The sequence below is a fragment of the Azolla caroliniana genome, unplaced genomic scaffold (genome assembly GCF_043228905.1).
Source record: "Azolla caroliniana isolate FFs.n. ecotype wild unplaced genomic scaffold, voAzoCaro1.0.p SCAF_3, whole genome shotgun sequence".
Classification (NCBI taxonomy): Eukaryota; Viridiplantae; Streptophyta; class Polypodiopsida; order Salviniales; family Salviniaceae; genus Azolla; species Azolla caroliniana.
In genome coordinates, this window is record NW_028230438.1 from 17,079,984 (window position 1) to 17,152,072 (window position 72,089).

General features: G+C 40.9%; 4 protein-coding genes across 5 annotated transcripts; all 4 read right to left on the reverse strand.

Moving 5' to 3' along the window:
* Nucleotides 1-1,145: 1,145 nt before the first annotated feature.
* LOC147866350 (protein EXORDIUM-like 2) lies at nucleotides 1,146-2,654 on the reverse strand. Its single transcript, XM_087316792.1, has one exon. The coding sequence runs from the start codon at nucleotides 2,593-2,595 to the stop codon at nucleotides 1,498-1,500; it is 1,098 nt and encodes a 365-aa protein (XP_087172918.1). The 5' UTR covers nucleotides 2,596-2,654; the 3' UTR covers nucleotides 1,146-1,497.
* A 5,912-nt stretch (nucleotides 2,655-8,566) lies between these two features.
* LOC147866351 (cyclin-like protein) lies at nucleotides 8,567-16,473 on the reverse strand. Its single transcript, XM_087316793.1, has 12 exons — nucleotides 15,457-16,473; nucleotides 14,631-14,688; nucleotides 14,181-14,456; nucleotides 12,816-13,180; nucleotides 12,471-12,647; nucleotides 12,112-12,333; nucleotides 11,326-11,400; nucleotides 11,180-11,249; nucleotides 9,897-11,097; nucleotides 9,715-9,789; nucleotides 9,320-9,397; nucleotides 8,567-9,147 (listed from the first exon to the last, which is right to left on the reverse strand). The coding sequence occupies exons 1-12, from the start codon at nucleotides 15,853-15,855 to the stop codon at nucleotides 9,102-9,104; spliced, it is 3,042 nt and encodes a 1,013-aa protein (XP_087172919.1). The 5' UTR covers nucleotides 15,856-16,473; the 3' UTR covers nucleotides 8,567-9,101.
* A 4,253-nt stretch (nucleotides 16,474-20,726) lies between these two features.
* LOC147866352 (uncharacterized) lies at nucleotides 20,727-27,359 on the reverse strand. Its single transcript, XM_087316795.1, has 7 exons — nucleotides 27,285-27,359; nucleotides 23,568-24,167; nucleotides 23,364-23,461; nucleotides 23,114-23,138; nucleotides 22,379-22,499; nucleotides 22,156-22,290; nucleotides 20,727-21,322 (listed from the first exon to the last, which is right to left on the reverse strand). The coding sequence occupies exons 2-7, from the start codon at nucleotides 24,028-24,030 to the stop codon at nucleotides 21,112-21,114; spliced, it is 1,053 nt and encodes a 350-aa protein (XP_087172921.1). The 5' UTR covers nucleotides 24,031-24,167; nucleotides 27,285-27,359; the 3' UTR covers nucleotides 20,727-21,111.
* Nucleotides 27,360-56,233: 28,874 nt separating this feature from the next.
* Nucleotides 56,234-68,272, reverse strand: LOC147866353 (uncharacterized). 2 transcript variants are annotated; one of them, XR_015529482.1, is made up of 4 exons: nucleotides 66,049-68,272; nucleotides 61,244-61,324; nucleotides 60,648-60,738; nucleotides 56,561-56,577 (listed from the first exon to the last, which is right to left on the reverse strand). XR_015529482.1 is itself a non-coding variant. In XM_087316796.1 (3 exons), exons 1-3 carry the CDS (start codon nucleotides 68,134-68,136, stop codon nucleotides 56,351-56,353), a joined length of 2,406 nt encoding a protein of 801 aa, XP_087172922.1. In that variant the 5' UTR covers nucleotides 68,137-68,264; the 3' UTR covers nucleotides 56,234-56,350. The 2 variants fall into 2 exon arrangements, 1 of the variants encoding a protein (XP_087172922.1); XM_087316796.1 differs by lacking the exon at nucleotides 61,244-61,324 and having other exon boundaries at nucleotides 56,234-56,577; nucleotides 66,049-68,264.
* Nucleotides 68,273-72,089: the final 3,817 nt, after the last annotated feature.

Here is a 72,089-nt window from a genome sequence, read left to right on the forward strand (position 1 = left end):
GTGTTCACACACTACACTAGTTTGAGCTTGATTCTCAACATGATCGATATCCATAGTTTCTTATTATCTCTCATTATTGTTATGGTCAAAGAAGGCCATTCTAATGCACTCATTGTTATGGAAGATGAAAGGGAAATTTAGTGTTTCTTGGTTGGCAAATAATATTATGTGTACTCCTAAATGACTTGGTGGGCAATAATATTAGGTGTTTCGAGATGAGTTAAAAGGGTTTCTCAATATTACAAGGTCCAATCCCAAATCTGGATGAAGGATCAACATAGCTTGATTGGACATTGGTTAGTAATAGGAGTCATTTGAATTGGTCTATAGGTTAGGAGAAAGGTGCTTTCTTAGTATTTGGATCGTAAACAAATCCGAAATTTGTTGTAAGTGCCACGCGAGTCATGGCGATGTTTTTTCTTCCATAATGAAAGCTATTATTTACGAAAAGAAATGCATTTTTACCATTGTTCTCTAAGGTCAAATATGACCTAAGGGACCAAAGGAGATCATTTTTACACAGTATATGTCAAATCATCATTTTTACGTGATATGTGTGGAATTGAGTAGTGCCTCTCAATGTTGAAGAATTTCACCGATAAAGCGTTGTGATTGAGAGTGCACATTGTGATTGCAAGGACATAAAAAACTAGAAAGAGTTTGCCAGAGTAAAAATATGCCTTGGAAAGTCCTAATGAAAATGGGGAGGAAGTGTAGGAACTCCGTCTCTCGATAGGGAGATAATGAGGACGGCAATAATCCCATTACCATAGAGAAAATCCACAAGTAGGTTTGAGGAGATTTTTACAAGAGATGTTTGTTGATAAGGAGAAAGCAACATTGCCTACCTCAATACATCATTAATTGCTAGCATCTTGATATCATATTAACTTATGCATAACATTGAAAGGAATTCAATCATATCATTCGCGCTCAATTGATCCGAATCATATTGCTCGTGGCCATTCGATCTGAATCATATCATTTGCAGCCGGCATATCAATTGAAGGGAAGAAGTTATGTATGTATGGGATTGAGATGTATAAAAATAAAATTTAGAAATGATGAAGAAGATCTCATCACATTGATACATTTTTTGACTGAAAGTCATGAGCCCCCCCCCCCCCCCCCCCGAAAAACACTTAAAAGCAAAAAGACAAACACAAGCCCTAGCCCTAGAAGTAGATATGTACAGAAATCATGTAACGTTTTTTTGTTTTGTTTTGTTTTTGTTTTCTTTCCATTGGTTTGGAGTATCAGTACAAGTAGTGGCAGTAGGTAGTAGTAAAGAGGTGAGGGGAGACGATAATTGGCGGTGGATAAGGACCAGATCGTGGATAATTAAAGATCAAATGGGGGAATGAATGGGAATGGTCATGAATGGTAATGGTAATGGATGAATGGGAATGGTAATGAATGGTAATGGTGATGATGAATGGGAATGGTAATGGTAATGGTAATGGTAATGGTGATGATGAATTGTAATGGTAATGGTTGTCAGAGGGGGACACAATTGAGGGAGGAGGGGTTCCACATGGCGGGGATGAGGAATCGGCGGCCCCGGATGCCATGGGCATTGAAGCTAGAATCGGAAGGGGCATGCTTGAGGAGGTCACCAGGGTAGCCAGGGTAAGCCCCCCTACCGAAGATACCGGTGCACGCGGACACCGCCTCCAAAGGCGCCGAGGCATCGCCTTGGTAATAGCCGGTGCCGAAGGGATTGGTGGCGGCCCCGGCCAGGAGGGTGGCCAAATTGATGACCATGCCGTCCAACCCGACGTCCCCGTTGGGCGGGCGGAGGGGCGGGGTCTGGGGCCCGTAGTGGGCGGCCGCGAAGGGCCACGCGCATTGGCCCGGGCATTGGGCCGCCGAGTTCCCCACCCACAAGTAGGGCACCATCTTGTCGTGGCTGACCTCCGACGGGAACGTGTACGCGTGGTACCCGCACGAGTTGAGGCAGAAGCCGTCCACATACACGTCTTGCCCAGTGAAGAGGATGTGGATGGATTTGGACGACAATTCCCGCGATCCCGATCCCGATCCCGACCGCGAATTGGAGAAGAGGAGCTTCTCGACACCCGCGAGGGTTAGCGTCTTCCCGGCCGACTCCCCCGCGTCCCGCGCTTGGCTCGCGACCCGCAATGCCGGCATCACCGACCCGCCCCACGCATCCTTGTACCCCGCGGTCGTGCTCCACCACGCGCTCACCGTGTTAGCCGCCGCCGAAGAAGAATCGGAATTGCTATTACTATTGTTGCTACCACCATGAGCACCACTCCCACTCAAATTGGGCGGGATCGGGGCGAAGGATTCGAGGAAGTCTAGGAGGATCGACTCCTGGGCCGGCTCGAAGTGGCCGTACCACAGGATGTGGACGTCGAGCCGGCCGGCCCCCGATAGCACGGGCCCGTTGTGGTAAGGCAGGAGTAATGGTGGGGGTTTCACCAGTGCCAAGCTCTGAGAGTAGAGGTTCCAGGAGTATGGCTTAGAGCTCAGGGCTGCTGCTGGTGTCCATTGGACACACACTACTACTACTACTATTATTACTATTAGGAAGCCAAACACAGCATTATCAGTTAGACTACTACTACCCATGCTCTTTTGTTTTAAAACTTTTACTCAATTTGCTTTGTCTTCTTTGTTGTATATAACTATATAGACTGACTGACTGACTGACTGATTGTGTATGTATGTAGTTCTTCATTCATTTGGTTAGTTTATATATACATATGTATGTCTGTATGTGTGTACACATTGCTAGACCTTTATCTGGGCTTTTGCCCCTATCTCTCTATCTATCTATCTATCTATCTATCTATCTATACACATGACCCTTTGATAGCCCTTGTCCACACTCACTCATCGCACAGTCCCCCATCTCGTGCCCCACTCTAGATTAGGCCAATGCCCCGCGGGGGCCCATTCTACTTGTGCGCTCTCCTCCTTAATACACTTTTGCTTAACCATCGAGCCGCTTCCGTTGTGCGCATCTCATGCACTGTCGTTCATTTGTTTTGGGTCGCTGTATCTCTACACTTGTGAGGGTCCCAACATGGACCTTGATAGATAAGTCTAGACTTGTTTACTCGCGTTTTGGGTTTATGACAAGATGCCCGTGTGTGGACCCTCCTTTGTAGATCCTTTGGGATTGGCTTGTCTCTACACATGAGTGGGGGGGAGTATGTTCTAGAGATGGACTATTGTCCACGTCGGGAATACCTACCCATGATTTGAACATGGCCATTCTTGCATTTCGGTTTTACAAGCTCAGTGTGTAACTTTGTGTAAACTCTTGACATCACAACCATTTCTAAATAACTCCTTATCAATGTGAGTGTACTCGAATGCGGGGGTCCCTCCTCTACGAGAGTCGAGATGTTCACTTCTTTGCATCTAACTAGCTACATTTTCTATTATGGTAAAGCTTGGACAAAGAGATGATATAGAGAAACTATTCAATGGTTTGCTTCTTTTTTGGTTTCAAAAGTCTATAAAAAATATGGGTTTACACTTCCCAATGGGCATGTGGTCACATATTTCGAAATATCAAATCGTACAACATGTCCAAAATTTACGTTTGTCTATGTTTAGATTGTAATGAATACAGAAGAATAAAGGCCGATTGCCGTTTTATATCACAATATCACCCAATTCCACCTCCGTCCTTCGAGCAAATAAATGCCTTTAACGTACAAGAAAAAACAAAGCTTAAAAAGAGCCTTATATATATATATATATATATTCTTCGAACTTCCTCATTTTTACATCGAGACGTAGAGAAGCAAATGATTCTACTAGCAGAACGTGTGTCAATGCTCACGACAAATCCCAACATGGCATTTTCTTGTTTGTACCTCATAAAACTCTAAACCCAAAATATCACTACTTATAAAAATGGAGGTAAATTTTGGGATGCATTTATATAGCCGACACTCTCTTCTTTTTCACAAACATAAATGTAAAAGTAAGCACGGCATGCTTTCGAAACATTGGACCATAAGTCAAGCATTTAGAAGTCTTGGAAAAAGGCAATGCTACATGTTGAAACCATGTGATCACCCAAATTGATGACCATCATCATGCTAGTCATTTTTGGCCATCCACGGAACATGTATCACCGAAATACGGTACAAATATGACACCTTTAACCCTATGTTTTGTGTGACCTTACCAATAGGGGCATGTCATTCGAACCCCAAAGATATATCAGATGAGATCGTTTCGATTCGGAGCGCGACACTTTCACAAGTGGGGTGCAATCCCCCCCCCCCCCTCCCTTGATTGTGTTTAATATACCTAGAACAAAGCACATGGGAATAAATAGCCTTTTGCCACGTGGACTCATTGGCGCCAAAATCACATTGAAAAGAAGAAGAAGAAACAAAGGAACTTTAACCCAAAAACATAAAAAAGACTTTCCCACCAAAAAAGAAACAAAATACAAAAGGGTATATATGTGTATATATATTTTAAAAAAAGGTTGTAATTAGTATATATTTTGTTTTTATGTGAATTTGCAGTCGAAACAAAATCGGTGCGTTGTGTGATAATTTTTTATTGTTCCATAATCTATTTATTGTTGCCATCTTTATTTAAAAACAAAGAAGGTCTCCATTGTTTTTTGAGCCCCATGATTTTGCTTTTTCAATGCATAAAAGAAGCATAAAACAAGACAAAACATGAAGCCCCACCCAACCCACCATGAATCATCATCATCATCATCCACACTATCATATCAGTTCAGTTCATTTCACATAATAGTAGTAGCACTCGTCGTAGTATGTAGTAGCAAAAGCGGCCTCTCCACATTTGTTTTTTCTTTTCGTCTACGTTTTACTCCTAAACGTTTCGGACACGAACAATCGCTTATCCCACTCCTCATATTCCATGCTAATATGTTTCCTGTCGGTCCCACACTGCTCTTGGTAGTATGTGTGTTATTTTACTTCATTATTTGGGCATATGCCTTGTTTATAAATGCACACATGCAATGGCTTTGATTGATTTTAGCTTCTTTGTTTAATGTTGCAATGTGCATGTGAAATTATGTGATTTGTTTCTAACAGTATGTATACTGCATGTGTTTGTATTTTTTTTTCATAATAATTTGGGCGTGTGCCCTCTGGTGAATGTGCACATGCAGTGTCTTACTGTTTGTTTACTGTTTGCAAAGTGTATGTAAGAGTTCATAAAGTATGTATTTTCCTATGTGTGTGCGTGTGTGTATAGATGAGAAGGGACTTTAGGAAATAAGTGGGTTTAAGATCAAAGAGGGGGAAGAGTCGATAGGAATTAAAATAAAGTAGAAGTTGGGCAGAGCTGTCTGAGGACATATTAATATTTCTTTTTAAGGGTGCAAATTTGTCTTAGTGCCAACGATGAAGAATAATGTGAACCTAGGGTTAGCGTTGATCCTAGAAATAAAATCGGGTTGGAGGTTCGGTGAAGTAGGTCAAGTGATGAGGAAACCTGTGTCCAACATCACTTTCTTCTTTAGCAATGGGCAACACTGCTTGTAACAATCGGCAACGGTTCGGTTCGATGGGTTCCAAACCGAACCGTTAAATTTTTTTAAAACCTGAACCGATGAAACCGTTAAACCAAACCATTAAAAAATATTCAAACCGTTAAGCCATTAAACCGGTAAAACCGTGGTTGCATGGTTTGGTTTCGGTTTTAAGCTTAGGTCAAAAATTTTAAAGATTTTCCTAAAATGTGAGAATAAGGCATGAAAATGATAAGATTGTTTAAAAACGATTTTTAAAAATTTGTTTAAATTGTTTTTTAAAACTTTAAAAAAACTAAAAATTCGTTAAACCATTAAAACCACGGTTTGGTTCGGTTCAGACCGAACCGTTGCCGATTGTTAACTACTTGTATCAAATGCTCAATCATGAGCATTGTTCGCCATGCTCCCATTCCTTTTAGTTGTTGTGTAGACACATTCAGAACCAACTAGCCATAATGGGAGTTATCATGGTATGTGTTCGCAACACAATAGGCTCACTCACACCATCGTATCGAGCTTCACACTAGGGTATAACTTAAGGTTTCAACACGTGAGCATTTCCCAATGGAAAGGCATCGGATATGTCGATTCGGATATGCAAGTTTGAATCTCATTGCTCTCAAAAAGTTTAATGAAGAATTTTACTTTTCACCAAATTCCTTTCTTTTTGTCTTGATTGGAAGTTGAAGACACATTTGCCGAATTTTAGTGTAAAAAAATTGTGTGGTGGCTAGTAGAGAAATGAACAAATTGCATAGTGGCGACTACTATCACTACGAGTAAAATCAAGATGTGAGTAACGGGGAAATAGTCAATGTCGTTCAGACAAAAGATCAAGTACTAGTAGATCGATGGTCCTCTTGGAGTCACATAAAAGAATGTCTCGCAAGTTCCATGAGAACACAAATGTGTTCTCATGTGGTGGCCTTTCAAAGCACACCTTACGTGTTTAGTTGTTCCAGATGATGAGAAATCCGTTAGACCTATAGGAAAGAATGTCTCCACAAGTTCCATGGTAAACAAAAGTTTTCATTCATGGATAGCCTTGCCAATAACTTCTTTTGCGTCGAGCCTATAGGATCAAGCCACTAAAGGTTTCACAAGGGAATTTGTTGCCTCCCTTTCGTCGCTTCTTTCTTCAAGCTTTGTTCACCCCAAAACTTAAAGTTATAGAGATATATATACAAATAAGTTTGGGTATAACTTATAAGTTGATATCAAACCAATTTTAATCGAATGAGGGGAGGTTAGCAGTTGCAAAAACCCGCAATTTACATTTAGTTTTTAGCAATTCAAATAAAAGCTACACCATATTACATAGTATATAACCCTTTTGCACAAGCATAAAGAAATTAGGACAAGAAAGAGTTGAGGGAATAGCTTTGATTTGGCATAGTGTCTACAATGAACAACAATGCCTTGCTTTTCGTAGACCTCCCACATGCCCTTATGATTTGGTTATTTGCTATATTCAGTCTTTTGTTGTAACTTGGGTGTTCAAATCCCTAAATGAGTGAACTTGACAACTCTTGGTAATCCAATGCTTTTTCTTTAGAGCATAAACTTTGTTTGTCATTATCCTTGCATGGATGCTTGGCTTCAACAAAGTGTGTGCCAACTTATTCTTATTTGGGCCACACTTCTAACCACTCATGCATTGATGCTCCGTTTCCCCCTTCCAATCATTGTTACTAGGTTTCAAACCTTATTGTGTGTGTTCACAATGAGTAATCCTTTCCATTGGAGCTATGGTTTGTTGTTTTCTTAATCATCTTTTTTACTTTCTCATCCAATGCTCATTTTGTCCATAATGTTGACCTCATGTAAAACTTGATTGTTCAGGCATTTTTCCATGCGCACATGCCACATCAAGGCATCATCGATGTTTATTGGTCACAATAAGTCTCTTCTACACTCCCAAATCTAATGTTGCATTACTAACCTTTTTAAGCATTAACAGACACTTAAGCATTGTACACCATAGTATGTGAAAACTTTTCATTTTAATCCCACATAAAATGCTTGATGTTTGACTAGTATGCACATGATCACAATCGATGCCTTGAGATGTACAACTATCCTTCATATACAAATAATTATGTGCTTAGAAAGAAAGTATTTTATTTCAAGAATCATGAAGCCATTCACATACTTCCCTAACATTTGATATCTCTACCATGATATGGTAATGTGTAGTAAGTGGATGATCAGAATCGTGCCATATCCAACATTACATCCTAAAGCACAATGTGAAAACACTGCAATGTAGGTGTAGGAAACCTCTCCATCAACGCACAAGCCTATTGTCCACAAGATTCACATCTGACGCATCAACATTTACATTCAAATTTGGCAATGCTATCTTTTACACGCATTATATTGTGCAGAATGAGTGAACCTTGAATGTTGTGAAAGCATTTCTCAAGACCGTAGTGTACACCATATCATCAAGAAATTTGGCAGCATATTGTTAATCACAAGATTTTGCCAGCACAAATCCATGTTTATATAATTCAACTTCTAGAATTTCAATATGATCATCACCTTCAGTTAGCAGTAAACATTTGAGGTAACCACTATCCATGAGATAATTGAGAATCTAGCATATTCACCATCGAGAACTATGAAGAGATCACAATATGTATCTAAGAGCTCCTACAATTACGATGATTTAAATCAGCAAGAAGAGCTTCATAACTGTGCGGCAAGAATATATTGCCCATTCCAAGCAATTGATAGTGCTAGAATACACAGCACAAAGAGTCATTTGCCAACTCCATCCTTGACAATACCCTGGTAATAAGGGAAATGGAGAGTATGCGACCTTGTGAGGCACACCATCAAGGACTATAAACCACAATCAAGTTATGTAACTGTTTTATGTCCAGAAGTGGTTAGCTATAGTCATGCCTGATGCTATTAGTCACACTTCAGTGAATAGTATCTGCGACAAAAAACAGTATCATTTAAACATTACCCACAACATCTACTCCAAGTCCAATATTAGGGCTTGAATAATATTCACCTTCTTTAAACTATCTTGAATGTCGCAGCAAGTGAAGTTTAATTGATGAAATACATGCTCAATTGATGAAAAAGTTACATTTACATCAAAGAGGAGATCATTTGATATTCAAGTAGTATCACAATCTCCTCACCGTTGAGGTTCTTTATCACTCACAAAACTAATCCTAAACTTAAGTTCTAAAACCATGTCATAGCTTGAAATAGCTTGTGTATAATTTACTCTTTCAATTCCTTTTTCAAGCTAGACATATACATATTAATCATTAAAATCCTTCACACCAGGTAAGGGGAAAAATTACCAAAAGATGATATCATGTGAGGCCATAACATTTGCCTATATATATATGGCACAACATGCGTTTGTTTTTTGCCCCTTGTGTGCCGGATTTGAGCTCTCAATACAATGCCGAGTAAATCTTTCGAGCACAAAAAATCAGGTGAGCCAGAATTAATTAACAGACACCCCCCCCCCCCCCTCTCTCTCTTTAAAGTCGAAACTAGTCCTCTCTTTTTTAAGTATTGCTCAACTCTGATTTTGGCATTATGCAAGCACAAAAGTGATTTATTAACCACGTCGCCTCCGGTGCACAGGAGATCTCGAGGCATCCCTCCTAACCAAAAATAAAAATAAAAAGAGAAAACAAGAAAATAGCATTGGTATCATAAAAAGCTGAAAACTGAATATATATAAATCACAATTATGATGACTGCTACACTACATAGCAGCAATTCTCCCTTTTTAGATGTCAAAGTTGAGTATAAAAACCTATAAAGCACTCTTACCTGGACTTTTCATGAGGGGCATTCCTGCGATGGATATGCTTGGCATGTGGAGAACGACTACGAGAACGCGAAACTCGTCTAACGATGCACATCATGATATACTGAATAAGTCAAACCAAAAACCAAAAACAAAGAAAAGAGAAAAGATGCTTGCCCCATGCTAAATCCTTTTATGACTGCCCTTTGTGTTGTGCATGAAAAAGACAGATGTCCAAAAATCTTTCATATCCATACATATATACAGACATTATATATTAAGTATTTCAATGCAAGATAAAATCTCAATGGAAGGAGTTTCAGCAACCTAGCTTCGTGTATATATTAATAAAGAAAACTGAATACCTTCAAAGTTAGAACACACACAAATGGTTAATTGAAACATCATGTATACATACTTGATTCTGGATCTTCCAAGAGGTGAAGGCAAGTTACTATGGTGTTCTCTTCTCGAGCTTGAAGTACGCATCCTCCTGTTGAAAATCAATTCCATCCCAATTTAAGGTCACATTCATAAAACCTCTCAGTTATTAAAAAATAATAATTCAGTCAAACAATTCATACATAATGAATTAATTACCCTCTGCTCTTATCACTACTTGATGAAGAGCTTGCACTACCAGAGGATGATGACCTATGGTGCACTTTCTTGTCGATGCTTTCTACATTCCTTGGCCGCCCATTCCTTTCCTTCTTCGCATCCCGTTCCTTCTTCTCTTCCTGTTCCTTCTTCTCATACTTCCTCTTATCTCTATCATAGTCTTTATCCCGAGACTTTGTTTTCTCTTTTCCCCTTTCCTTTCTTTTATCTCTACTGGGATCTCTAAGCCTCTCCTCAATTCTTTCAGCTTTTGGTTCTCTACAATCTTCTCGCTTTTTTTCTTTCACTGACAAATCCTTTTCCTTGACCAACAAATCCTTTTTCTTAACAGATGAAGAATCCTTTTCCTTCTTTCCCTCATTTCTCTTTTCGTCCTTTTTCTTATCCTTAACAGACAAATCATCACTTGCATTCTCCAGCTTTCTTAGAGAACCAGGTGTCTTACTAATACCAGAAGAGCCCAGATCCTGACCCAAAGCTAACCTCATATTTGACTTTGTCTCATTTCTATCTTGTTCTTGTTCTATAGTTGAAGCAATCTTGGTAGCGCGTTCAGATGATCTATTTTTAGAACTAAAACTAGCTTCTTGGGTGTTAGTCTCGTTATGTGCATTTTGATCTTCAGACAAAAGGATTCTTCTGCCATTCTGATCATCTCCTCCACTGCTTTGTTCCAAGAATGCAGCATCTTCCTGATCCCGTGCACGTTTCTTCTTGCTAATGCCAACTTCGTTCTCTGTTCTCTTTTCCACTTCATTTTTCTTAGAATCCGATTCCATTTCCTGCTTCACATCAGGTATCTGAATACTATGTTGAAATATTGGATCTGCTATTCCAGATTGAGCATCTCCCTTCAATATACCCTGATTTGAATCACCATCTAGATTTCCATGTTCCTGTTTCTTCTCTGTTTCAGTTTCTCTAGAACTATCTAGATATTTATCACTCTTAGTGTCCTCAGAATTCTGTATCTCCTCATCATCTGAAGCATAATTTCCAAGACCGAGAACATCACCTCCCGGTGCACCAGATTCTGAACTTTCCCTGTTTTCATCGCTATCATTTGCCACATGGCCCTTTACGGAAGGTACTAAAACCCTACCAGACAACGAAGAGACACCACTATCTAGAGCAGCTGATATATGACCTGTTCTTCTACCTTGATCAACAGAATCTCTATCTGCAATAATATAAAGGATTATTGGAACCACATTAAACTATAGATATTTGCACCGAAACAGATAAGAGAAGTGCAGTTTTGCCTTGAATAATATCATTATCATCCTCATCCAATATTTCTTGTGCTATCTCATCGAAAAGATCTCCAGTGACCTATGTAACATCCCATCTATTTTCAGAAAACCAAACATTTTGCCTGCAGGAATCACTCGTAATCAACACGTAATACCTTCAGGAGCACTTCAGTCAACAATCTCTTTATCTCCTGATTAATTGCAGCTGTTCTTGCAGCTTCAATTTCTTCCTGGCACAACCATCAACGGACCAGTTCCAACATTAGAGACAGAAGTATGTATTATGGTGTTTGAATATTAAAGGTCCAATATAAGCGCCAAATGGACACCATCCATTCTGCTGCTGCAAAAATGCTATTCCACAAGAAAACATCACCACACAAAGTTTACATTTCACGCTGGTTTACTGGAGAGTGGTACAACGCAGCATACTGATACTGAAGTAGGTGATACATGCACCCAAATGTGTCACCCAAGGGTTGAATGATAAGACTGATATAGGCTTACTCACAACCCAAGATCTGAATTATTTCGTAATTGCTCTCTTTTGCTTATACAGACACATAATTGTTATTGGCTTGTCTTCTATAAATGTAACAAGCTGTCCTTTCATTTAGTTTAATTACACAGGCACAGACAAATAAACTTAGATGATGCAACGATATCCTGCTATCCTAAGACCAGGTAAGTATAACACATCTCCCACATGGTGAGGTGGGCATATGGTTAAATGTAATGTATTAAATTATGAACCCTACAGCGGCAATGACAATATCAACTGCTGCACATCAAATGCTTTATGAATATACGTCCACTTTCAATGCACTGATAAGAGTATTCATTATTGGGATCACAGCATAAAGCTTAAACTATAACCCTGCAACACAGCTTCCAAAATCTTCCACCAATAAAGTGATGTAGCGATGAGTTTATTAGCATACCTCTTGATCTTCCTCTTCATCATCACTCAAACCAGGTGATCTGCCTCTTATTTTATCAGAGATACCAAGCCTTTGATTTGAAGGAATGATGGATTCTCCATCATTTCCCTGACTGTGTTCATCTGACAATAGCATACCTGTACCTGTGCCAGGGACATTCCCCGTGAGTCCAGCTGCTTTCTTCTTCATTATTTCCTCTCTTAGCCATGATGGCACAGCTGCCTGTCAAAAAATACAACAACCCGGAAGAGAGAATGTTCAAATGTCAATGTCTCTAAAAGACTATAATTGACTACGTTTACTAGTCGATCAGAGCAACAAAAGGGGGAAAAAACCAACTCAAGAGATTCTCTATTTACCTTTTTAGGACGTTCTGGATAGGCAGTATCTGGCAAGAAAACCGGTCGTAAAGGTGCACCTGGACCTGGCCCAAGTGATGGGCCAACTCCACCTACAAAAGGTGGAAAACCTAACCCTTGTGCATCAGGTCGTCCATACAAGGGCATACCCATCTGAGGTGGATGAAGAGGATCAAACTGCAGAATACGCCATAAAATATGAAAACCAGATAGGGATGATCCCATTTGTCAAGTCACTTACAAACTTTGTGCCACATTCGTCGTGTCAACTTAATCATGTCTCATGAGGTAGATATTGAAAATTGAATAATTACCCGCAACTTTTAGAAAATTCATGGTGTATACCTGAGCAGTAACAGGACCCATAGCAGGGGGGAAGGGCATACCAGGACCTCCAACCGGAGCCCAATTCTGCAGAGAGGCTGGAGACAGACCAAACTCTCCTTCGTGAGCTTCGACTACCACTGGCAGTTGATACTGTGGGAGAGGTGGTTGCGGCGGTTGTTGATGGTAATTCGAAGGTGGTTGCTGTGGATGTTCATAAACATGGGGCATTGGCTTGTCAGTATAGCTAAATCGCGGTTGAGATGACAAAGGTGATGCCTGACTTTGATGCAATAAATGACTTGCCGATTGAATATGCATTTGAGCTGAGCCTTGTTGTGAAGGTAGTTGATGTACTGAATCAAGGCTGTCAGTACCCGGTGGACCTGTTGTAAAATGAGGTATTCAATTTTGCATTATTGCAAGCATTATTCATAATGTGGGTTCCTATTTGCAACAAGAAAATCTACCTATACATGCGTGGAAATCCATATCATCGGATTTTTTTATCTTAATTTAGTAATATCAATAATACCTTGTTATTCATAATCATCAGTACTTCATTGGAACAGTATAGAATATTAACCTATCATGCTCTAGACTCATCATCAGAAGGCCATGGTCTTATGTCACTAGATTCTCAATTTACACAAAAATAAACTATCTAATAGATTTGGCATGGCAATAAACTAGACTCAGTATGATAACGGGCATGAATTGCAATGGAAAATAGTTATTAATTGGTGATGTTGCTTAAAACCATCTACAAGTACTCAATACCATTAAGGTTGATGCCAAAATATTAAGCCCATTTAAAGTTCAAATTTGGGGGTGATAATTTAAAATGGCAAGGGATATTTTGATAAACTTAGAAGCATCAAATTAAATCTGTAAAAACGTTAGGGTTGTAATGGTGTCCTCCTTGTAAAAATATCATCCAGAAAGGTACCATTTAGAGGAGACAATTCAGTTAAAATGTACACAGATTCTAATTCCAGAACACAGTAGTTAAAACTATAAAATAACAGATGTTCTAACAATTGCAATAATCTAAATTATAGAAAGGTAAACTGAAACATTATCCCAGTATAGGAAGTATACAAGAGTTTTAAAATATTTCCAACAATAACCTATAGAACAAGACAACTTAAAATTAACTAGACAAAAAAACAGAATAATGAAAAGACAAAGTGAGAAAGACAAAACTTCTTTTGTCTACTAGTCTAAATAGGACAAGGCATGTAGCTCCAATAATGATTCCCTACCATTTTCTGGCTAACCTAAACAGAACATTCAAGTGATAAGAATATTTCCACCTGCCGTCCAGAAGAGATCTGCTGTCATAATTAACCTGAATTTCATTTATTAGATGTGGTGACTGTCTACCTGACACAGATTTTCGGTCAGATCCATCGATGCTTGGTTCCAACATAATCAATGGCTTCTCAAACCCCTGTCTTGGAGGAGGATTATGTTCACCAGATTCCTGATGTTTTTTTTCTTCCATGTGGTGTTCATCTTGTTGCTTATGCTGGCCATAGTCTGGATATGGTTGAATGGCAGCTGGGGCTGGACTAGGTTCATCCTGGACAACTTTCGAAGCAGCCCAAGCACGAGCTTTTGCTGCCCAAACTTCCTCCTGGCTTAAGTCAATATTTGGGGCTGAAAAAAGTTGGTACAGAATTAAGATAAAAGGATTTCACCAGACAACAATTATGTGCATAAAGGGTAGTTCAACATACACTTTATAAAAATATATCTGTGTACATGTATATGTAATATTTACAAATATACACATATCATGTAACATACATGCTTGCATGAAGGTATTCTGACCTGGGTAAGACCACTGTTGCTGGTTCCAGACACTGTTATTATTGCCAGCCTGCCAAGCCTGAAATATGGAGATGACTGACTAAAATATTGATCGAAATCTTGAACTTGCTAGTGGGAAAATATTTATTAAGGCACCCAAAATGGGCATAATATATACAATTTCAACTAAATTCCTATAAACTCTGTGATATTTTCTCGTAATTTCCTTCATTAAATAAAACTCAACTTAAAAAATATTTCTGATATTGAAGTTTGGCACTTTAATGTGAATCCAGATGTAAGGTTTCAACCAAAAACTTTGAATTGACAGATGAATTTCAATATAGTTTCTTATCATTACATAATTATTAGCTTATATATACTTTTTGCAACTTTGGGTATTCCATCGAACTTCAATTTGCAATCATACTCCTATGCTCTTACTTTTCTTGAAACAAAGCAAAACTGAAGTCAATATGAAGGACATTCCTGATCTTTTGACCAAAAACCCAGAATTGGTTTTGAATGGGCAATTAAATGCCCCAAATGAGTTTCAAACATAAGCATGGACTTTCTTAAAAACATGCATGAATAACACAAATATTAAGACATAGCTAATCTTGGTGACCGCAAACTTAAGTTGAGTTTCAAACACCATTTTTTAAACCCGTTTCAAAGTTGAAATAGGTTTCAAATTTAGGCAGTACATCTACATCTTTATCTTTCTTTAAATGACACATTTTCCAGGTATAAGGCATACCTGATCTTGTTCAACAAAACTTGTCAAGGGTTCAAGGACATGTTTGGAAAACATTTGAAAACTAAAGCTAAAGATATGGAGACATACCTGATCTTGTTGGCCATAAGTGTAAGTAAATTGCGGTGGAACAGATGGGTATTGATGATGAACTTGCTGTTGTTGGGGATGAGGATAGTAACCTGCTTGATGCTGTTGATATGGAGGAGCTTGAGAATAGCTGAAAGATTGATCTCCTGGAGGAGCCAGAGGTGCAGGGGACCATGCCATAGCATGATGTTGTTGATGTTGATATTGCTGATGCTGTTGATGTTGATGCTGATGTTGATATTGATGCTCATTTTGTTGTGGTGGATATTGATGTTGATAATGGTGGTCATGCTGTTCATGCTGTTGCTGTTGATGCGGTTGAGGAATTGATGGAGCTTGATATTGATGAGGATACCATGACCCCATGTTCTGTTGTGGCCGGAAAGGAGATTGTTCCATTACTCTTTTTGTTCCACAACACTCGTGAAACCATAAAGCTTCTTCTTAACCCTTTCTTTGTTTCTTGCACAAAACCCTAACTTTTTCCCTTTTTGATATCTTTAATCCTTGGAGACGACCTGAGAACTCTCAAAAGCGTTTAAATATTGTTTTAATCCTGAGAACTCCTAAATTATTTTGGTTTATGTCGCAAAACCCTACAGTAACTTTAGGCCTTGTGTTTCTTTGCCACACCTGTCAAGCACTGAACTAAAGTTTTAAGATTTGCTCGAGACCTGCGGAACCCAAACGTTTTAAACCGTAGGTTCTGTTTCCTGCGAAACACTAATGTTAGGTTAAGGTGTTCTTTAGTTCCTCGAGAGAGAGAGAAAACCTAACGATTATTGAGGGCTGTCTTCTCTGAGAACTGTGTAAAGGAACCAAGATGATGACGCCACGGCCTGGTGTTTTGTTTCCTGCGTAGCCTTCACTGCCTAAGGAATGAATGAATGCCATACACAGTCCTTCCTGATGGTGATGGTGATGGTGATGGAGCTTTCTGTCACATCACAGTCTTTCTTAGTTAGGGTTTGCTCTTCTTTCTTTCTCTGTTTTTGTCTGGTTTCTTTCTTTCTTTCTTTCTTTCTTTCTTTCTTTCTTTTTCACCTTGAGCCTGGAATCATCCATCTTCCAATCAAAGCATGCCAGGCCAAGCCAAGCCAAGCCAGGGACACTCTCGGTTGATCGATCGATCGGCCGATCATTCGCCACGTTATCCTCCGATATATATGTGTATAGAACACTTATCCACGTGTATAGAATACTATGGTAAATTCTCACCACGGGATATTAAATGGTCATGCCCGTAACAATATATGTATATATGAGAGAGTTTGTACCCGTATAAGTAACCCTCGTGTTCCTGGCATTAGTTTTCTCTATTTTCGATATAGTTTAAAGATGTAACAGACCAGCTTGCCGACAGTTCCCCACTCCCTTCCAAAATAAATCGTCGATCGCCCTTACCTCCTCTTTCTCGTCGAATCATTTGAAGGTCATCACAACCTCCATCCCTGTAGTATCCTCTCTCCATGACTTTGATATCGATGGAATCCATCTACATGTTTACCTCGATATCTACCTTTGTTCAAATGGTGTATTTGTAGGTCTCTATTCTATTGATGTTCATCCTACCAATCAAACACCATCAGTTTATGAGTGTGCAATCAGCTAATGAGAAGTGTTTGAAATTCATGCATTTTGATGCAGCCACTGCACATGTTTGAATCTAATGTACGACTCAACTACATTAGGATTTGCATTTGGTACACTTGATTGTGCCACTCGAATATCCAATATATAAATATTCGAATAAGTAGTTATGTAGCTTTGTCATTATATGATGATAGTTAGGAATTAGGAAGCTAGTAAATGTCATTCATTGGGTATCTCTCTTGAAGGATATAGAAGCAAAAACAAAGTAGCAACTTGAATTCTGTTTGTAATTGAAGGATTCATACCAAGGATATCATTGTGTTTGAATATAATGTTGTCTTTAAGTGTTTTGTTAGGATATTGGCAACAACATCAATATCATGATCATCTATTATTACACTTCAAAATATTGAACATTCATAGGCGAGGCTCACGAAGAAAAGGACAAAGAAGAGAAATGAAAGCTAACATGCGCTTCTAGGCCTTTCAGTTGAGACATGGGGATGTTGTGGTCATACAATGGAGAGGGGTTGAAATAATGAGGGAAAAGATATCATAAAAGACAAGCTTCACTTTGCATAACACAAATCTTCTGTTAACATTGGATCACAAATTTTAGGATGGTAACTTTATTGATATTCTACATGTATAACACAAAGATTGGGCTCATCCACAGAGTGCCCACAAAGAAACTCATGTTTTAATATGAAACTTTATATTGTGGTGTGCATGTGTTCGTTCCTTTGTGCCACCATTTTAGCACACCCTTTTTAGCTAAGCCAACCCAAACGGGTACCTTTGTATCAATTATAAATTGAGTAAGAAGTAAGAAGCTAACTAGGTTGGTGTTGATCTCTTATGTGCATTTCACATATTGGTGGAGATGCGGGGTACCAGTTCCCCACGTCCAAGCATCCACCTCTTCCTCCTCACCTTAGGTTGCCCACTAACTTCTTATCCCACGAGTTTCTCCGATCCCCCTCCTACACGATAGCCTTCTTGTCCCCCACCTCAGCCAAGTCCAGGTGGCCCTCAGTCCACAAGAACGATTGATCTCTATCCGCCTATAGCCCTCCTGTCCCCCACCTCAGCCAAGTCTAGGTGGTCCTCAGTCCACAAGAAGGATTGATCCAATTGATCTTTCCCCGATCCCCTTTCGACACGATAGCCCTCTTGTCCCCCACCTCAACCAAGTCCAGGTGGCCCTTAGTCCACATGGGTGATTGATCTCTATCCACCTATAGCCCTCTTGTCCCCCACCTCAATCAAGCCCATGTGACCCTCAGTCCACAGGAGGGGTTGATCTCTATCTGTCAATTGTTAGCTCGTTTTCTGTCACTAGCCTCGTCCAACTATTATCTAATCAAGGCCGCCAATTCCACGAGGATGTCCTCAACGTCATTGCAGCTCAACTAGGTGTCCACTAGGTGTCCAACATGTGCTTAAGTCCCCATACCATCCTCAGACAAATGGCCTCACCAGACGCCTCAACAAGACCCACAAGAAGGAGATTGCCGCTTACATCGATCCATGCAACAAAACCTGGGATCAAATCTTGCCTTTTGTCACCCACTCCTACAATACATTTGTACATGCGTTGACATGGATCGACCTTTTTCGAGCACTCTATGGGCGTAAACCTCACCTCCCACCAGAATTGTCCATTGATGTCCATTCAAAACCTGCCAACATGGATAGTGCCACTTGGGGGACTCTATCTCCAACAAATGCTCCCCTCCTTCGACAAGCCACTACTCCTATCCCTGTTCCTATTCCTGCTCCTACTCCTCAATCTCTTGTTTCTCTCAAGGGGGAAATGTAGTGTGCATGTGTTCCTTTGTGCCACACTTTTAGCACACCCTTTTTAGCTATAAGCCAACCCAAACGGGTACCTTTGTATCAACTATAAATTGAGTAAGAAGTAAGAAGCTAACTAGGCTGGTTTTGATCTCTTATGTGCATTTCACAATATTACCCCTTCAATAACAATTTTTTGACAAGCATAGATTGAAAAAGAATATGTGCCACTGTTTCTCTCTTGGAGGAGACACTAACTATATATATACAAAATCTATGTCCTACCCTCTCTTAAGGTAGTACTTGATGAGGCTTTTGATAAAATAGAATGAGAGTTCGCCTCACAGAGCCTTAAAGGCATTATATATATGATAAAACTTTGCATGGTAGTAAATACCCAAGTTTTTAGAAATTCTACAACCCGTTTTAAATTGATAAATGACTTCCTAAAAATGGACATAACTAACATATTAGTATGCCACCCAAAGACATCATACATTACACTCTTGCTTCCATTAAGATCTTTTGGATGCATGGACAATTATTGTATGGTCTTGAAATATACAACAACTACATGAAACTTGCTAGCAAGACTTTAATAAATGAATTTTGAACAACTTGAAGTACTAAGCATTCTTTCCAATTTTGGAATCCCTACAAGCTTTGATGAAAAAGACAAGAGAGTGGGAAATAACTTAATTCCTTGCATTTCTACCAATGCATTATACAATATACTTTAGTCATTTATTTCCTCACATGTTCTAGTGGCCAATTAAGTGACATACCTATGATCTCACCACATTGGATAGAAACTTCCTCTTGTTAGGGAGCAAGACCTAGTGCAAAAACTTGAAGGTTTCCTGAAAGAAATGGCTCCAATAGTGGGACTAAAGTGCACGATTAGACCTAGCTAGTTGACATAGCATTAACTACATGGATCCTTCTTCACTTTGAAGAGTATTGTGCTTTCTTCATCCTAGATACTATGAAGAACATTAAACTATAAAAGAATACCCCAAATAGAGGTTTCAAACTTGCATAATTATTCCCAAACCATGAAGATCCACAAATTGGATACTACTGTAACTGAATAGTCCCTTCAATGAACTTATGTGGCATCCTTTGATGGAACTCTTGATTATTGGCGGTAATATTGTAATTCATCTATCAAGGGTCACTTGAAATTCTTCACCTTCATGTGAACTCCTAAATCTAGTAGAATCTTTTTAAGTTGTACAAAAAAGGCCACCTTCTATTCAGCATCAACAATGTGTTGTTATTTAATGATAGACACGTCAAAATATCAAGCACCCAAACCAACAACACTTAAGATATCATGTGTATTGTTTAAAGATTCTCAACAAAGTGTTGATTGGCACTTTTTCTCACCTAAACTAACTTTAGAATCAAAGTTTATCAAACACTTCGTTTTAAGGTTCTTATGCACTCCTCTTGTGGTTGTGCTTTCCCTCTTGGTTAGGTTGATTATCATATTTACTTAGGGAAGATGTCTTCATGTTGCCAAACGTGCTTGTAACTACACCCTCTTAGCTCAATGACCATAGTAAACATCAGATATGCCAAATACAGCTTCACAAATAGTAATGGAAAACAGAACACAATTAAGACAAATGTAAAGAAGATAAAAAAACTAGTCCTTAAAACTTTCCCATGAATCTTGGTAACCTCAAACATATCAGATTTCCAAGAGAATTTACAAATGAGTTCCTCTATTGACAATACTATTGACACTTTTTACTTAATATATGTATTCAAATTATACATGTGCTATTTCAAATATGAATTATAACCAACATGTTGATATGCATTACTCCCCAGCCATTACAATTACAATACATAAGAAAACATCCACAAACCCGTCAAAAGAACTTTCTATGTCCAAAATAAAGATCAATTTGAGTGAGATATACACGAGCCTGAAAGGGTCGCAACTTTCCAACATTTTGAATGAGATGTAATCTTTTTAACATTTCACAAATTTTAGTTGAAGTTCTTGATGGAAGGTTTAATCTTTTCCAATTATATGAAAAGAAATGATAGGCATGGACATTAATTTTGTCCTACAGACTAAAACTTCTATTCATAGTTTTCAAATGGTGATGTTAGAATTTTCTCGTTAACCAAGCTTCCTGCTTGCAACATAAAAGAACATATTTAGCACCCATCTAGAAAAATAGCACTCCAAACTGCACGGCATCTTTCTTTTAACGGATGAGTTTTGGACTATTTTTACGCTCAATTTTATCATCTCTTATCATATGCTCGGGCCAAAAGATTGACTTGAACTTCTTCCCAATCTTGCACTCTTGTGATGAGAGGATGCACTGGTCCATCTGAGGTTTTACTCCATGGATAGCTATTATTATGATCAAAGAGTAATACATCAATACCATGTTGTGCACATTCCACTGCATATTTTGGATTGTCATCAATAAGTATATCAGCACCAATAGACCTACATTCATATTTCCACGCATTAATCTTACAAGAAGAACATTGGCCTCCAGCACCTCTAACTAGAGAGCAGAGAAACATACATCGATCATTCTTATTACAACAGATTATGTTAGATAAGAATTTTAACAACAGTGTCAACCTTCAAAAGTGAGCTTTGGTTCCCCACTATTTAGATGTAATGGCTTTTTGAAGTTCATATAAAAAGTTTTTGGTATATAACATAGTTCACAAGAAGGCTGGAGACTTGGAAATGAGACCTACATGATTTAAAATCTTAATAGAGCTTCAGTCATTAGACATTGATGGTCCAAAAGGAAGATCACAGTCATAACGCATGCAGCCCTACGTTAAAAGCCAGATAGATACAGGCAGATGATATGGAGTACATTTTACATTTGAGTATGATCAATAATCTCAACTTGAAACAATGTAAAAAAAATCACAAAACATTAACTTTAGTTCATCATAATAAATATTCCAGCTCTAGATAGATTTCTGTCAACTATCACCTGGAAAGGTGGCTAGGTTCATCTTTGAACAAATATTCAAATGTGAGACAATCTTTTAGGTGCAGCAACAAGTATCATGATATATTTTCAGTAGACTAGGTCATTGTGTTATGTTTTCATTACATTGACCATGCTGACATCTAACTTAACTTAAATGGAAGAAATGACAACTTACACAAACATGTGAATATCAACAAAGCTCTACAAATTTCAATCACAACACTAAATTTCCAAAGGTTTTAATTACATATCTCATTTTTAACTGAAATTTTGGTGACTGAGAAATGAATTCTCCCGTAAAATGCCAAGTTAGGTTGGTTACCTGCAGATCTCTGATTTTGGGCGAGCTTCACCCTCCAAAGCAAAGTGGTTCCCAAAATAAATATCGTGAAATACACCAGGGTAATGTCTCTCAATCCAGTCAAGTGTCTGGTTTCTTATCACATGTTGTCTTGACCTGTACATAAAATCAAGTTGAGAATGATTTGTTTACAGAATCTTACAGTGTGATAACACAAGTCTTTTGGGGAAGATCAGCTATTTACGTGACAATGACAAGGTGACAGAATTCAGCTAACTGAAGAAGTGATTCATACGCCCCAGGAATTGGGAGTATCCCATCCTTAAAATGGTCCGATTCAAAAAATGCATGAACCCGATCATTTGCTGCAAGGAACAAATAAGCCAAACCTTAATGTGGTTAAACTTTTAAAAGTCAGCAGAAAATCATAAAATATTTGCCACCAGAACCTATGTTTTATGCCATGAAAGACGACGGCAAAATCAAACATGCATGCCCACAAAGATTCTTATGAAAATGTGAAGAATCAATAGTCTAATATGGAAGTTCAAGATGAAAACGCAAAACTAATCAGAAATGTGAGAAGAATTTATGGTGTTCAAAAAGAAATATTTTGAGGCAGTTGTAATTTCTGCTCTCAGTTTGGTACGTGTGTAGGTTTAGCGAAGAATGAGCAAGGTGACCACGCTGACGTCATCTGCATACTCTTTATTTGGATAAATACACTACAGTGCAACCTCATGAGTTACATCCAACCAGTGCAAATTTTGACAGGCAAATGCTATATGCAAAATTTAAATCCTGAATCCTAATCTGCAACATGAGAAATGTTTTGTGGTCATGTTTGCACTTATAAATGGTCCTGTTTATACACATCTCCATGATCTCACTCAAAACAAGCCCACATTCCAGTACTCTCCATATATCACAAAACATTGTTGCATTCAAAAGATATTTCACCAAACTAGAAGGGGCTTACCTTCAGCTTGTGAGCAACGCCAAATCTGCCAAACAAAGTCGATGAAATTATCATTAGAACTATGACATGTTATCAACAATTCTCTCAAGGTGTACTAGAATTCTTCAGAACTCAAAATGCTTTTATGCAGCATATGTATGGAATTATCACTACAACCAAGCTACTTATGAGTTTGTCCACGTGATTAAATAGGCTTGTGTATCCACACAGACTCATGGCATACTATGGAAGTAGGGGGTAAAATGTACACCTTCATGAAATCATAGACATGATATTGTGATGTGGTGTACTCCAGTGCATGCTCCTCTTCTATAAATGTATTGAGACTTGAAAGAAAACTCCCAAGAACTATATACACAAACAATAGGAAAAAAGGGAGATAAAGTGTTCATATAGCATGTTATCCATGTTAAAACAAACATAAAAATATATGACAAGGAGATATAGGACATACCTTCGTCGACGTCGACGGCTACTTGTAGCCGCTTTCTAGGTGGAGCTTGGACCTTTGTACGATCACAAGATGGAGTATCTCCAGGTGTAAGCCTAAGTGTTGTGATATCATCTATGGGTGTGTTTATAGCTACCATAGAGTTTGTCACATTGCATTTATCATAAGATGATAGAGTTGATAGATCAGAAGCTGTTGAAGAGATTATTCTCACGCATTCATCCTCCTTCCATCTAGATCTTTTTGAGTTTCGGAAGTGGTTTGTTGCATCATTTCTGCTATCTCTACACACAACTTTCCGTGACACGATTGCAACAAAGATTCTGGATTTTTTCCTTGACATAGTGGATATATGGACGGCTTTAGGGATATGAAAGTTTCTTGTTTTAGATGTACCCTGAACTGTAAGGCTTCTCAGTGTCTCTAGCATGTGTGTGAAGGTACCTGGTGTTGTTGACAATGTCATTGCAGAATGAAACTTTGGGCGAACTTCCGTTTGATGAGAGGGTTTTAGCAAGAGTTCAACTTCTGATGAGAAAACACAACAGCATGCGAGAGAAGTATTTCCCAGACCAATTAAACCATCAATTCCCGCAAATTCTGCTAGAAAATATCCCTCAAACACATTTCAGTGCAAAAAGATGGAGCAAGGATCTGCAAATGTAGGATATATTCTAAGATTTTCTACAATAAATTCTAAAGTTTCTTCACGTCCAAGGTCATCATGTCTGGAGCCTTAATACATGGTGTTTTCTTAACCTCTTTGTAGTACTGCCTCTCTTTAGAGAGGTATGGAATGAGTATTATTATTTTGAGAAGCCTTGTAGAAAAAACAATTGTACAGCCTATTCTTTAGGATGAAAAATATAATTACTTTTTTCTTATAAATAATTAGATGTTTTTTTTTCTGTGTGAATCTAGCTGGGCCTATTTTTATTACAAATCAATGGATATTTTTATTCTGATTTGCTATTAATTCTTCTCTTTCCACTCTCTTATCAAATGTTAAACTGTAATTCAAAAGACAAAAAGACTGTGCATCATATTGTTATTTGCACAGAATGTCTTCTTAGTATTGAAGTTATAAGACTTGGTATCAGAGCTACACACTCTCTCACACCTAGGAATCACACAGACTTTTTGGAATGAAGAATGACAATAATAACAAAGTGTACAGAAAGTTCCATAAGAAGATCTCGGTGAAGGAAATGGAAATAGGTCCTCACACACAAGTTTGAAGCTTCAATGTTAACAAATAGGTGAGAATAGGTGACAAACAGGTAAAGGAAAAACCACGGATTAAGATGCCATGAGACATGATCAAGAGATGTAAGTGTATAAAAGCTAGAAAACTAAGCAAAAGGTGTGACTTCTCATCTATAATGACAAAGATCTACATGTAAGTAAAGAAAACGGTGGAAAACTAAACAAAAGGTGCAGTTTCCTATTCCACCACAAGCTGCCCTACATGCCACGCACCAAAGCCACATCATCGTGATCTAATAAGACCAGGTAATTGATTTGGGGTCACCATGCTGCGGAAACAATCGTGGTGGAGGTCAGTGCTGCCCAGACAAGCAAACTGCATGCTGCACACTCTCTGACTACTTTTCCCTCCGGAGAGGAAGACAAAAGAAATGGCTGCCTATCAGGACCACCCAAAATACCATATGGCTGATGAAACAGCCCACCTTCCACCACATCAGTCACCACCTTGACTGCACCACAAACAGAGGTACCATGCAGGAGCAGCTCATCTGCATTGGCAGGGCCTTCACAAAAGCTCACCCTGGCTAATCATCAAGCCAACAATATGGCAACTACCACTCTGGTGTCCCTTGAACACCAGCCCGTTGTTGCCTCAAGATAAAGAGCTTCCAGCAGAGAATGCAAACCAAAAACAATCGAACCTTGCATTGCCATTGCCAGATCAACAGCCAATGCATTTAAGAGGAAACATTACCACAAGCGCAGCAAAGGGGTCAACCCTCAGGGAGAGCATTCAGTTTCATGCTGTCATGTCACAAATTATCCATGATGTAAAATGCCAACTCGAGCACATTTGCCCAATTTCACAAACGCCAAGTTTGCTAGGACTTTTGTTGGTTTTGTAGTTTCACATATACACATATATGATGGGGTTCTCTACTGTGGGTGTTGGGGGGGATTCCCTGTTGTCTGATTGTGTGGATCGAAGGAGATTCTTCGCTTTGGAACAGATAAAAGAGTGATGTGCTCAAACTCTGATGTAATGTTCCCAATTAATACAATGTATGAACTAATTTATTTTTTCAATCAATTGGTGTGCTCGGCTCTTCATGTATGTGTTTTGTGTAATTGTGTGTTCTTTTCCTTCTTGATCCAGGTCCACTCTTGTATAGAGGCTGTGCCTTCCGCACATGGGACATGATCGTCCAACTCAACGCAAGCGATAATGTTAGCCATTCGGCAAATATGAAATGGCCAGAAGGCCATAATGTAAAACAATGGAAAAAATAGACATACTGGATACAGTTGTAGGACTGATTTTAGTTTCATAAGGACTGTTGGTCAAGCGGGCCAATGAATAAGACAATAAAGCTGAACAGCAAGATAGTGACCTACTACGTAACATATATAAGATGCCCAACAAGCACATTTGTACGTGTGTGATATATGCGTGTGATTATCTATTGGCTGTTATTCAAATGCCCGTTCATATTGGTGCAACATAATTCCATTTCTATGTTTGATTCTATATCGATTTGTGTGTCGGTGTCTACCCTGTGCAAACACTGCAAATCTCAATGTTGCATTGCTATCAATTCTCGATTCTACTCCACACTGGCCTTCCCTGGTTCATGCAGTTCATACAGAAGTGATCATTGGTAAGAGGCAATAACAGAGGCATTTGAGGTAGATAGATAGATAAATTGATTTATTTTTAACGTCCACACAAGATCAATTGTGATATATGAGACGGGGACTAGCCCGTGGTGAGGATCAAACTAGGGATCTCTCACTTTTATGACTTTCTGTAGAGTGCCACTTAGAGAATTGTGTCATCTTCTCAAGTAACATTGAGATGGAATGCCCTCAGGTAACATAGACCCAGAGGCAAGAAAATGCCATTGATTAAAAACGTCATCACACATGATCACAAACATGAAGAAAGACGATATAGGGTACGCCCTTGATGATGGCCACAAATTGACAATGACAAAAATAGAACATCATGGATTAAGATGCCATCAGACATGATAGCAGGGTCAGAAATTGTTTGAGAGACAATGGCAAAGTGTTAACAAAGAACAGCATGGACTAAGGATGTCATTTGGGCATGATTGCAAACATGAGAGAAGCAATGTATGGTAAGCTATCGACAGTGTCAGCAGGTTTTCAACAAAGAGGTTAGAAGAAATCACCACGGATTAAGAATGAAATCGTTCATGATTATAAACATAAAGAAAACTATGTAAGCTAAACCATTGATACCGAGAACAGTTTTTTTAACAAATTAAGTAAAAAAAAGAAAAGCATCACGGATTAAGATCAAAGCAGCGAAACAAAACTATGATCATCACAAAACGAATTGAAGAAGAAAGAGCATGATCCTAAGTGCAGAGAAATGGAACACCCAAACTCGATCCTCTGGAAGTTAAAATACAAAAGAAAAACTTCACTTCAAGACAAATGGGTTGGGGAGGAGAAAAAGGGAAATCTTTGTGATTCTTTTCTTACCTCTGAGATGTCGAACGACTTTCCAAGGTATCACAGAAGAAGAAGAAGAAGAAGAAGACGAAGAAGAAGAATAGCGATGGAGTGAGTTCTCATAAAGGACAGGAAGTAAGTGTGTGCAACGAGCTCTTTTATGTATGTATGTATGTATGTATGTATGTATGTATGTATGTATGTATGCATGCATGCATGTATGTATGTATGTATACAAACAACACAAAGGAAGGGGCAGAAAGAGGGGTATGTATGGCAAGGTTTTTAGGTATTTACAGAAATACCCCTCCTCTCTGTCCCTAGCCCTGGCCCTGCCCCCCCTCTTGCCACATTTGTAGAGATTTAGGGATGAAACTTTTCTCTCTGCCTTTCTTCGCCCCCCCCCCCCCAACAAAAGCCCAATCATCTCTCGTCCACCCTTCGCTTCTGCTCCCAGAAAGCCCCTCTTCCAAAGTTTTCACGTGTATCTCCCCCATCGTGCCCCTTGCGTGTTGTTCGTGTCCTCTCCGTCTCCACGTGTGGCCCTTGACAACAGACGAATCGATTGCATAATTGCTTCGCACAACCCTGATATGCTCGAGCTCGGGTTTCCCGACTACATTTGGTGAAAAGTATGAAAACATAGCAAGAAATAAATAAACTGCCTCAGAGGGAGGGAGGGGAGGGGCACGTTTTGGAGTTTTGCTCATCCCTTGGAATTATTAGAAGTTGAAGATCTATCTCTTCGTTTCTGGTACTAGACTAGTGTTGCACTTGTTTATCTGTAATTTTTTTGTTCTGATCAATTGTTACTTGCACCACCATATTCTTCCATTGGTTGTGTGTTTGATGTTAACTTGAATGAGATGATCAAGACTACCTCGTCTAATGTTCTAAAAGAATTTAAGTAGCTTGCATTAGTGAATTTGGGATTTATGATACGAGACTTTAGTTCCCCGAGGGAGAAATTCGCTCCTCTAGAATCTCCCCTTGTACGATTTTCTACTTGCACCATTGCACTTGATAATCTATCACATTGTGCCTCATGAATAATTGTCATTAACTTTGATCACCCCCAATAACTTTATAGATTTTGGAGGAGAAAGAGCCAAAGGTGAGAAGGTCTTCTTCTACTTGAAAGTGCCCAAAATGTGAAGCAATGACCTCCATTATGGCGTGCAACAAGCCTTAGAAGTAACGAGAAGTTTCTAGACTTTCAATCTTTGATGATATTAACTCCCTCCATTTCAAGATCACCGACCTAACAGTAACTCCTCTTGACCCACAAAAGTCAAATACTACTTCGCACTCATTTGCGTTTTACAAGGGCAACCCTTTTCGTACCCCATTAAAAATAATAGATTTTAAGTCACATGTAAAGCAACTTGATTGGAGGTGCAAGAGAATCATAATCACGATGTGATGGCTCAAAACAAAACACAATATATAGATTCAATCTCATGATATTTGCAAAAATCTTAAGCTAGAAATGGGACCTAATTGTGTGGGGGGCCAAACCAAGGATTTTGTTATTGTGTTGTAAATCATTTGTTTTATTGTCGAGAGGCCTACCGTTTTGGCATGATTCTCAATTTTCTAACATAGTCATTAAAACTTGGAATGCTCAAAAAACAAATGAAAACAATATAAATTTATGAAGATAATCATGACTTGAATAAGACATATGAACACCGTGGTTATGCTCATAGAATATTGTCGAAAAATGCCACCATTCTCGTGTATTTACGAGCATAATTGTCCTCATTTTTATGATAGTGATGGGAGCGGAATTTGAATAATTATTGCCTCTTACATCTAGCCTTGCCAATGTGTCAATATAGATTGTCGTAGATCACATTCCTTTTGGGGTTTTACATATTTATATGGAACTTCATTAGTTCCAATGTCACCTCTTACAAGATTCTTGTTTATACAATGCATTTTACCTTTCCATAGTTTCTTGCAAGAAATCTTATTTGAAATCAGTTCATTACCCACCCTTGGTTTTAAGATATTTGATTTTGATACTCCCTTCTTTGTCTTTCGAGTCCTTATACACCCTCAATGGTATATTAATGTAAATATACACGTGTTTCATGAGAACTACAACATATTTCGGTACTATTGATGCCCTATTTTTTTTCCAACCGTGTTGTTATGTGACACAAAAAGTGTGTGTTGCTTAGTGTTGCTTGCAAAAAACATGAGATGTTTATGGAACACCTTGCATAGTTTCAATAACAATGCCTGCAAAACACACACGACATTTCTGTTACTCCTTTCCTAGGGAACACCTTCGATTACTCCTCTTGAGTAATCGGGGCAAGGAATCGTGGTCGCGTAAGAGACTAAGGTAGGGGCCGAAATGTTACACCCTTCTTGTTTGGACACTCCGAGAATTGGCTACAACCGATTCGTACTCACGACTTACCGAACATATAGTACAATTGGGATTGGAATTGAAAATGAGACAGGCACAAAGATGGACCCAAAAAGTATACTTAATTGATTACTGAATAGATAATACAATGGTAGTACAAACTGAGTATAATTGGTATCGCTCACTCTCTCAATACAGATTTAGATTTCTAAGTTTAGTCACTCTAGCTCGAATTAGATATATCTTCTGTATTCCCTTCTTGTCCTTTTTTGTTTTCACCACCTCACGATTTATATAGCTCTCTCCTTCATCGACGCATTCCCACTACTCTTTCATGGTCCTCGGCCTATGTTTATGGCTGCTTGTATTTCGGTTACTTTTCCCCTCGTCTGCTAGTGCTCGGCTTCTTTTATCTTGACCTACTGGTCCCCTTTGACACTTTACTTTTATGATCCTTTTCACACCTTTGTCTTATTGTCCCACATATAACACCTGGCATGCCCGTGGGATAGTGCCTTGCACGTCGAACCCAAAAATCAACCAAAGAAATCGACATCGAAAAATTGAAATTATTGCCATCCTTATGTTAGTGTAGAAGGGAAGGTTTGATCAGATGCCACAATGACTACCATGTCCCTCAACCATTCATAGATGATGCCATCTTCGTCGGTTCAAGTCTTTGATGGTCCTGCTCAACATTCACATGCATGTGCATATTTCTAAGATAATGATTCAACAAAGAAATTGTTTAGATGTTAGTGAGTACTCTAGGCTTTCATTCTCCACAATATATTTCAAAATTTGTTATAATGGATAGAGTAGAGTGGTTTCTTAGTGCTGAGAAACAAACTCAACATGTATAGTCCATGCACATATGTTTAGTGAGCCATGAGCATTAACGGCCCGTTGCTAGTCATTCTTGAAAAGAAAATATCATAACTAACATGAAATATGCATTTAATGAGGGAATATTCTCTATCCAAGACCCTCTAGTGTTAGTTATTGTAAAGAGATTGTAAGGAGAGGGCGTTATGCCCCTAGATTATGGTGGGTCTTGAAACGCATGAAAACATAGTTGGGTCAAAACCAAAAATGAGGTTGGGACAAGTTGGGACTCAACCAAGGCTCGTTGGGACAACCTCCCAAAAGATATTGAGGGACTAGAAAGTTTCCCATTTCGTTGGTCCATCTTCGATCCCTAGCTTCTCGGTGCTTCATGTGACTCCTACCTCAGGGGCATATTTGGTACTCTTTGCCTCGAGTCAATCTTCCTTGCTTGCCTTGGTTGGGAGACTCCCAACCCTTGGTCGGTCTCACCTTTTAAGGGTCCTTGCGTAATTTTTTCTTTTGCACCGTGGTCATCGATCTTGGTTGGGACAACCTCGATTCCCAACTCTTGCTTATGGTTCTCTTGGGATTCTTCTCTCGATTCATGGACTTGCTTCCTTGGTCTTGATCGAACACAACTTGAGGCCATTGCCCTCACTCGAACATGGGAATCCATCTCTTCTTCTTCTTCCTCGATCTCAACTAGGGGTTCCTTTACTCGAGAGGAACCCCCCTCCTGCTTGGGACATTCCTGCGCTAAGTGTGGGACTCCACACTTGAAGCAACGTTGATCATGTTGGGACATGCCTTGCGTGTTGCTTCTACACAAGGGTTTGGACGATGTGTCCCAATCCCTTGCCTTCCGTGGCTCTTCATATTTTATTTGCTCATATGTTCTCAAGCTACACCATCTCTCCATGGGTTCTTCCTTGTGTTGGAACCCCTCCCAATCACCAACCCGCTCCACTATTTCAATCGCTTCTTCCAATGTTTCCGGTTCTATCTTTGCCACATCTCTTTGCACTGATGGTCGTAGTCCAACAACCTATCAAAATAATTCATATTAGTAATTCGAAGCATTAGTTTCCTATATTTATCAAATACAACCCATGCAGAGATGACAGTGTCATGATGTGGCATGTCTAATGCGAGAAAAAGTGAAAAAGTGAGGATACATGCACATTTCATAAACCCTTGTAAATATAAAAATAAAACTAAGGCCTAGTAACATTTGAGTGCATACCGAGGGGTGCAACAAGGTTTGAATCTTGCACCTCTAAAATAGAAAACATTTGGCTTACCACTAGGACTGCTATCATGTGCTTCAAATTTTATGTATTTCCTTTTCATATTCAACTTACATACAAAACAACCATACGAAACCGCATGCACAAAACCATGGTTCTAAGATCATGGTTTTGTGCATGTCACAAAGCAAAACCGTGTGCACAGAAACCATGGCTCCAAGCCCATGATTTTGTGCATGGACAAACCTATAAAAACCCTAGTAGAGCTTGTGTAAAGGGGGGGGGTTCAATTAGGGAGATCATCATCATCATCATCAATAATATAATACTCTTATTATTATTCTTCTTGACATCCATCTTCTTCTCAATTGTACAAATCTTCATTCTTTTCAAGTGTGGCATTTGTTTCCTCTCCTCTTATGTTTACATCGTCATCTTTTCAGCAATTTCGTGAACATTCTCCCCGGTCTGAGACCTCGGTGGTCCCGGTTGTGCGAAGCACGCATGTGCATTTTCGCAACATCATTTGGTCAAACGTGAAAGAGCAGCAGGGGAGCATGGCTGGATCTTCATATTGTAAAATAGGGTTCAGCCACAATTGAGATTCAAGCACAAAGGAGAGAAAACAGGAAATCAGAAAATGATTCACTTACACGGAGACACAAGATATTACCATGGAAAAACCCCAATAGGGTAAAAAACACAGGAGCCCACAAACTCGGAAACAATTCACTATGAGAGGCAATACAATGAAACTCCCAAGCAACAACCTCGAGCTACTCCTTTTTGCACGCAGGTGGTTACAACAGAGATGCTTTGCTTTCAGTCTCACTCACTCACTCACTCTCTCTCTCTCTCTCTCTCTCTCTCTTGCATAGTTACATAGTCCAAAGAAAACTCTACAGTCTCACTACATAAAGTTTTGCCCTAGTTATCTTTATACTTATACATAGGACTATTTACAAATATAGCCATTTCCGGATGCCTGTCCAGATCTGACTGATCCGACTCGTGCTCTCCTTCCCATTCGGAGGGACTTGTTTTCCCAACAAACTCCCCCTTCACTCCGGCATGGGGTGATTCGTCAATTTGGTCTGATGTCGACACACGTCCAGTTTCTCTGACGACAACACCTTCGTCATCATGTCCGATCTGTTCTCCGCTATGTGAATCTTCATAAGGACACACTCTTTTCTTCTACCCGCTCCTGGAGCCAATGGTATCTCCTTTGGATCTGCTTGGTCCTTGAGTGGTAGGCGACATTTTTCGCAAGGTGGATGGCGCATTGTTTGTCGCAGTAGAGTCAAAATTCTTCTTGCCGAATCCCCAACTCTTCGATGAACTCCTTCATCTAGATTATTGTTAGGTAACAGGTCCTTCCGGATGGGAAGAGGAGCACGAGTCGAAGAAAAGGGAGAACCAAATCGGTTGACAACAACTCGGCCGAGGCCGAAAAATCAAACCAATTGTTTGATTCGGTCGTGGCCGAAAATTGAATCCGAATCGATTTGGCAATAGCCGAATTGGTTGAAGCCAACTCAGGGCTATATCTGTAAATAGAGATAATGTGCCCTTGTGGGCTATATTTATAAATAACCCTGAATGTTGTATTAATATAAATACATCTAGGGAAATCACTATGTAGTTAAGATGAGTGGTTGATTATTGTTGTACATTTACAGTTGGTTGTTGCCACTCTAACTAAGAGAGTAAGAGATAGATAGGTAGATAGATAGATTATATTATCGTCTTTGGAGGTCAAATATGACCTATGAGACCAAAAATATTACATTTCACGTGATACGTGTAAAAGTGAGTAGCGACTCTTGATGTTCAAGAACTTTACCAATGAATGTTGCAATTGAGAGTGCACATCGTGGTTGTGAGAGAAATTCGTGCAAGGATTGGGCTTGGTTGAAGAAATGTGGAAAGCATAATCGAATATGATCAAAGGCAGAGCATTGTATCAAAGTGTGATACTCAAACTCTCGAACTTGTTTAGTGCAAATTGTGCATAGCCGGTAACAATTGGAAATGGTTCGGTTCGGTTCGAGAGGGTCTAAACCGAACCGTTTAATTTTTTTGAAACCCGAACCGAACTACAAAACCGTTAAACCATTAACCGTGGTTTCATGGTTCGGTTTTGGTTTTCAACATAGGTCAAATTTTTAATTTTTTTAAAATTTATAAAATTTCATTATTTAGAATTTTTAGAATTTTTAAGATGTTCCTAAAATGTGAGAATAAGCTGTAAAAATGAAAAGATTGTTTAAAAACAATTAAATTTTTTTTAAAAAATTTTTAAAATTAAAAATTAAAAACTGTTAAACCGTTTAAATTTGACTGTTGAACCAAACCGAACCGTTTAAGAAAACCTAAACCTGAACCGAACCATTAAGCCGTTAAACTACAGTTTCACAATTCAGTTCAGTTCAAACCGAACCGTTGCCGATTGTTAATAGCCGGCCACTCTCATCACTTGTGCCCCAACACCCCCGTCTCACATCGCAATGCATGTGAGCTAAGTCACATGGAAGCAATGGTTCGAATGGCAGATATCAGGATGGGTTCTAACATGTATCGATGTGTATGACTTCCCCGTTCTGCGAAGAATATGGTTTTGTAGTTAGGTGCAACATTTGTAGTATAATGTGTGAAGCGTGAGCCTCCACATTTTTCCCACATCATGATACATTGGTGTTGCAAAAAGGCCTCAAATTATAGAGGAATCTAGTGATGCATCATGAAGCAAGTCTCTTGCATCCCATCTACCAAACCATTTTTCTAAATCTTGCATCCAACAAGAACACAAAATTTAGCTTTTATGCGTCTTTTGGATCTTTTTGTTTGCTTCCCATGCAATTATAGGAAGTCGATGTGAGGAGTTTTTTTGAACCTTATGCATGTATTCAACAACCCTTTCCATGGCCATGATCTAAATGGGAAGCGATCCCATCTTAAGGAGGAGGGTGTAGGGCGTTTGTTTCTTAACTTGTAGAAACTTTGTAAGAAATGTTTTTGGGCATTTTCGAACTCTTTCCACGTAGATTTAGGTATGCTACTGCCCCATACTTCCACCCCATAGAGAAGAATCGGGGTTACCAAAGTGTTAAAAAGATATTTCTTGAGGACCCAACACTTAATATCTCCAAGATTGTGACAAGAATACATGTTCCCGATGAACAACGCTTGGCCACAACCAAGCTTAGAATCAAACACAGAAAACGGGAAATGAAAAAAACATGACACATGGAGAGAAGAGTACACGAGATGTTAATGTGGAAAAACCCAAAGTAGGGAAAAACCACGACAGCCCATAGACTGCTAACTATCACTATATCACAATGATTACAATCAGTGAGCTCACGGAGGCAACGACCTCGTGCTCACGATCTTCGCCACAAGCGGCGGTTACAACAGAGGCAACGACCTCTTCCTCTCTCTCTCTCTCTCTCTCTCTCTCTCTCTCTCTCTCTCTCTCTCTCTCTCTCTCTCTGTACACGGTTGCGCTCTAATCTAGCGCCAACAAGAATGACAACAACATCATCATCTCTGTTTGCCCTAAGTCATATTTATACTAATATGACTTTTCGGCTATTTACAGATATAGCCCCGATGGACTCTCAGAAACATATTTACGAATATGTCCCTTCATCCGGTGAGCAGTTCTCACCGGGCCTTCACCATCCGGCTCTTGCCGGGTACTCCTTATCCGGTTCACACCGAGTCTTCCGTAGCCAGGTACTCATCATCCGGCTCTCACCGGGTACACCACATCCAGTTCTCACCGGGTCTTCCATTTCCGGGTACTCCTCATCCGATTTCGGCCTCGGCCGAGCTTGCTCATGAACACTGTTCTTCTCACTTCCCATCCGGAGGGACCTGTTTCCTAACAAACTCCCCCTTCACTTCGGCATGGGATGTCTTACTAGTCCGATCCGCTTCCAACATGCATCCAGCTTGTCAGGTATCAGCACTTTGGTCAACATATCTGACCCGTTCTCGGCCGTGTGGATCTTCATCAGTGCGAACTCTCGATCTTCTACTCTTTCCCGGATCTAGTGATACCTTCGCTGGATATGCTTCATCAGGGAATGGTAGGCCGCGTTCTTAGCAAGGTGGATGGCACTTTGACTGTCGCAATAGAGCCAATATTCATCTTGCCGGATGCCGAGCTCTCCGATGAAGTCCTTCATCCATAGTATTTCCTTGCCGGCTTCCACAACCGCCATGTACTCCGCCTCCGTGGTTGACAACGCAACCGTCTTCTGCAGCCTCGACTGCCATGAAACAACTCCCCCTGCATATGTCATTACATACCCGGATGTAGACCGGCTAGTATCCACATAAGCCGACATGTCCGAATCAGTAAAACCGTCGAGTTGAGGTTTACCGGAGCCGAATCGGAGACACATGTTCGAAGTGCCCTTCAAGTACCGGAGTATCCATTTGACCGCGTTCCAGTGCTCCTTGCCGGGATTGCTCATAAACTGGCTCACCACTCCGACTGCGTATCCTATATCTGGTCGGGTACACACCATTGCGTACATTAAGCTCCCGACGGCAGAGGCATATGGAACCTTCATCATATCAGCTTTCTCTGCTTTCGTCTTCGGGCTTTGCTTATCGGATAACCTACAGTTTGCCGGAAGTGTCGATCCGACCGGTTTCGCTTCTACCATGTTGAACCGTTGAAGCACCTTTGTCACGTATTTCTCCTATGACAGCCACAACTGCTTCGTTGGCCGGTTCTGGATGATATGCATCCCCATCATCTGTCTTGCCGGACCCAAGTCTTTTCATTGCGAAGGTTCGGTTGAGAGCCTTCTTCAACATCCGTATTCTGGCTTGGTCCCGTCCGACGATCAACATGTCATCCACGTACAGGAGTATCAGGAAGTCGCCTCCTTCGAACTTCTTCACAAACACGCAGTGATCGGCCTGCGTCTTGTGGTACCCTTGATCGGTCATGGAGTCGAACTTCCGGTACCATTGTCGGGGAGCCTGCTTCAGTCCGTACAAGCTTTTCTTCAACCGGCATACCAGGTGCTCCTTCCCTTTCTCCACGAATCCTTCCGGTTGCTGCATGTAGATCTCCTCTTCAAGGTCACCGTGAAGGAATGCCGTCTTCACGTCTAGCTGCTCTACCTTGAGGTCCATGCTTGCGGCTATACTCAACACTGTCCGGATGGAGGTCATCTTTAATACTGGGGCAAATATCTCGTCGAAGTCCACGCCCTTCTTTTGCTGGAACCCCTTCACCACGATCCTGACTTTGTATCTTGGGGGGTTGCCGACATCTCCCGGTTTCAACTTGTACACCCACTTGTTTCGGAGCGCCCTCTTTCCTTTCGGCAACTCCACCAATTCATACGTATGGTTCTCATGCAGGGAATCCATCTCATCCTGCATGGCACTTAACTATTTGCGGCTATGGGCGTCACTTTTAGCTTCCTCGAAGCTTTCTGGCTCCCCCTCATCGGTCAGCAGCACATGCTCTGCATCCGGAAATCTCCGGGGGGCCCTTCTCTCTCTGAGAGGATATCTCCGTCTTTGGGCTTCGTTAACCGGCTCCTCCATTTGCTCTTCATCCGAATCCGATTCGGGGTCTTGGCTGGTTCCGGTTTCAGCTTCCTCTACTTCTTCTTCAGCCTGTTCGGTATCCTCACCGTAACCGGCTGGTTCCTCGAGTGCTAACCGGTCTCTTGCCGGTTGGGTCTGCGCATCGTAGAAACGATCCTTACCGGTCGACTCAGAGTTCATTATCTTCTTCTCCGACTCCCAGTTGGCGAGCGTCTTGTCCTCCATGAAGATAATATCTCGACTCCGGAATACCTTCTTGTCGACCGGGTCCCACACTCGGTAGCCGAACTCATCGTCGTCGTAACCGAGGAATATGCATGGCCGGGTCTTTGGATCTAACTTTCCTCTCCGGTCCTTAGCTACATGCACGTATGCGAGACACCCGAACACCTTCAGATGCCGGTAGGACACTTCCTTACCGGTCCATACTCTCTGCGGCGTGTCTTCGTCCAAGGGTACCGAGGGTGATCTGTTTATCACATATGTCGCTGTCGACAGTGCCTCAACCCAAAATGTCTTGGGTAATTTTGCATGCGCTAGCATACTCTGGACCCTCTCCATTATGGGCCAGTTCATCCTCTTGGCCAACCCGTTTAGTTCCGGTGTCTTTGGCACGGTAAATTCGAGCCGGATTCCCTTCGAGTGACACTACTCCTCGAACTGCCCCCGATATTCACCTCCGTTATATGCTCGAACTGCCTTCAGCTTTCGGCCGGTTTCTCTTTCCACTCTCGCGTGGAGCTCTTTGAAGACGGATAACACCTGATCCTTTGTCTTCAACGGTGTGGCCCACAACTTTCGGCTGTGGTCATCTATGAACGTCACGAAGTATTGCGATCCTGCATGTGACTTCGTGTCCACTTGACACACATCAGTATGCACCAACTCTAGTGGCGCATTACGTCTCATCGGTGGCCTCGATCGGAAGGAGGTCCGGTTTTGTTTACCGGCGAGACAATCAGTGCACTTCTCCAAGTGCACGTTCTTCAATGGAATGAGGTTGTCGTCTGCAAGCCTCTTCATCCCCTTCTCGCTCATGTGACACAGCCTCTTGTGCCACAACTCATCGACAGTGTCAGATGCCACGTTCACTTCTTCTGGACATAACCGGGCATTCATTAGGTACAACGTGTTTACCTTCCGAGCCTGAGCCATAATCAGGCTCCCTTTGCTGAACTTCATAACACCGTTCTAGATGCTACCCGTGTAGCCTTCATCATCTAGCCGACCGGCTGATATCAGGTTCAGACGAACCTTCGGAACGTGTCAGACATCCTTCAACAGCATCTTGCATCCAGTTGGTGTTGTCAGCCACACGTCTCCTATGCCAACAATTCGGCATGTACCTTCATTCCCCATCCGGACACAACCGTGTTCACCGGTTGAGTAGGATGAGAAGCATTTCCGGTCCAGGGTAAGGTGGAACGACGCTCTGGAATTGACCACTCAGGTCATCTCGTCGCCGACAAGGTTTAGCTCACTCTCCTCGGTGATAAGCATCAACTCTTCTTCACTTGCCGCGATTACCGTCGTTCCCTTCCGGTCCGAGGTCCACTTCGAATCGGTACCGTCGGTTTCCTTGTCTTTTCGGAAATGACGACAGTTCTTCTGGAAGTGTCTCGACTTGCCGCAATAGAAGCAAGTAGGCCTCCCCCTTGACATTGACCGTGTCCCCGACTTCTCCTAGTTCTGGGGACTGCGGTTCCTTTGTCTTCCGCGTTCCGATTCGGTAAGGAGCGCTTTGGAGTCGGAGCTCGTATCCTTATCTTTCCGACGCGCCTTCTCATTTAGCAAGCTCGACTTCACTCTTGCTAGGGATAACCGTTTCCCTTCCGGCCCGGCGTTGCCCAAAGTGACAACAACCGTCTCCCAGCTATCCGGGAGGGAACCGAGCAGGAGTAGCGCTAGTACCTCATCGGCGAGAGGTACTTCAATTGATGTTGCTTGGTGTATCAGCCCCTGGAAGGCATTCATGTGCTCCGCCATGCTGGAGCCATCTTGGTATTGGAGTCTTACTAGCTTCCGGAATACCGAAACCTAGTTTACAACATTTTTGTTCTGAAACATAATGCCGATCTTCTCCCAGATCTCATGAGCCTTGCTCTCTTCATTGAAGTTGTTGTATAGGCTCATGTCGATGAAGCACCGTATGTACGCCGTTGTCTTCATGTGCATCACTTCCCATATTGTGGCGTCGATTTTGTTCGGTCTCTTGTCCCGGAATTGAACCGGCAACCAAAGATCTTTAACCACGAGCATGTTCCTCATCTTTGACTTCCACACTGAATAGTTGGAGCCGGTGAGCTTGAACATGCCGCCCAACGATTCGTCCATTTTCTGTGTCGTTTCGCTCTGATACCACTTTGACAAGAATACACATTCTCGATGAACAACGCTCAGCCACAACCAAGCTTAGAATCAAACACAGAAAACGGGAAATGAAAAAAACACGACACAATGGACAGAAGAGTACACGGGATGTTAACGTGGAAAAACCCAAAGTAGGGAAAAACCACGACAGCCCATAGACTGCTAACTATCACTATATCACAATGATTACAATCAGTGAGCTCATGGAGGCAACGACCTCGTGCTCACGATCTTCGCCACAAGCGGCGGTTACAACAGAGGCAACAACCTCTTCCTCTCTCTCTCTCTCTCTCTTTGTACACTGTTGCGCTCTAATCTAGTGCCAACAAGAATGACAACAATATCATCATCTCTGTTTGCCCTAAGTCATATTTATACTAATATGACTTTTCGGCTATTTACAGATATAGCCCCGATGGACTCTCAGAAACATATTTATGAATATGTCCCTTCATCCGGTGAGCAATTCTCACCGGGCCTTCACCATTCGGCTCTTGCCAGGTACTCCTCATTCAGTTCTCAACGGGTCTTCCGAAGCCGGGTACTCCTTATCCGGTTCACACCGGGTCTTCCGTAGTCGGGTACTCGTCATCCGGGTCTCACCGGGTACACCACATCCGGTTCTCACCAGGTCTTCCATTTCCGGGTACTCCTCATCCGATTTCGGCCTCGGCCAAGCTTGCTCATGAACACTGTTCTTCTCACTTCCCATCCGGAGGGACTTGTTTCTTAACAGATTGCATGTGTTCTCAAATGCATAATAACCTCGCTTACCCGCCTCTACGTGACGTGTAGCACATTCATTCCATCTATGATTTGAAGGAACTTCGAGGCCAAGATATTTGAAGCTTTCCACACATCAAGTGGCTCACTGTTGTACATAATGCATGGTTTATATCTTTTTTGGCGCTTTACAAGCATAATCTTTATTTTAGAGCTATTGACACTTAATTTAGTATGCATGCAATTTTTTTCCAATGCCTTCATAAGCTTTTGTGCATCTCCTAAAGTATTTGCAAACAACACTACATCATCCGCATATAACAAAAGCATAATCACAACATTCCCAATGACAACTTCTTCAACACATTCTTCCTTTACAAACTTGGTAACCATTACTTCTAATTCATCAATGCGTAGACCAAATAATGTTGGTGAGAGTGGGCATCCCTGCTTAACACCAATAGTGCTATTGAAAAAATCTGAAAGTTTATCCCTTATACGCACACAACATATAACCTTCTCATATATTCGGGAAATTGCAAACATATATTCACTTGGCACCTCAAGTTCTTCCATTCGCCTCCAAAGATCCTCACGAGGTACCATATCAAAAGCTTTCTTGAAGTCTACAAAGCAACAATATAAACCTTTACCTCTAAGGCGACTTTCCTCCATTAATACTCGAAGGGTGACAAGATGATCAATGGTGCTATGGTGTTTTTGAAAGCCAGCTTGTTCATAAGCTCTTTTACCATTTTTTTCTGCCTATACACTTATCTTTGATTCCATTATACATCCAAATAGTTTTGCCATTAATGAGCCAACAATGATGGTTCGATAGTTGTTTACATTATTTACATCTCCACCTTTATGTAAAGGTTTGATCCAATTTGTAGTCCAATCATATGGCATACCATGTTGCAATGCATCATTAAACATATCGCATATCCATACATGTGCTTCCTTTCCCGTCCATTTGAGCATTTCAACCTTTATACATTGAAGATCACTTGCCTTTCGAGAGGCTAATTTCTTAAGTCCTATGCATATATCTTCAATTGTAAAGAAGGGAAACATATGTGAGAGAGAGAGAGAGAGAGAGAGAGAGTTGTTGTATTGCTGTACAGAGAGAGAGAGAGAGAGAAACAAAATCAGTTTCTGTTGTAACCGCCGATTGGCGAAGATAGAGCTCAAGGTCATTACCTCTGAGTCTCATACCACTCTACCCTTCCTCTCTCATAGTGATGGTTGGAGTCTGTGGGCTCCTGTGGTTTTTCTCGATGAGGGTTTTCCACGTTAACATCTGGTGTCGTCTTTTCTATCTTGTCAATGCATTGCTACTTTCTGCTTATTTCTTCCATCGTGTGTTTGAGACTCGGTTGTGGCCGAGCACTATTATTATCAATATTTTTGTAACTTGATGCTTATTAATATAGAGAAAGGTCGTTAGCTACACTCTTGTTAATCATCCACCATTTATCTTATTGTTCATAAGTGAATCTTCCTCTCTCTCTTCCTCTCACACACATACACACACATATCGCATAATCTTCCGCAACTTAATCACACAATTAGATATTAATTAACCCTTAGATAATCTTCTAATTATTAACAAGCTATAATCATCTATGAAGGTCACAAAATATTGTGCACTACTATGTGACTTTGCATCCACTTGGCATACGTCTGTACGCACAAGTTCCAGAGCACTCTTTCTTCTCATCGAAGGCCTAGGGCGAAAGGTGGCCCTATTCTGTATTCCGGCCAGGCAGTCAGGGCATTTGTCTAGATGCACTTTCTTCATCTGCGACAATAGTTCTTTTTCTGCTAGCATCTGCATTCCTTTTTGGCTCATGTGACATAACCTCTTATGCTACAACTCTCCGATTGTGTTAGCTACCACATTTATCTAGCCCTAGTTCAGTCGTGCGTGCCACAATTAGACTTCCCTTGTAGAATTTCCAAGTGTTGTTCCAGAAGGTACCACTATAGCTTTCGTCACTGAGCCGTCCGGTCGATATGAGATTCAATCTGATATCTAGAACATGGCGCACATCTTTGAGCACCATTCTGTAGCTTGTCGAGGTCAGCAAATGTACATCTCCGATTTTGACTATTTCGCATGCGTTGTCATTTCCCATCTTCACATATCCGTGGTCTCTGGCCTTGTATTTGGGGTCAGGTGAAACGATGCATCGGAATCGACCACCCATGTCGATTCTTCGCAAGCGAGGTTGACTTCATTTTGTTCACTAATGAACAACAACTCCTCTTCACTCGCAACGATTGCTGAGTTGTTCTTCATGTCCAAAATTTTCTTCGGCTCTACACCATCAGCTCCCCCTTTGTCTTTCTGGAAGTGTTGGCAATTCTTTTGAAAGTGCCCTGACTTCCCACAATAGAAGCACGTGGGCCTTCACCTCCACTTCGACCTCGTCCCGACTTTTCTTGGTTTTGGGGACCTCCACTTCGGCCTCTTCTATTTTTGGGACTTCTATTTCAATGACTAAGGCCTTTGGGTCGATTCCAAACTCTTTGTCCTTCCGACGAGCTTCTTCATTCATCAAGCTCGACTTCACCTTCTCTCTAGGGATAAGTGCTTCCCTTCTGGTCCAGCGTTGCCCAACGTGATGGCGAGAATGATGGATCAAATGCTTAAATAGAGAAGAACAGTGACGTCTTCGATTGTTTCTAGAACTTAAAGAGCTTAGTGGAAAGGGAAATAGAGAGGAAGATCAAGTGGTTGTAGTCGGATGGCGAAAAAGAATACTTTTTCGGTCAATTCAACTTTTATCTGACACAGATGGGAATTTTGCGGGAATTTAGCTATAGATATATGCGGAGTAGAATGGCGTAGCCGAAAGAAGGAACCGATCAATCACGGCAATGGCAGGGGAAATGCTGGAAGAAAAGAGCATGCCCAAATTTTACTGGGTTAAAGTCGTTTGAACTGCGATATACATCCAAAATTGAATCGAAGAAAAGGTGTCAACACATAATCTGTATTTCATGCGAAAGACAAATTTGAAATACCTGTGAGTATTCGGTAGCATTGCGTATGTGCATGTGCCGGATGAGAAGCGGAAGAAGCTAGACGCTACAACCCTCGGACCAAATAGGTACAAGAAAGTTGCGACGTCATTTTCGACAAATCAAAGTCTTGGTATTCTCTTCTGTTACCGGTCGGCAAAGGAGTCCAGAGTGGGAAACAGAGAGTTAATTAAGTAGTAGGAATGTGGTTGTAATTAAGCTATGAGTGTGGACGGACGGATCGGAAACGGTATGCCGTTCCGGATCCGGACCGATCTTGAACAGGTGCGGATAGAACCATTTTGTAATACAGACCGGAAACCTATTTAAAGGCCCAAATACAATGTAATAGTTAGCGGTTAATTAATGAAAGCTTAAGCGTTGTTATCTCTCTGTGTTAATTGCCGTTCTGTCTTAATTGTTATATCTTACGCGTGTGTTATGAAAGACGATCATAATAAGTAACTTAACCAAGTAGGATTAAGCGTTGAAGTCTAATCCGGTTGCCGTAACACCCTTTGGTGAAGTGTCTCCCGTAGACACCCTATGTTAGGCCATTGTTCGGCCCGAAGAGTTAACACAGTTTTTGGCGACCACGATGGCAACCCCCCTTTGGAGACGGAGTCGAAGAATGATACGTGGCGATGCAAGTCAAAAACGATAAAATATGCAAGAAATGGTGATGGTGATTGAAAGCCATCAAGGAATGCAACAGGGTGATGTTGTGCGCAAGGAAGATGAAGAATGTTACGTGGTGATGATCTGCAAGAAATGGAATCGACAACAATATGCAAAAAATGGCGACCATGATGTGCATGAGAAGCAAGAAATGACAGATTGATTATCAGTGCCATGATTCTGATACAAATTAATGTCTATACAAGTGTATTTTGTTTGACATGTGATTGGTCTTTTTGGCTTGGATCTGATCGCAAAGAAAGAAGAAAAAAGCAAGGGAGAAATAAAGCCTATGATCTATGCGAGACCCAACCACCACATGTTGTATCTTCCAAAGATGCGAGAGTGCATTTCTATCCACATATGACCGGACACACATGGCCAGAAAGCAACCGAGTGGACCAAAGGGAATTGTTGGAACAAAGATGGAGAAGGCAATTAAGAAAGCGAAAGAAATACAAACCGACGCAGAAAGACAAGACTAGTCAAATGGCCCGGAACAAGGAACCAGAAGTACAACCAAATGGGCTAACTCGCCGGAATGGCCAGACAGCGGGCAAGAGTGGCCGGAGTGACTGGATAGCAGCCAAAGTGTCTAAGTGGCCGGACAATAGTCGGAGCGATTGTAGAGAGGTCGGAATGGCCGAATAACGGCCAGACAACGGCTGAAGAGCAACCGGGCAACAGTCTGCGCGGTTGGAGAGCGGTCGGAAGGGCTGGAAACTGGTCGGAATAACCGGATGCAGACAGGCGACCGGGACGACGGACCGGACACACGACCGGAAGACAACAGACAAATGGTTGGGACAATAGCTGAACAACAACAGGAGTGGTGGCAAATAATCAGCGGCGGCAGCGAAAAATTGGCGACGAAGATGGTCGGACAACAAACGGCCGAGTAAAAGCGGTCAGACGAATGACGATGCCAAACAATGGCAGAACTGGCTGGACGAACCGGACAGACGAGCGGACGGGATGGACAAGCATCAGATAGCCGACGACCGGACAGACGGCGGGAGGAGGACTGGAATCGATGGACACGCCGGACAAAGCACCGGACAATGGCCTAACACAGGGTGTCTACGGGAGACACTTCACCAAAGGGTGTTACGGCAACCGGATTAGACTTCAACGCTTAATCCTACTTGGTTAAGTTACTTATTATGATCGTCTTTCATAACACACGCGTAAGATATAACAATTAAGACAGAACGACAATTAACACAGAGAGATAACAACGCTTAAGCTTTCATTAATTAACCGCTAACTATTACATTGTATCCGGGCCTTTAAATAGGTTTTCGATCTGTATTACAAAACGGTGCCATCCGCACCTGTTCGGGATCGGTCCGGATCCGGAATGGCATACCGTTTCCGGTCTGTCCGTCCACACTCATAGCTTAATTACAACCACATTCCTACTACTTAATTAACTCTTCGTTTCCCACTCTGGACTCCCACTCTGGACTCCCGACGCACGGAACCGAGGAGGCGGTATACACGCAAAGAGAAGGGGAAAATGAAGATACCGGAGTACGTCATAGATAGAGGTGCATTGGATCAGGGTGAATCCGATTCCAACCAGAGTAAAAAGGAACCTCAAGAGTTGAGGTCAGAAGCGGCCAAGAGGGCCCTGAAATCAGCAAATGAGAAGTTACGTTGATCGACTTGCCACAAGAACCTGATGATCATGTATGGATATAATGAGTACATGGTGCATCATTATGCGTACATGTCGAAAGTGGCAGAAGTCTACGAGTCGGAGAGCTATGCAGAGGGATCACAGGATGCCAAATGGCGATTCGCCATGGAGGAAGAAATGCGGGCACTAGATGTCAACAAAACATGGTCCCCTCTCCGTCATTGCAAACCGATCGGATGTAAATGGGTGTACAAAGTGAAGTACAACGCCGATGGTTCGGTCAACCGGTATAAGGCCCAATTGGTGGCCAAAGGCTATGCATAGACCATTTGCGATATGTGAGCGACACGAAGGATCGAGGACTACTCTATTAGCACGACATAACCGAACAACTAGTTGGCTATACTGATGTAGATTGGGTCGGAGACGCCATAGATCAACGGTTGACATCATGGTTCATGTTCTATCTCGGAGGCGCCGCTGTAGTGTGGAGCAGCAAGAAGCCGCCGACAATGGCCTTGTTGAGCACTGAGGCTAAGTACCGAGGAGCCACCGTTGCTACATGCGAAGCAATATGGACTTATAGGTCGAAGTTCCCACTTAGATCCGAATCTACTTTGATAACATTAGTAGCATACAACTGGCCAAGAACCCCGTATTCCATGCTCACACAAAGCACATAGAAGTGCATTATCACTTTGTGCGTGCGCGGGTCTTGAGCGGTGAAGTCAAACTCCAGTATATTCGAATTGATCGACAGGTTACCAACATTTTCACCAAGGCCCTTGGGACGGACAAGTTGTAGCACTTCTCGGAGATGCTTGGTATCCAACACCTCGACGTGCCACACTTGAGGGGGAGAAAAAGGTCAGGACTAGGACATGGTCGTTTGTGGTGAAAGGCCTGAAGATTGAGGACGAATTGGAGACAACCAATTCGGACAAGGGCGGGAATGAATCAGAGTTGGCCAATTTGGTCGAGTGGTTTGAGTCGGAAGAACCGAATCATATAAAGGCCGACTAGACGAGATGGCAGCCAAAGCCGACAACGAAATAGAGGAGCCGACGGGTCGAGGGGCACCAATGCCGCGATAACGAGGGAGTTGAGAAGTTCCTAAAGGGTGGACAAGCCGATTGAAGGGGTCGAGGAGCACAGAATCGGATGGGTCAAGAAGTGTTGAACCAAAGGGGTCGTGGAATGTGGGATTGGACCGGATGAGGAGCGCGAGCAAGGCGTGAAGACGCCAGGAGGAGCCGGAAGATAGAACCGACAGAGCAGGAGGAATCTCAAGTTGAGCTTGAGGGGGAGTGTTGAGAGGCAAGCTCAACATGGGCGGGATCGGCTGAATAAGACGAGAACCGGATCGATGAGGAGCTGGCAAGCCATTAGTGGCCTATGCTCCTATGTCAGTAGCTAGGAATAACTTTAGGAGTTAGTGTTAGATGCTCTTAAGTGAACATTAAAGTATTGACGGTACTTGTGTCAGTATGTTGTTAGGGCTTGTATAAAAGTGCTCTCTGAGCACATTTGTATGTACAAAGTGTATTATTTTTTAATCTGAGATTTTCTGTTCTTCTGCTCTCTCTCTTTCTCTTTTGCATTTTGTGTTTCTCCATTGTTTCTCTGTGTTTTCTTTGTTGTTGTTTGGCTGAGCTGGTTGTGTTCTATCTTAGCTTCCACACTTAAATGTTTTCACGCCTTATTCAAATAGGCGTTTCACGGTGCCGAACAAGAATGGAACACTTCGATTTATCCAAGGTCTACAACTAGTAAACGATGTCACCATTCGTAATGCTGAGATTGGGCCTAGTGTTGATGAGTTTGCTGAAGCTTTTGTGGGAAGGTTGAGATACTCAATTGGAGACTTGTATTCTAGATACGAGCAATTTCAGCCGTCTTTGGATAGTCGGGACATCACAACAATGCGGACTCCCATCGGGCTAGTAAGGATGTGTACATTAATGCATGGGTCAACTAACTTGGTGATCCATATGATGAATGCAATGAACAAAGTACTAAGAGATCGCATCCCAAATATTATGATGCTTTTCCTCGATGATATCCCTAAAAAAGGGTGCCTTGAACCAAAGGACGAGTCTTTAGATCAAGATGGATGTCGAAGATTTGTTTCAAACATATTGAAGACTATGAGAGAGTACTACAAAGACTAGAAGGTGCAAGGCTTGTGTTCTCCGGAGAAAATTCGACATTCGGCCAAGGCGAGATCCTAGTAGTGGAACATCTTTGCATACCATATGGACAAAAACCTCCCCGAAAAAGTGGATGCCATACAACAGATGGAAGAAGAATGTGAAACATAGACAGAAGTACGAAGATTCTTAGGAGCATGTGCTTTCTACCATATATGGATCCCGCATTATGCTCACGTGGTTGAACCCTTGTATAACCTACTTAAAAAAGGGAGAAAGTTCAAATGGGAGCCGATACACACGGAGGCTATGAAGCAACTAAAGGAACTTCTACTTAAAGCTCCAACACTAAGGAAGCCAACATATACAATTGAGTCTCTGATCTTTGTCACTATGGATGCTAGTCCAACTGGCACTAGATGGGTAATAAATCAAGAGAATGAGGATGGCAGGTGATATGCAATTCAGTTTGGTGCGAAGATCTTAAGTGAAATGCAAAGGAATTACGCCCAAGTGAAAGAACTATGGAGGTTGTAACAACAGTGAAGACGGATCGAGATTACCTAATTGCAACCGAAGTAGTCATTAAAACAGATTGTTTTCCGATCCTGGGAATGATTTTCGGATGCTCAACACCAAATATATCCATGCGACGATGGATAACTTACGCCAAAATGCTTACGTCAAAATGGATAACTTGTGACATATAGAAGGAAGGGATAATATTATGGCAGATATGTTCTCTAGAGCTAGGTATAAAATGGAAGCTAAAGAAAGGAATGATGAAGAAGAACTCGACTTTTTCAAGACAACACTTGCAACTGATGAGAGAGAAGGCAAAGATACAATTTCAATGTTTAAGGAGGACAAATATGAGGGTGAGTGGTTGCACATTGGAAGGTTCTTAAGTACAATGACAACAGACCCTTCGTGGTTAAAGGAAGAAGCACAACAAATCCAGAGGCGGGTGTACAAGTACTTCCTATGAGAAGGGTATATCTGGAAACACCTGAAGAAGAGAACAAGAACACCACATCGAGTGGTTATTAGGAAGGAGGACTAAACAACATTTGTGTCTAAATTTCACGAAAGCCCTACATGGAGGAATATGGGTAACCTTCGAAAAGTTAAAGGGAAAATACTAGTGGCCAGGAATGTACAAAGATAACGTGCATTTCGTGGAGACTTGCAAGAGTTATCAAATATATTCAAATGTACGACACAGAGATGAGTTGCATCCAACCTACTCTCTCACCGTGCATTTCAAGTGGATGGTAGATTTAGTTTCGATGCCAATGGGAGTGGGTAAGATGAAGTACCTTGTACTAGCAAGAGAAGACCCAACAAATCAGGTAGAAGGGAGGGCCTTGAGGAACAAAACAACAACAACTGTGTGTAAATTCTTGCTCGAAGATGTTATCTATCGGTATGGTTGTGTGAGCAAGACAGTAGCAAATAAAGGGGAGTTGAATGCTCATGAAGCTATGGAGATCTTTGGGTGACTTGGAGTGAAGCTTTCTCTTACAATTGCTTACAACCCGGAAGCGAATGGAAAGGTGGAGTGTGGGCATGGGCCCATAGTCAAGGCTATTGTAAGAGTCAGTGAAGGGCGAGTTGGGATTTGGCCACAATTATTACCCTATGCATTGTGGGTTGATAGAACCACTCACAGTACAGTAATAGGTTTTATGCTAGCTGAGCTCATGCCCATAGAAAAAACAATCGTATCATGGGTGGCAATGCCGTGGGAAGGTGAGAAGACTTGAGAATATCTTTTAGCGACACAAATAAGACAACTTGAAAGAAAACCAACATATTTGGAGTTGGCGAAATAAAAGTTAAAAACAACCAAACTAAAGAATAAATCAAGGTTCGACAAGACACACCGACTACACCCCAGGAAGATTGAGGAAGGTGACTGGGTGCTTGTATATGACACTAGTCTCAATAATCAACATAGTTCAATGAGGAAGTTTGCGAAATGATGGTTTGGACCATATGAAGTGACTTGAGTCAATAACAATACCACTTATCACCTCAACAAGTTAGATAGAACAAGGTTTGTTGTACCGATGGCAGGAAAGAGAATTAAGATTTTTAAGAAGTAACAAGATGTTGAGCCATGTCCTAAGGCCTAATAACATTTGAGTGTTGAAAGATCAAGCTCAACTTAATTTAGTTATTCAGTCAACCATGTAACTTCGTAGTTACCTAGATAGAATGTAGTTAGGAGTGTTGACTATAACGCCTTAAATAGGACCTTGTACTTAAGTGGGATATTCTAGATCCTCCACTCCTAAGTACATTTAATATAGGACTTACACCTTAGTACCTATATTCTACTCACTCATGTGCACCTTTGCACATGAGATGTATATATACCTCATTGTGGGTATTTTTGTATTTGATGATGATGATGCTTATTTAATATAGAGTTAATCATCCCCCATCTTGTGTTGTTCATAAGTGTAACTTCCTCTCTCTCTTCCTCTCACACACATACAGACACATATCAGTTAATCTTCCACTTAGCTTAATCACATAATTAGGTACTAATTAACCTGTACTTAATCACCTAATTCTTAACATGGTATCAGAGCATGTGGTTTAGCACATCCACCAAGTTCACCCAACTCTGTGTAATTGTGTGTTCGAAACGCCAACAACAAATTCCGGCTATTCGCTACCGTAGTGCCGCTACGTAGCACGAGTACATGATCGAAGGAAAAAAAGCAAAACGGAAGGCACTACAATCAACATGAACACAGAAATGGGTAGCTCGCTCCCTAGTGAAAAGCTAGATTGGAGCAATTATTCATCTTGGGAGTACAAGTTAACCCAATACCTCGTCGACCAAGGGTATTGGAGCTACATCAATGACGCACAAGAAAATCTACCCGACCCAAAGAACGCTAACTACTCAACATGGGAGCAAGTGACAAGTCGAGTCATGTATTGCTTGGCAACATGTGTCCACGACCACATGCATAGCCACATTCGAGACGCCAAGATGCCTAAAGAAGCGTGGGCAAACTTAAAGAAAATGTTTACCGCCAACACGACTGCCCAAAAGCTTCAACTCTGATAAGAGTTGAACAACATTCGGCAAGAAGATATGTCTATGTCGGACTACACCGCTAAGATCAAGAGCATTTGCGACTCGCTTGGCTCCATCAACATAATCGTCGACAAAGACGAGATGGTTCAAGTATGCTTGAGCGGCATCGCACAACGATTCGACTCATTGAGGATGACAATCTTAGCGAGGGAAAACCCTCCGTTCTTTGACCTTCAATCAATGCTATTGGTTGAAGAGAACCATGTCCGAATCAAGACCAAGACGTCAGAAGGACAAATGTTCTTCTCAAGTTCGGACGGTGGCCGAGGACGAGGTCAAGATGGTAGACGAGGTCAATTCGACCCATCACACGAAGGGAACTCAAACCTTCATGGAAGCCATTGAGGAACCTTCGGAAGAAGGGGGAGCTTCCATGCCGAACAAGGTCGACAAATGAGGCCCGCAACTTGCAACTATTACGGAAAAATCAGCCACCGCGAGGAGTGTTGAAAAAGAAGAAGCGAGTCGGCTTTGACAAGTTGACAACTCACGAATTACGTCACCAACTTCGAATACAACGACTACGGTGGACTATAATGAGGCATAGAGTGAACTCTATGTCGGCCTTCGACTCCACAAGCACCTCCAATTCAGAAGAAGTGTGGTTCGTTGATTCCGGCGTCTCACATCATATGACGTCACACCAAGAGTGGTTTCGTGACTTACGAATGCCGGACTGACCCAGCTTCATAGAGACGGGAGACAACACCACGCATCCCATTTGACACATTGGCAATGTGCCATTCGAGAAAGAAGGCGAGCAAACATGCATCAAGAATGTCTTGCATGTGCCCACAATAACGAAGAATTTGGTCTCGGTTGGCCAAATCATGGAACACGAAATGCAAGTCCGCTTCAACAATGAAGGTTGTTTCATCGAGAAAGATGGTCGACTCATAGCCAAGGGATGGAGAGACGGTCGAATGTTCATCCTCAATTCGAACGAGGTGAAATCGGCCATGTATGCCAAAGGTCTCAAAACTGGGACAAGCATCGAGTTGTGGCACAAGAGAATCGGCCACATCAACCTCCAACGGCTCCGAGCTATGCAAACAAAGGGAGTTGTCATCGGACTTCCAGCATTCGAGTCGAAACGAGTCGACCGAGTATGCGAAGCATGTCAACTCGGCAAACAACATCAACTCCCATTCTCGAAGGAGAGCTCCACAAGCAAAGGCCTCCTCGACATCATACATTCGTATGTATGGGGACCGTCTTAAACGCCAACAATCGGTGGATGTTGATACTACGTAACCTTCATCGACGACTACTCCCGCTATGCGTGGATCTTTCTGATGACGAAGAAGAGCGAAGTGCTCTCCCACTTCCAAAGGTCAAGGGCCAAGTGGAGAAAGAAATCGGTCGACACATTCGATGCCTACGATCGGATGGAGGCAAGGAATACTTCTCCGATGAATTCACCTCCTACCTCCAAAGTGACGGCATTTAGAGAGAATTCTCGTGCCGACACACACTCCAACAAAATGGAGCCGCCGAAAAGAAGAATCGGCAAATACTCGAGGTAGCATGCGCCATGATGCATGAGAAACACATGCCGAACTTCTATTAGGCCGAAGCGGCATCCACGACCGTCTATCTCATGAATCAATGTACCACCAATGGAGCACATGAGCTCCTTATCGGAAGGAAGCCGATCCTGTCGCACCTCAAGGTGTTCGGAAGCATTGTGAATGTACGCATCCCGAACGAACAACGACAAAAGTCCAACGTGAAGTCGGAGAAATATATCCTTGTAGGATACTCGTCCGAGAAGAAGGCATACCAGTGCTACAACCCTTCTACCCAAGCGGTTCGAGGAAGTCAAGACGTAGTCTTCAAAGAGTCCGCATTTTGGTACGCACCAGAGACAACTTCGACTTTGCTCGACCTGGAATCTGCCAAACAAGTGGTAGAAGATGGAGATCACTTTGAACAAATGTTCGAAGAAAGTTCGATTACGACAAGGATAAGTGGGCCACAAGAGCCCCCGCATAACCCAAGCACATCACGGCCAAGTCTGCACTTGGACAAAAGCAAAGGTAAGATGCTCGAATACGAAGTCAACCACCCCGACAATAGTGATTTGGATGTGTCGGCTCGCTCACTAGACAATGAGTTTGGTGTACCCATCATGCGGACACTCGGAGCAAAGAAGGCGCTCACATTGGCGAGTGAAAAACTTCGACGCTCATCTAGAGCTAAGAACCCTGTCACTCGGCTCGGCTACAACGAATACATGGCCCATCACTATGCCTTCGCAATGAAGGTAGCGGCCGAACAAGAGCCTAAGAGCTCCACTAAAGCGACTCGTAATCCACGATGGGTGGAAGTAGTCGACCTTCGCCCACACACTATAAGGCTTCATCACCAGCTTGAGGGGGAGGAACCGAGATTGTCACGACGAAGAAAGCCGAAGGCCGGACGGAAGCACACGAAGCTGACGAAAGCCAAAGCAAATGTCAGACGCCTCACACTTGAGCTTAAGGGGGCGTGTTGAGAGATCAAGCTCAACTTAGTTTAGTTATTTAGTCAACCATGTAACTTCGTAGTTACCTAGATAGAATGTAGTTAGGAGTGTTGACTATAACGCCTTAAATAGGACCTTGTACTTAAGTGGGTTATTCAAGATCCTCCACTCCTAAGTACATTAAATATAGGACTTACACCTTAGTACCTATATTCTACTCACTCATGTGCACCTTTGCACATGAGATGTATATATACCTCATTGTGGGTATTTTTGTATTTGATGATGATGATGCTAATTTAATATAGAGTTAATCATCCCCCATCTTGTGTTGTTCATAAGTGTAACTTCCTCTCTCTTCCTCTCACACACATACACACAATCACTTAATTTTTTGCTTAGCTTAATCACATAATTAGGTACTTAATCACCTAATTCTTAACAGAGTGCATACAAAGGGGTGCAACAAGGTTTAAACCTTGTACCTCTAAGATAGAAGACATTTGGATTACCATTAAGACTACTATCATATACTTTAAATATTTATTTCCTTTCCATATTCAACTTATATACGAAACAACCATACGAAACCTTGTGCACGAAACCATGGTTCCAAGCCCATGGTTTTGTGCATGTCCCAAAACAAAATCGTGTGCACAGAAACCATGGTTCCAAGCCCATGGTTTTGTGCATGTCCCAAAACAAAATCGTGTGCACAGAAACCGTGGCTCCAAGCCCATGGGATTTGTGCATGCACAAACCTATAAAAACCCTAATAGAGCTTGTGTAAAAGGGGGGGCAATTTGGGAGATCATTATCATCATCATCATCATCAATAATATAATACTATTCTTCTTCTTCTTCTTCTAATTTATCTTCTTCTCAAGTGTACAAATCTTTGTTATTTTCAAGTGTGGCATTTGTTTCCTCACCTCTTACGTTAAAATCGTCGTCTTTTCGTCCTCCCCGGTCCGAGACCCCGTTGGTCCCTCTCACATGAAGCATGCACGCACAAACGCGCATTTTCGCAACGTAGCATAAGGACATATGATCAAGTGAAGTGTGAAGATCCAAGGAAGATGAGATATTGGGACACATCATCCAAACCCTTGAGTAGAAGCAACACGTAAATCACGTCCCAACATGATCCGTGTTGCGTCAAGTGTGGGGGTCCACACCTAGCGCGGGAGAACAAGAAGAGTTGGAGTCCCATGTTCGGGTGAAGGCAATGGCAATGAAGGTGTGTTCAATCAAGGCCAAAGAAGTGAGTCCTAAATGGAGCAAAGAAATGCAAGAGAACCAAAGACAAGACTTGGGAATTGAGGTTGTCCCAACCAAGATCGGTGATCACAGTGCAAAGGAAAGAAGGACGTAAGGATCCTTAAAGTGTAAAACCGAGCAAGGGTTGAGAATCGAGTGTATCCCAACCATGGTGAATGAGGAAGGCCGGCTCGAGACAAAGAGCAACAAACAAGTCCTCGAGGTGGAAGGGATCATGTGAAAGACTGAGAAGCTTAAGGTAGAATAAGGATCGATGAGGGAAGGCTCAACAAAGAAGGGGGAAAGGCCTATAAAAGACAAAGGCAAAGTGATTGAGAGCGAATCGAAGGAACCAAGGTGCGAACCCAAGCCACAAAGGAGCTTGGGACAATTTTGTGAGCTTGATGGGACTCAAGCTCCATGTCAATCGAGTGAATGTGGAGCCCCTATCTTGTCCCAACTAGGACACAACTCCAATCTGAACCAGGACTCACTATGGGACCCAAGCTTTGGAGGCGCTCTAGTCCCAGAACATATTTTGGAAGGTTGGCTCAACTCATCTTGGCTAAGTCCCAACCCCCAATTTGGGACTGTTGTAAGCTTATCTCTTGAATATAATATAACTCGTCTTTTGTGTTCCAATTTCTTTGTCCCAACCGTGTTTTATAAGTTTATTGAGACCCCCATAAAACAGGGGCATAACATAACGATAATGTAGGTGATAGAAATTCCTTTTTTGTGAATGAGTGTATGAAATAAATGGCACTTGTCAACCAAGAGCATGTGAAACAAAAATACGTGGTGTCACATGTAGTCAATGATAACAAGAGCACATAGAACAAAAATCAAATCTTTGTAGGATAAGTCAAGCATTTATATGCTTATTTTTCAAATATCAACCTTGAAGACCATTGATCCATTGCATTTAATGGATGAATTGAAAAGAAATGGATAAATCTCATTGTTTCACACAACTTATGAATACCATGCTAGATTCATCTCTCAAGGAAAACGTGTTACGGTCCTAGAACGAGAGATATGTACCTTTAAGATCCTATTGGCTTGTGTGGAACACTCACCTTCATTGGTCATACAAAGTCCATGTAAAGGGATAACACCAAAATTTTCAGCTTTGTTTGACAATGCGAATGATATTTGGAACTATTTCTTAGTACTACCCACTTGAAGGCAAAGACTAGGGATGTTGAGGGACTTATTTGAGGATACCGCAAAATTCAACGCAAAGGAATTACTCAGCATCGTTACTTTGACACACACACATGAACCATCTTATATGGATAAAGTTGTCCAAAAAGGAGAGGGAAGGAAGAGATAAAAGGTTTAAGAGGAATTGCAAGCTTTCATGAGTTAGAACTGTCTAATGGGGCATGTAAAAAAAAATCATTGACGATAATTCTATGCAAGCAGGAGGTATGTGTGCAAGTGATGTGTATGAGGTACAATACTGTAAAAGCACTACATCAAAATAATGTGAACACGAAGAACAACAAACTTAATGGATTATCTTCCATTTCTTTCCGTTCAGTAATTAAATAACAAATATATACAACTTAACTTGAGTTACCTTGCAGAACGATCACAAGGAAACAAAATTCATCATCAACTGAACCTTGCATTTCTTTTGGACTCCATTTCTTTCCTTTGCAATTCTTCAAGTTCTATATTGCTTGTTGCGTAGGCTCCACATATTTGAGCATTTCGGGGCTGTAATCTTAGTGCATCTTCAAATAGTTGTTTAGCTTGATTAAGGAGGTTTATCCTCTCAGGACTCATCATTGGATGTAACCGAGATCTGGCCTTTAGAGTAAGACCCCACTTCAGCATAGCTGGAAAAACATACAAAATTAAGTACCAAAATTTTTAGGTGGTTTTCCACATTATTCACTTTCGATGGTAAACCAATTTATCACCAAAAACTTGTTGGGAGACTCATATTTTTGAAATATCTTAAGTGTATTTTCTTTTTAAGGAGACTTCAACGTTTAGAACTCAACTTCTGTAAGGAATTAAGAGAAAAAAGGTGTTTTCGTTATGAGTATTGACCATTGATGTAACGTTTCCTTCCTTTTCCTATATAAACCCTAGTCTTAACAATTGTTGCAGTTGGATTAAAAACAACCCTAAGTTTCGTGCTAGCATTTTATGCTTAATAGTTTGAGCGTTAGGTTATTGATAATCAATTGACTCTCTAACCATTGGTATCATCTAGAGTTGAGATATTCATGTGTTAAGTATGAACTTAATATTTCCTTATTGTTAGCATGGAGCAAAAGTTAAGTGGGTCTCCACTTTTGGGTCGATTAAGGCATTACTCCCACATACATGTCTTATATTATGGCATGTTCTCCCCATTGTTCTAGCAAGCCTTAATCCACACTTCCGAAAACCACATCACACTCACCAATTAACTGCATGTATCTAAAGAGGCCAACAGCCATAGAGAGAGATTAGATTAGATATTTTTTAGCTTTCTCACTTATACAATCATGTGTTCTTCATTTATATTGTTAGCATGGAGTGAATGTTAAGAGTATCTCCATTTTTGGGTTGATTTAGGTGTTAATTCCCCACCTACATATGTCTTACATTATGACATGTTCTCCCCATTGTTCTAGCTAGAGTGAATCCATACAGAGAGAGATATTAGATTAGATTAGACATTACATTAAAGAGAGAATAGAAAAGATATTTTTTCATCCATGATGAGGCCAAATTTCACTTGTGGGACAAACTCAGCATATCATCTTTTATGTGATTCCTTCCAAAGAAGGGGGTTACTATTTTATAATAAAACTCTTGATGTGAAAATAATGCACACATGTGCTCACCCTTCTCGGTGGAAATTTGAGTATGACAATCACATTATCATGCTTGTCTAACAAGTCATCATATTTCTTCCGAATTACCTTACCTGCTGAACATGCAATAAGTAAGTGATATTCATCCTCCACTAGGTTTTCATTGCACCTTGCATATCTTCATATTTGGGTGATGATGACATGATGCTACTTGAACACCTAACTTGTGTGACCAAATTCAAAGAAGTGTTCAGGCTCTCCGAGATTCAAGCCTCATGGGAGTAGTGAGATATGAGGGAGAGAGATTGTATTGTATGTATCTAAAAAGACCTCAAATCCCATCATCAAAATATTTTAAAGTTTAACCATAGAGAGAGAGGATCTATATGGTGCAGGTGAAGCAAGGGGATGATTTCATAATGGATCCAGCTACAATAATTGCCATGTGTTGAATAATTTGAGAATGAGGTGATTAGAACATGTCATGAGTTTTATGATGTGGTTGGATGTATTGTACATGATTTCCTTAGTCATGAGTTGGGTGAGGATTTGACAAAACATGTGGTTGGGATGGTTTGACAAGTGAAGTTTTTGCACAGTATTTTAGCATTTTAAAGAGGCCCATGACTTTGATGTTCCAATATTAATGGGATTTTGGTTGTGAGCCTCAAGCTTAAAAGTTGATCTCATCAAATTAGTCCCACCAATGGTAGCACCCCAATCATTTCATTAGTGGTGACTCATTTCTTTTATGGGGGATCGTCTAAAGTATTTGCAAAGGTATTCACAAATAGATTACAAAAGTCTTTGTCAAAGTTGATACGCCCAACCCAATACAGTCTCATTACATATAGGAATATATTGTATAATGTGCTTAATGTTCAAATGGCAATGGATTATGCCCGGCATACTCATCCAGAATTGATAATCGAGCAATTAGATTTAGACAAAGCTTATATCAGGTCAATTGTTCCTTTGTTTCAAGGTTAATACTACAATGGGCTTTGGACCACGTGGGTCCCACCTTATATTTTTTAATAGGACAAGATGTGTCTACAGTAATGCCTAATGGTGGAGTTACATCCAAATATTTCCCTCATGAGATCATCAAGGATGCCCATTAATCCATTGTTCTTTGCTATAGTTACTCACCCTTGTTGGTGACTTTACCAAAGCTTACAGCAAATGGTGATATTGTGGGTCCATACCTTTCATCTAGGAACACATGGTTGTGCCAGCTTTGGCAGATGATTCTTTCATGTTTCTACAACCCTACATGAGAATCCAGAGGAGGGGAGGCATGTGTGGGGCAAAAACACATTGCTGTTTGGATTGCATATTAATTGGAGAAATTCTTGCCTCATCTCATGCATTAGAGGGAATTGGAATGTTTGGAAAACTAGGAACCCAAGGTTGGAAAAGCCTCTATTTTTTGACATTTGTGGTACTAAATTGGAGTGAATGTTCAAAATGCCTAATTAATTGAAAGCGTGAGTAGCAAGTTGAGGGGTAAGTTTATGCATTGGAAGTCACAATCTTGGCCATTTCATGTCAGCCTTAAAGTTGTACAATGTATTATGGAACCCATTTGTTTACATTTTTGTCATCTTTACTATGAACCAAGAAGCCTTTGCATTCCCATTTGCAACGACTTCAATATTTGTTATGGGGAAAGAGGCATAAGATGGGTATCACATGGGAGAAAAGCCGTTAATAGCAGCAGCGGACCAGTTGTTAGAACAAAATAGACACAGCCAAGCTGTGTGAAGGCTATTAGACAGCAGTAGAAAAAATGGTTGCGGAGAGTAGAGACATAGCCAAAGAGTAGAGCTTGTTTTTAAGTAGCAACAGAAAATAATCTAGTTACAAAAGAGGCTGGTATAGCCTATTTATACAAAATTGGGAATGGTTGTTTGGTAGTTAAGTGACTCTTGTACTACCAAACAGATACAATAAACTAGGAATAAATGGGAATATCTTGGAAAAGATGGAAGAGAAAGAAGGCATTTAAAGCGTTGTAGATTCTAGAGAGAGAAGGCATTTAAAGAGTTGCAGATTCTATAGAGAGAAGAATCTAGGAAGAGAGAGAATGTAAAAGAGAGATAACAATGATGAAAGAGAGTGCAGGTCTGGAGCTCCTCCAACTACTCTCTCTCTCTATTTTTTCTACCATAGCTCCTCCACTGTTGCATCTAAAGAGCTTGTACTAGGGTGAATCATGAGTATTCCTCAGCACTATTGACATCATTCCTAACCCTTACAGAGCATAGATAAAGATATCATGGGCATAGATATAGTGTTCACCAACCAACCCATCATGATCCTGGGCCTTCCCAAATTGTTACCAATTAATGGCATTTCTTACATTTTTTGGAGTAAAAAAAGTGGATTTGTGTGGGCGTGAGCCATCTGGGTGGGGAAGAGGAGGTTGCCCCAGGATATCATATACGACCTTTGCATATTCATGCCACACCTCAGGTGAGGTCATTTGTGTGGAAGATTGCCTCCCATTAAACATTATATAAGGCATATATCAATAATTACAATTAAATACATACATACATACATACATATATACATATATATATATATATATATATATGCACATAAAAAACAAACTCCTGATAACAGAGCTAATTCCATCATCAATTATGGTCATGGCCTTTTCAATATCCTCTATATGGTATAAGGGTTCTTTCTAAAGTATTCTAAACAACCATGATGATTGCATATCTTAAAGAGGTTGCCCCAGGATATCATATACGACCTTTGCATATTCATGCCACACCTCAGGTGAGGTCATTTGTGTGGAAGATTGCCTCCCATTAAACATTATATAAGGCATATATCAATAATTACAATTAAATACATATATACATACATATAGACATATATACATATATACATATATATATGCACATAAAAAACAAACTCCTGATAACAGACCTAATTCCATCATCAATTACGGTCATGGCCTTTTCAATATCCTCTATATGGTATAAGGGTTCTTTCTAAAGTATTCTAAACAACCATGATGATTGCATATCTTAAAGAAGTATTGATAATATGATGATGTAAAGACAAAAAGATGCACTTACCATCAGGCGCATACCGACGACTGATTCCCATTAGTGCTTCAAACTTGTCAATTGCTGCTAAATATACTTTATCTGCAGATTCAGCAGCATTCTACAAAACAATGAGAAGTATCATATCATAATAGAGAAAAGTTAGAACACATCCTCAAAGTAGAGATTCCAGCTACTTCCACTAATAGATCCATACAAGGGCAACTTTATAATAACTCTACTGCTGGTTGTATTTATTATAGAGTTTTCCCCTGCTATAAACAAGGAGAACTCTATAATTATAACAAGGGGCAATCTAGAGTAATGGAACCCCTATACAGATTATGACAGGCTTGAATCTATTTATTTTGGGTTGGGTTTAACACAATTATGGAGTGCCTACATGGACCGATAAGAAATGATGATTCTCTATTTGCTTAAGACATGCACATATAATATGCTAGAGATGGTTTCTACCCAACATCATTTGGAGAATTAAATACAAACACTTAAGACATTTGGGGAAATAAAGAAAACAAACCAGGGTATTTGAAATCCGAGGCTTCCATGGGCACTTAAGAAAGACATCATATGATCAATAATCACAAGGGCTGTTTCAGACTCACTTAATCAATTGACAAAGAGAATGATTGCCTGTATCATAAAGTCCCTAGCTTTTCCTGGGTGGATCAAGTATTTCCCTTGACCTAGAAAGCAATGGTGTTTTTATCAATCAACTGTAGCTGAAAATACAAAATTGATGAAAATATAGTTTTGAAGGAAGAAAAAGGAATCCATTGTCATGATTCTTTTGCAATGCCTTTGATGATAAATTAAGGGCCATATTCTTGTTGATGACAATTCTTGATTCTTGAGATTCATTGGTTGTCTCACTTTTAAATAGCCTTGATCTCACTTTCGATGGTATAAGAGGTTTTATTCTTAAGACAATGCATTCTACCATACAAGCTACGCTTTCTAGTATTCAGATGCAATTCGGACCTTCAACACATAAGTGGATAGGTTTATTTACTCCATTGGTGTCTTGATTGGAGTAAAAGCCTATGTTGAGAAGAAGCTTTTATGACTTTTGATGTATAGGATGATGGTAGGTAACTTTCACACATACAAAAACTGATTTGTTTAGTTTTTGTTTGCATAAAGAAGTGAGGGTAATCGCAAATGATGGATCAAATTGGGTCTTAGACCTAAATCCACAAAAGCTCAATCTTTTTTGGAGGTTTTGGATTATGGAAAGGAGACCAGTATCTCGATTAACTTGGGATCCTAGAGATTTATAGTGGAAAGTGCGGGTTCAATCTCAAATAAAATATGTGCCCTTTTTCAGTATTTTGTGAAGATTGGTAGGAAAATATTAGGTGCTAGATCATGGAAGAAATGGAAATGGTTGTGGGGCATAAAAATGAGTAGCAAAATTGTTTGTTTTCGATGGTTGTTGGTTCATAGAGCTATACTAGTTAATGGTTGGCGAAAAGGGGTGAATGCAGACAATATGTACCTTTTTTGTAAGAATCTAGTGGAGACTGGTAAGCATTGTTTGTGTAGTTGTGACTCTACGATGGAAATATGGAAACGAATTGTAACACTGTTGATACTAGTATATCCTCACGCGATGTATACACGGGGGTGGTATTATGGGCGGCGGTACAAGATAAACCAGTGGTATATGAACAAGAGGATGTTGCAAATGCTCTTGCTATGAGACATGGTTCGATGTAAAAAACATTTATACATCTGAACCCACAAATAGAAACTGATAAACCTGAAATATGGCAATTGGTAAGTAGTATCACAATTTGGCATATTTGGAAGGCTAGATGTTTGACAGTATTCCAAAATGTGACTGAAAAACCTACCCGGATAAATTCTTGGATTTGGATAGAGATTGTGCATAATCTCATAGGTTCTTTGGATAACATTAAAGGTAATACACAATAGGCAGAGTTACAAAGATTGGAGTTTCATGCCATATGGGACAAAGGAATATTTTATAGATGGATTTCTGATAAGGTGGAGTGGTTCTACTCTACACCGAAGTATTATTTACACTAACCATTATAATGTGATAATATGAACTCAAACACAACTGACTAGAAGGCAACAATGACAAACAACAAAGCAGAAAATACACAGACACCAGGTTTTAACGTGGAAACCCTAAATGGGAAAAACTATGGGAGCCCACAGACTCCAAACAGATTCACTATCAGAGTGTATACAAGTGTTTTTGGGCTTCCCTAGCTGACTTGGGGTATAGCCATTCTGTCAAGGCCACAACCTTGACTGGACCTTCGTCTCAGTAGATGGATATACACAGAGAACAAGGGAAACAAAGAAATGACAAAACCTTATCTGTGCAGAGCTATCAACCTGTCGGGTTGGATTTGAGGGTCGGTTGCTACACAAGCTCAACCTCCACAATCGTTCTCTTCACGCTAACATTCACTATTCTACAACTTTCTCTGAATAATAACCCTCACACACACATAGCCTAGGGTTTATACATCAATATATATACAAATATGTATATACATATTTCTCCCTGGCCAAATCGGCAGTTAACCTTAGCCGGCATCTAACTGACATTTGGCCCTTAGCCGGACAGCCGGCTCTTAGCTTAACCGGCTACCATCTTTCCTAGCCGGCACATAGCCGTCCCTTAGCCGAATTGGCTCTTCTCCCATAAGGAGGGACATCTTTTTATAACGAACTCCCCCTTTACTCCTGTATGGGAGAGTTGGCCATGCCTATCCTCAGCCAGCAAGCTTTTAGTTTGTCCATAGACAACACTTTTGTCAACATGTCCGATCCATTATTATTTGTATGGATCTTTACAAGGGAAAACTCCTTTTCTTCCACTCTCTCTAGTAGCCAATGATATCTCCTCTGGATGTGCTTGGTCTGAGAGTGATAGGCAGCATTCTTAGCAAGCTGGATAGCACTTTGATTATCGCAGTGAAGTAGGAATTTATCTTGCCTCAATCCTAACTCACTCATGAAATTTCTCATCCGTATCAATTCCTTGCCAGCTTGTACTCAGCTTCTGCGGTTGACAAAACCACAAACTTTTGCAACCTAGATTTCCATGATACAGCCCCCCCTGCATAGGTCATTACATACCCAGATGTGGATCGGTTGGAATGAGCATCGGCCGACATATGAGAGTCTGAAAACCCTTCAAGCACGGGTTTCCCTGAGCCATATCTAGGGCATACACTCGAGGTTCCTCTCAGGTATCTGAGTACCCACTTTACTACAACCCAATGTTCCTTTCAAAGATTGCTCATGTACCGGCTGACAGTTCCTACACCATATGCAATGTCTGGCCTGGTACACACCATAACATACATCAGGCTTCTCACAGCTGAGGCATCTAGTATCTTCCTCGTCTTAGCTTTACCTTTTTCGGTCTTCAGACATTGACTGGCCTTCAGCTTGCAATTTGTCGGCAATGTTGAGCCGATTGGCTTGGCATTCTGCATGTTGAATCTTTGGAGCACCTTTGTCACGTACTTTTCCTATGACAACCATAACATGTTCTTTGTCCTGTCTCGAACTATGTGCATCCCCAAGATATGCTTTGTCGAGCCCAAATCTTTCATTGCGAAGGACTTACTCAATGCCTCTTTCAGACTAGCAATCTTCTTCACATCCTGTCTGACAAGTATATCATCAACATACAAAAGGAGAATTAGAAAATCTCCTCCATCATATCTCTTCAAAAAAACACAGTGGTCAACTTGTGTTTTGTGGAATCCATGGTCAACTATAAAGGATTCAAACTTTTTATACCATTCCTAGGGATCTTGTTTCAGCCCATACAAGCTCTTTCTCAGCCGGTGCCCCAGGTTTTCTTTTCCTTTCTCTTCAAATCCTTCCAATTGTTGCATGTAGATCTCTTCTTCTAGATCACCATGCAAAAAAGCAGTCTTGACATCCAACTCCGCAAATATTTCATCGAAATCTACACCCTTTTTCTGTTGGAAGCCCTTCACCACAATGCGGTCTTTGTATTTGGGTGGATTTCCGTTCTCTCTAGGTTTCAATTTGTATACCCACTTATTCCTCAGTGCCTTCTTTCCTTTTGGCAATTCAGTCAGCTCATATGTGTAGTTCTCATGCAAGGAATCCATTTCATCTTACATGATACAATATCACTCCTTTTTGTGGGCATCATTCATTGCTTCCTCGAAGCATTCCGGCTCCCCTTCATCAGTCAGCAACACATACTCTCTAGCTGGATATCAACAAGAAGTCCTCCTTCTCCTTAGGGGTTACCTTCTTCCATCAGCAGCCGTCTCTGGTTTGACTGCCTCAGCTGGCTCTTCATCCGAATCTGATTCGACTTCATCGGTCGGCTGCCTTTTGCCGGCCAGCTCTACATATGCATCACCTGGCCACTGGCTGCCGGCCAACTGGTATTTGGTTCGGCTTGTATCAACCGATCCGGATTTGACTACTTCAGTCAGCTTCCATTTGCTGGCCAATTGGGAGAGTGACCCTGGTCTTTCCATTTCCCAATCAACAATAGTCTTATCCTCCATAAAGACTATGTCCTGGCTCCTAATGACCTTCTTATCTATCAGGTCCCATAGTTTATACCCAGATTCGTCTTCACAATACCCCAAGAAAATACATGGCTGGAACTTGCTGTCCAACTTTGATCTTTGGTCCTTTGCCAAATGTACATATGCCAAGCATCCGAACACCCTCAGATGCCAGTAAGACATTCTTTCCTGTCCATGCCCTTCGTGGGATATCACCATCAAGTGGCACTGAGGGAGACCTGTTTAAAATGTAACAACCGTCATCAATGCCTCAGCCCAATAGGTCTTTCCAAACTTGGCATGTGACAACATACAATTGACCCTTTCCATGATCGTTCTATTCATCCTTTCGACCATACCAATTAGTTCAGGAGTTTTGGTTACTGTATACACAATTTTAATCCCTTGACATTGGCAGTACTCCTCAAACTGCTCTCTGTACTCACCCCCATTGTCTGTCCGGACAGCCTTCAGCTTTGGTCCGGATTCCTTTTCTATTCTTGCTTGGAATTCCTTGAAGACGGACAGCACTTGGTCCTTCGTCTTCAGCACGAAAGCCCACAACTTTCGGCTGTAAGCATCACTATTTTTCTCATTAGGGTTTTAGTTTTTATTCAATATAAACCTCTATGATCACTTGGTTTAAATTATAGAATGAAACCATTTAGAATGTAACAAATGACCTAGTGCATATTGGAAGTCCTTGGCTTTTACACTAACATAGGAAGAGGGAGTCAAACTAGCAAATAAGTTACATTCAAAAGAAGGAAAAAGATGACTATTTATTTCCCACACAAATCTAGTATTCACCTGTTTAATACTTTTTTAAAACATAAAGAGAAAAGAGAACCAAATAAAACAACCTGGCCTGATGCAATCAATTGTGCACGTAAGCATAGTGCCAACCCCCAGTTGTATAATGCTGGAATATTCCTGTTATTGATTGAAAGAACTCTTCGATATTTCCTCCCTGCCTGAATAAGAAGCTCTTCACATTCATTACTAATTGTTTGGAGAGTCTCCTCCAATGCTAACCACTTCTTTGCATCCTGTGTTTGTACATTTTGCTTCCTCATTCGATAAGGTGAAATAGTATGGGGAGTGGCAATGATGAACCTTATCTCTTTGCTTAGCTTAAATTTAAGTTTTCCATGAACAAAAAGGGTATTTCCCCACAATCCTATAGCCTCTATACTAGATGGGTCAATTGAAGATGCTGAAGCAAACCTTTCTGCAGCTCTATAAAGCATGGTTTCAGCTTCCCCTACTTCCATTTTCCCACTTAGACCACATCTCCCACTTTTGAATAGAAATTCTCCTTCATTCATCAAGCCTTGATATTCAGCACTCTTTTTTCTCATAGAGAACCCTGATACCATGTCTAGATCCTCTTGAACAAAAGCAAGTTCTTTCAATAAATCTACTGGATCATTGTTGAACTCCTCTAGGATTTTTTCTTCTTTGCTTGAATCATTAGGTTTGGAATCATCATTTTCCACTGTGTTCCGTTTCTGTTGCGGTTTGTAACCTTTGGAATCTCTTTCATCAACTTGATCTTGTTTTCTAACATGATTGTTTTTACTTTCTATTTCACTTTCATCCTCTGGTTTCTGCATCAAAACATTGTATTGGGCTTCTCTATCATTTTTCTTTTCTATTTGTTTACTATCAAAGATTGATGTTGATTTAGCTACTTCCTCATTACCAGCATCATCTTCGAACCAATAGTCCGGATAGATACTGCTATTTATCCTTTTCTCATTGTTTATCTCATTGCTTCTTATGCCTGCAATAGGCATGACAAAAGCATGTTCAAATATGGGCTCAGCCCATAAATTCTCAGGCTCTAGAGAACTTTTGTTACCATCATCTGAACAATCTTCATTGTGTAATCCAGCATTATGTGTAGATGAGTCAACATCTGAATGAGATATACTATGCATTACTTTGATTTGTTTCTCATTTTCAGCCGAATCTTGTAACGATTCATCCAGTTTTGCAATTTCCCCATTTAGCCTTCTTGAAATTATGTTAAAATCAGAACTTTCTTCCTTCGTCTTCTTCTTATTCTTATTCTTTTTATCAACTTCATTTGTGAGCTTCCCTTTTGCCATTCTCGTTCCCTCATGTTTCTTCTCAGAAGCAGTTGATTGTATAGCTGATTCTTTTTGTATTGCTAAAGAAATCTTTCTCATAGATTCCTTCAACAAATCCAATGTTTGTCTTAGTTCTTTCAAACGGTTAGGATCGACCATATCTGTGTTTGATTCTTCTATCTGAATCAAATCCTCCACTTCTGAAACACAGTTTTTTATGTACACTAAAGCAGAATTCTGTGAGACTGGCTGACTTTTAACCTCCATCTTTCCTTCAAACAATGAGTGAATATTTGCTCTGAAAGAGGCCAAAAACCTTCGAAAGGATACGATAATGCTTCCCTTAACACGATTTCGTGACAAATTTGCACCAACAAAATCTTCAATAATAGAATTTAATGAAAAGATAGCAGAAATAACTCCTCCAATAGCCCAATTCAACAACACTCTGACATTATTAATTCCATTGGAGACACTTAATTTCATGATTTTGACATGATCCACTGTGATCAAATACTCTCCTTTAGCTTTCAATGTTTTCTGAATGGCAAAAATTGCAAGAAAAGAGAAAGAAACGGCGAAAATGGCAAGTTTGTGAGGTATCAAGGAGCCTACCGATGCTCCAACAGCTACAGGAATGCTCCATCTTCTCAGAGATTCCAAAATCATCAATGAATCTTCACTGTAGTTGCCACTTCCTCTGTTAGGGATAGGATTAGCGTTAGCGTTATTGTTCGTGTTAGCTGCAAGGCGAGACAATGAAGGGTAAGGTCTCGTAACAAAGAAGCATTTTGCCTTGAAAGGGAGGAGAGATGGAGAAAGATAGGGAGGAATGTAGGTGAGAGCACAATCCATCTCCCTCTTCTTCTTCTTCTTCTTCTTCTTCTCCCTCCTTCTGTGTTCTTAAGTCTTACACATTAGCTTAAATATCTTTTTCTGTGTTCCTTTGTTTTACACCATATCTTAAATCTCTTCTTATGTGTACCTTTCTCTTACACCATAATTCTTAATTCTCTGATAAGTTTCTCTCGGATTCAAACGGTGTTGTCTGAGTGAAGGCTTCTTCTTCTTCTGTGTTCCTTTGTCCTACACCATAGCTTAAATATCTCTTCTTATGTGTACCTTTGTCTTACGCCATAATATTAATTCTCTGATAAGTTTCACTCGGATTCAGACGGTGTTGTCCACGCATCGATCGCATGTCGGACACATATCTACAAGAGTGTCGATTTGCGTATCACGACATTTACAATGGTCATTGGCTCCACCATTAGGCTTGCGCACAGTTGAGGACAAACTAGCATAGAATTGTCATCATCGTCTACTCCACTTAGAGTGCTAGGACATATGTGTTGGTCGTGACTTGTACCCTATTCAACCATCACGTCTAGAAGGTAACTGGGAATGTTGCCTAACAAATCACGTTGGTGCTACTGCCCTCGAATTGTTGAGTTCCTTGATGAAGTGTCCTACCCTCAAATCAATTTTGAGAAATTCATTGAGTGTGTCCAAATGTTGGACATAGTTGAGAGTACATCAAGCTTGGTAACACATATTCTCATCTCTATTTGTACACAATTGAGCCGCTAAGATGTTGTTAGGCCTAAGTGAATAGGGTGGATTTAATTGTGTTTTAAAAATGTGTCCATGGTGTCAAGATGGCTGAGTGATTTAAGGCGCTAGTTTCATGTACTGGTCCAAAAGGGCATGGGTTCAAATCCCACTCTTTACATAAATATTTCACCTCAATGACTTTAGTTTTTGATATCAACTCCTATGGCCATTCAAATTAATTAGTCAAGGGTTCAAATCCCACTCTTCAAATGAATGGTTATGGCACTTTACATTATGATATGGACTTCAATGGTCATCCCACAAAGAGGTTTTGAAATGTTTCTATCAAGTAATGAAACAATATTTTTATTTGTTGGTCCTAAAGGGCATTGGTTTAAATCCTACTCTTGACATGAATATTTTATATACTTTTGATTCCTATATTAACTCCTATGTCCATTAAATGATTCTATCAAGCATCCAAATCGCAATCTGCAAATAAATATTTCTCACACTTTAGATGATCATATCGCCTCCAATGACAACTCCTAATGATGTTTTGAAATGCTTCCAAAAAGTAAAGATGACATTATTTTAAGTGTTGGTCCTATAAGTTCAAAAGGTAAGGCATTATTATTATTATTAGTAGTAGTAGTAGTAGTAGGGATGGGGTGAGATGAGAGAGATGAATGAACAATTCATGTTGATTGACGAGTGTCCCTCGAAACAAGGTTTCTTTACATATAAATATCGAGTTGTATAGTTATGGAAACATTGAGTTCTCTCTCTATCTCAATCTCAAAAGAAGAGCAATTCATATATATCGCGTAATAATGGTGATAATTAAGGCTCTCTCTCATAGAGGGCCGCCCTCCCTACTGTTGAGTGACAAGCTCAACATGGGCCGGATCGACTGAAGAAGCCGAGAGTCGCATCGCTTCCAACGGAAAAGCTCGATCGGAGCAACTATGAGTAGCTTGCTTCCACAAGAGCTACGAGTAGCTCGCTTCGAACGGAAAAGCTCGATTGGAGCAACTACGCATCTTGGTCGTACAAGATGCAATAGTGTTTGCTTGGGCACAGATACTAGAGCTACGTCAAAGGAGCAAATGATGCGGCCCCAAATTTGACATAGAGACTTTTCGACCTAGGAGCAGGCGGCAAGCAAGGTGATGTACTGCTTTGTGTCTTGTGTGAGTGACTAGCTTTTGAGCTACATCCGGGACACCAAGACGCCAAAAGAAGTGTGGGCGAATCTTAAACAGATTTTTGCCACTAGCACAACGGCCAGGACGCTACATCTAAGATAAGAACTCAGCAATGTCCGATAGAAAGGTTTGTCTATGGTCGATTATACTGCCCGAATCAAGGAGATCCGTGACTCCCTCGCCTCCATCAACATGACCATCAAGGAGGAAAAAATGGTTTAGGTCTGTCTCAGCGGGCTGGCATCTAAGTTCGGAGCATTCCGAATAGTGGTCTACACAAGGGAGAATATGACGTTCTTATTTGTTGGGAGACAGGTCCCTCCGGATGGGAAGGGAGAAGAACAGTGCTGATGAACAAACTGGGCCGAGGCCGAAACCGTATGAGGAGGACCCGACTACGGAGAGCTGGATGGTGCAGACCCGGTATGAACCGGATGAGGAGAACCCAGCTACGGAGAGCCGGATGGTGCAGACCCGGTATGAACCGGATGAGGAGAACCCGGCTACGGAGAGCCGGATGGTGTAGACCCGGTATGAACCGGATGAGGAGTACCCGGCTACGGAGAGCCGGATGGTGTAGACCTGGTATGAACCGGATGAAGAGACATATTCGTAAATATGTTTCTGAGAGTCCATCGAGGCTATATTTGTAAATAGCCGAAAAGTCATATTAGTATAAATATGACTTAGGGCAAACTTTTAGTAAGTGTTGTTGTCATTCTTGTTTTGCACGAGATTAGAGCGCGTAATAGTGTACAGAGAAAGAGAGAGAGAAAGAGGTCGCTGCCTATGTTGTAACCGCCGCCTGTGGCGAAGATCGTGAGCACAAGGTCGTTGCCTCCGTGAACTCACTGTTTGTACATTCCAACATAGTGATAGTTTGCAGCTTGTGGGCTGCCGTGGTTTTTCCCTTAGTTTGGGTTTTCCACGTAAACATCCGGCGTACTCTTCTCTTCCATTGTGTCGTTCTTTATTTCCCGTTTTCTGTGCATAAATCTAAGCTTGGTTGTGGCCGAGCGTTGCGTATAGGGAGCGTTTCAGTTCCCGTCATTATTTGCGTTGCAGTTGATCCAAATCGTTGAAGAAAACCACGCGGGTGCGTTGATGAATGCACACACTGACAACAAGATGTTGTGTCAGAACCAAGGATACAAGATAGAGTGATGGAAGAAGGATATTAGAGAACACGAGAAGAAAGGAACCAAATACTAAGAGAAGAATGGATGTATTAAGAGAAGAATGGATGTATAAGATAGAGAAAGAAAGAGAATGGATACAAGATATGTAATGAGAGCTAAAGACTAGTGTTGATTTGAATTGATTTGAGAATACATGTATGCCCTTATTTATAGGTTCCTATAGAATAGCTTAGAGATTTCTAGAATGTTCTAGAATGTTCTAGACCTAGAATGCTCTAGAATGTTCATTCTAGGACATTCTAGAACACTCTAGAATAATCTAGAGTTTTTACAATAATCAATGTAATACAAGAAGTAGCCTTTATTATTTCATATAATAATAAGTTATCTTAATGGTTGAGGTTTTCAAGTATGGATTACAAGGTTCGAGGTTCAAGTCCGGGTGACGCCATAATGGTCATGTGTTCATGACACTATCCCTCCTTCGAGAACGTCGAGTGGAAGTCGGCGTTAACATTGTTGGGCCGGGCTTGTTTGGATAGTGACGATGGAAGTCGTTGACCAGAGCTTCAACATTACAAACGTTATCGATGGGTTCCCAAGTGCGATCACTCGGAGGATAGCCAAGCCAATCAACTAGATAATAAAGCTTATTGCGCACAATCTTAGAATCGAGAATAGCAGATACCTCGTATTCGGGGCCATCCACAAGTTGTACAGAAGGCGGTGGTGGCACGACACAATTAGGAATTAAAGAGGTGTGGCAAGGTTCCAAAAGAGAGCTATGAAAGACAGGGTGAAGCTGCATATGTGTAGGAAGGTTAAGACGAAATGTTGCATCATTAATCTGCGGCGTGATGACAAAAGGACCTAAGCGTTGATAGTCAAGCTTAGCACACGGTCGGGT

What these genes read in the sequence shown, in the direction of transcription:
- LOC147866350 (XM_087316792.1), bottom strand. Translation starts at nt 2,595, where the DNA reads ATGGGTAGTAGTAGTCTAACTGATAATGCTGTGTTTGGCTTCCTAATA.
- LOC147866351 (XM_087316793.1), bottom strand. Translation starts at nt 15,855, where the DNA reads ATGGAACAATCTCCTTTCCGGCCACAACAGAACATGGGGTCATGGTAT. An exon ending in CTTATGGCCAACAAGATCAG is followed by an intron (nt 14,689 to 15,456) that starts GTATGTCTCCAT and finishes TCCATATTTCAG; the next exon opens with GCTTGGCAGGCTGGCAATAA. An exon ending in TGATAATGATATTATTCAAG is followed by an intron (nt 11,098 to 11,179) that starts GCAAAACTGCAC and finishes ATATTATTGCAG; the next exon opens with ATAGAGATTCTGTTGATCAA.
- LOC147866352 (XM_087316795.1), bottom strand. Translation starts at nt 24,030, where the DNA reads ATGACATTGTCAACAACACCAGGTACCTTCACACACATGCTAGAGACA. An exon ending in ATGTCTATGATTTCATGAAG is followed by an intron (nt 23,139 to 23,363) that starts GTGTACATTTTA and finishes TTTGTTTGGCAG; the next exon opens with ATTTGGCGTTGCTCACAAGC. An exon ending in GCGTTGCTCACAAGCTGAAG is followed by an intron (nt 22,500 to 23,113) that starts GTAAGCCCCTTC and finishes TGTTCCTTGCAG; the next exon opens with CAAATGATCGGGTTCATGCA.
- LOC147866353 (XM_087316796.1), bottom strand. Translation starts at nt 68,136, where the DNA reads ATGGATTGTGCTCTCACCTACATTCCTCCCTATCTTTCTCCATCTCTC. An exon ending in AATTGATTGCATCAGGCCAG is followed by an intron (nt 60,739 to 66,048) that starts GTTGTTTTATTT and finishes ATTGTTTTGTAG; the next exon opens with AATGCTGCTGAATCTGCAGA. An exon ending in TCGTCGGTATGCGCCTGATG is followed by an intron (nt 56,578 to 60,647) that starts GTAAGTGCATCT and finishes ATGTTTTTCCAG; the next exon opens with CTATGCTGAAGTGGGGTCTT.